General features: G+C 32.7%; 6 protein-coding genes and 1 long non-coding RNA gene across 7 annotated transcripts; 5 read left to right on the top strand and 2 right to left on the bottom strand.

Annotated features, from left to right (window-relative positions):
- Positions 1-3,312: 3,312 nt before the first annotated feature.
- On the bottom strand, positions 3,313-3,600 carry LOC133034011 (uncharacterized). The gene is made up of 2 exons (XR_009685987.1): positions 3,517-3,600; positions 3,313-3,425 (listed from the first exon to the last, which is right to left on the bottom strand). It is a non-coding gene; the product is annotated as an uncharacterized LOC133034011 (long non-coding RNA).
- A 939-nt stretch (positions 3,601-4,539) lies between these two features.
- Positions 4,540-5,229, top strand: LOC133035050 (18.5 kDa class I heat shock protein-like). Its single transcript, XM_061110703.1, has one exon. It carries the CDS (start codon positions 4,627-4,629, stop codon positions 5,089-5,091), a length of 465 nt encoding a protein of 154 aa, XP_060966686.1. The 5' UTR covers positions 4,540-4,626; the 3' UTR covers positions 5,092-5,229.
- Positions 5,230-9,398: 4,169 nt separating this feature from the next.
- LOC115717635 (uncharacterized) lies at positions 9,399-10,853 on the bottom strand. Its single transcript, XM_061110702.1, has 4 exons — positions 10,730-10,853; positions 10,504-10,630; positions 9,845-10,359; positions 9,399-9,765 (listed from the first exon to the last, which is right to left on the bottom strand). The coding sequence occupies exons 1-4, from the start codon at positions 10,846-10,848 to the stop codon at positions 9,564-9,566; spliced, it is 963 nt and encodes a 320-aa protein (XP_060966685.1). The 5' UTR covers positions 10,849-10,853; the 3' UTR covers positions 9,399-9,563.
- A 10,134-nt stretch (positions 10,854-20,987) lies between these two features.
- On the top strand, positions 20,988-21,798 carry LOC115721203 (17.3 kDa class I heat shock protein-like). The gene has a single exon (XM_030650462.2). It carries the CDS (start codon positions 21,164-21,166, stop codon positions 21,626-21,628), a length of 465 nt encoding a protein of 154 aa, XP_030506322.2. The 5' UTR covers positions 20,988-21,163; the 3' UTR covers positions 21,629-21,798.
- Positions 21,799-30,214: 8,416 nt separating this feature from the next.
- LOC115702019 (uncharacterized) lies at positions 30,215-32,653 on the top strand. The gene is made up of 7 exons (XM_061110701.1): positions 30,215-30,243; positions 30,324-30,893; positions 30,991-31,278; positions 31,362-31,690; positions 31,770-31,946; positions 32,048-32,158; positions 32,246-32,653. Exons 2-7 carry the CDS (start codon positions 30,390-30,392, stop codon positions 32,517-32,519), a joined length of 1,683 nt encoding a protein of 560 aa, XP_060966684.1. The 5' UTR covers positions 30,215-30,243; positions 30,324-30,389; the 3' UTR covers positions 32,520-32,653.
- A 1,947-nt stretch (positions 32,654-34,600) lies between these two features.
- Positions 34,601-35,554, top strand: LOC133035049 (18.5 kDa class I heat shock protein-like). Its single transcript, XM_061110700.1, has one exon. The coding sequence runs from the start codon at positions 34,880-34,882 to the stop codon at positions 35,351-35,353; it is 474 nt and encodes a 157-aa protein (XP_060966683.1). The 5' UTR covers positions 34,601-34,879; the 3' UTR covers positions 35,354-35,554.
- Positions 35,555-51,441: 15,887 nt separating this feature from the next.
- LOC115721022 (18.5 kDa class I heat shock protein) lies at positions 51,442-52,408 on the top strand. The gene has a single exon (XM_030650249.2). It carries the CDS (start codon positions 51,720-51,722, stop codon positions 52,191-52,193), a length of 474 nt encoding a protein of 157 aa, XP_030506109.2. The 5' UTR covers positions 51,442-51,719; the 3' UTR covers positions 52,194-52,408.
- Positions 52,409-72,089: the final 19,681 nt, after the last annotated feature.

The following is a 72,089-nucleotide window of genomic DNA, read 5'->3' as shown; positions in this document are numbered from 1 at the left end:
AGTAAAGGAGAGATGTCTTTTATGATGTTATATTTGCTATTTCGTAATGAATTGCTCATTACACATATTATACACGCATGAGTAATTTGAGACAAAACACACATTTTCTTTTTCTTATAGATTTCAATCATAAATTTTATATGACAAAAGATAATTTAAGTAATAAAAATTGTAAAAGAATTATTTCTCTACAAGTCTTAGATCTTTTACTAATTACTATAATTTCTCTCTGTTAAATGGTCAAAAAATGAATGGACAACAAAATATTACAAGTTTTAGAGAATTTTTTTAATACTTATCTATAAGACTAGCAAAAAGTTACGTGCGAGGCACGTATACTAAATTTTATGTTAGTTTTTTTCTGCGTTATTAAAAAGTGATACAATTAAAAATAAAAAAATATATATATTATTAGTTATTAGGTTCAACATCATTACCCTGTGTTCATTTTTAAGAAAAAAAAATATATATTTATGAAATAATAATTTGTTGCTAATATTAAGTATTTGATATTTGAGTGGTGAACTCTTATTTGTCCGCTTTTCAAATTTTTCTAACACTCTCATTTTATTCTTCCAACTTTCTGTAGTTGGAGTGATGTCCTTAATTGTTGTATATAGTGTAGTCATTTATTCACCTGTTTTCAAATAAAACAATAGATATACAAAATAAAATATATAATTAAGCTCATATTAAAATCAATCTCACCTTTCAATATAGTGAAAGGATTTTAAATTGATTCATTCTAATAATTGTGACAGACCTAACGAATAATAATATTATGTTACCTAATAACAAAATAGGAATCTACCAAACAACATTATCAAAATTAATTCCAAGTATAATTATATAAATCTATTACTCATTGAAGTCTATTAGAAACTGTAAAAAGCTCACAATACAAAATTTCACATCAAAAATCTAAAAATGATCAACTATGTAGCAGCAATGATAATACAATAACCAAAATTGCCTAGTCATATACAGTCTTAAAACTTAAAAGAGTGGCATTATTCATTCAAGTTTCGACTAAGTGTTTATGAGTTTGAGTTATAATATTGTGTCCTGTGTTTATGTCCAAATAATATTGTGTGTCTGGCTAATCTAGTGGAGAAGATTGAAGTTTTGATTCTCAATAAATAAAATGAATATAAGTGTATACTTTGTAGTAGGTCATTATTGTGTCATTTTTAAGTTAATGTGTCAACTTGAAAACAATTCATTTAATAAACGGAATAGAGGAGTCAATCTAAAAATATTTTTCTACCTTAATAAGTAGAGCTATAGAAAACAAACTTGGTAACTTTTTGAGTGTTAAAAAATTGTAAATGGTTATAAATTTAGAGTAAGTAACTTGTGTGTGACAGCTGGTTAAATAAGCCAAAATTGAGCTTATGTATATGCTGACAACTCATGTTCACATTTCAAGTTTTGTAAGACTATACGATCTCTTCCCTGGCCTATTAACAAAAATTTAACGTACACATAACACATGAATATGACTTTCTGCCCGAAACCAAGAGATGATTAGAAAGTAAAAGCACCGCTAGAACTTTCCTTTGTTTGAAGTAATAATATAATAACTAATATCTTTTATTACATATTAATAATTAATTCAAGATGAACTTTCAAAAGTATTTTTGAAACATCGTGGGATATATAAATGCAATACTTTTGTATAATAGCATGTAGCATGTTGTCTTCATTAGTATTTTTCAAATTTTAATATGAAAATTAAAATTATAAAATATAGCTTAAGAAATTATAACTAAGGTTATAAACTGGTAAACGTTATGTTGGAGGCTGGGATTTTTGCTCTAGAGAGAGAAATTTGTTAGATTAAATTTTGGTAGGATTATTTATCTAAAATTAATCAATTATAATTAACGTTTTCTAATCAGAATATTCTATCAAGTATTAGAATATTCTGTTAATATTTTGACAGAAAAATAAATAATAATATTAAACCAAGAATTCTGTTACATAGCCACATTTTATATAAAAAAAAAGATAATATTTTTAAAAAAAGTCAGTCAATAATTTCTCATAAACCAAGAATTCGTTTATATAGCCACATTTTATATATTCAGATTTAGATGTGGAGGCAAACAATTATAACCTGATCGAGCCAAAAAAACAAATAGAAAAATTATTTAGCAATATATATATATAATATATAAAGCAAAAACCCAATTGTATTTTTTTTTAGATTTAATGAGATTTATTTTATTTATTTCATTATATAAAGTAACCCATGAATTTCTCGTAAACTATATTATTTTTATTAATAAACTATTTTATTTTTAATATAAATAAAAAGTCATCCATGAATTTCTCATAAACCAAAAATTTTGTTATATAGGCACACTTTATATAGAAAATAGATATTACAATCAATTTTATAGATTATAATAATTATTATTGATATTTATTTTAAAATCTATAGAATAATTGTTTTAATAATATTCTACATATATAACCATACCTATTATTTAACGTAGTTAATTTTATTAATAATAATATGCTATATTAATTAATTTAAAAACTTAGTCATACATATATAATGTGAAAATATATACATATTCTAAAATAATTCTTAAGATAATTTGAGAAAAAATAAAAGTTATATATTTTTTAAAAAATATCTTAAGTATAGTTTACATTTAAACTTAATTTAATTTTTTAATTGAATTATTGTTTTAATTTGAAAAATAAGAATTGATTATTATTGTTTCAAAAAAAATATCTTAGCAGTATATGTTTTGAATTTTCATAGCTTCACTAAATTCATGCTCAAACTTTTTTTTTTCTTCATTTTGAATTTTGTTGCTAAACTTGAAAATAAGATTTTACTTAAATTGTATTGAGCTTTGTTGTTAAAATCTTCATAACTAAGTATAAATTTTAGAGGTTAAGGTAATTATTTTACCTTACTCAATGAGTAACTTAAAGTATAATAATTAGTTTAATAAGACAAAAAATTACGAAAAAAATAGAACCAGATAGTACCAACAATTAGCCAATATATGAAATTGAATATAAACTCTACCTTAAGAAAATATGAGATATATATATATATATATATATATATATATTACCACTTTATAATTGGCACATAAAAAATATAAAATAAAATTAGCACAAAATTATAGAAACCAATAAACTATGTATTGCTTAAGGAGAATGGAGATTTCATGAATAGTACTAAATATAATCATTATAAATATAAGGATTAGATTAATAAAGAATAACTATACATGGAAAGAAAGTAAATATATAACTCAAAATTTGAGATTTCCACACAAATTATAATTGATTCACTAAATAAATGTCTTCTTTATAACATTTGTAACAATTTTTCTTATTCTTTATTGTATTTTCAACAAAATACAACCTCAAGCATCTCGAACCCAATGTTATCATCACTGAAATTTGCAATAAATTAATAAAAATTATAAATACAAATATAATTCAAAGAGATAGGAGATGAAGAGATAAAGAGAAAAGAAAGAATACCTATACTATTTGTACTCGCTCTTTACTCACACATTGATCGTCTATCGACCTCAAGTACATTATTGCAAGAAAGCCACTACCACACTATCACTGAGATTAGTCAAGTCAAATACAAATTCAATATGTAACGACAATAATTTATAACAATAATAAAAAAGAATGCACACTATTATATTTATGGGGAACAATAAAAGATTAATCAGTAAGAGTAAAATATATGTCATTATATAATATATATATACTTGAGACATTTAAATTCAGTTAAAAGTATAAGATTAAAGAAAACAAACATCAGAATCTTAAATATCAGTTCAAATATTAATGAGATTGGTTTTATTATTATTTTATTATATATAAATAATATTTTATTAAATAAAAATTAAAAGTCACCCATAAATTTCTCATAAACCAAGAAATTTAGTTATATAGACACACTTTATATAGAATAGATACATTAATATTAAATTACAAAATAAAACCTGAGCAATCAAAATTACAAATTTGAAAGAATTTGTTAACTACTTATCGAAAATAACTACTTATTTACTATATTTTTAATTCAAAATAATATACATTAATATTAAATTAACAAAATAAAATCTGAGCAATTGAAAAGTTTGAAATAGGAATGTAAAATACAATTGATGATAGTAATGGATTAATTCCCTAGTTATGAAATAAGTACTCTATAGAAGAGATGGAGATGATGAGTCTCTCTCCTAATTTTCCACCTTTTCTTTTTTCCTTCATCTATAAACCATAACCTTAATTTTACTAATTTTAGGGATGCTTAAAAAAAGAGAAAAAGAACTTTTATGTAGTAACGTTTGAGTGAAAGGCTTTAGTTTGGGCCTAATGTGTTTCAAATCTTAGCCCGTTAGAGAAGGCCCATGGGAAGCAACCGGATCCATCTAGAAAGCTCCCAAAGCAGCTAGAGCAATATTATGAGGCGGTTTGTAATAGAATGTGTGAGAAAGTACTGGATTTCCACTCATCTATACTATAAAAACAGAGTCGGACTCGGTCATTGCTCAGACCAATACAGACAAACAATCGAGTAATATACTCTGAACAATCTAAGTTTTCTAAATTTCTGTACACAAAAGAAAAATGGCGATGATTCCAAGCTTGTTCGGTGGTCGAAGGAGCAACATTTTGGACCCATTCTCTATGGACGTGTGGGATCCTTTCAAGGACTTCCCTCTCTCTGTCCCGGATATCTCGAAGGAAACTTCTGCCATGGTTAACGCTCGAGTTGATTGGAAAGAAACTCCGGAGGCTCACGTGTTCAAGGCCGATGTACCAGGGCTTAAGAAGGAGGAGGTGAAGGTGGAGGTCGAGGAGGGACGAGTGCTGCAGATCAGCGGAGAGAGGAATGTGGAGAAGGAAGACAAGAATGACACGTGGCACAGGGTGGAACGCAGCAGCGGGAAGTTCTTCAGGCGGTTCCGGCTGCCGGAGAATGCGAAGGTGGATCAGGTGAAGGCTGCAATGGAGAATGGAGTGCTGACTGTCACTGTTCCCAAGGAGGAAGTGAAGAAGCCTGATGTCAAAGCTATTGAGATCTCTGGTTGATATTGTGTTTGTAATTAAGAGAAAATTATGGCTTTGGAGAAATGTGTCGTGTGTGTTTGATTTTATGTTTTGAAAATATTGTATTATGAAATAGTGACTAAATTTGTAATTGATCCACCTTTTGTCTTACCTTTATAATTTTTGACTTGTTTTATGATCACTTTTAATTTGAAGTTAAACTACATATAATCAATAAGAAATTAAAGCTCTTATTGAAAATGGTTGTATTACTTACATTTTTTTGTATAGAGAAACTAATCATGTTGTTATCTTTTAGCTAATTACGCTTTGTTGAGTCCTTGCGCTATATGACTAACAAAAAAATGAAAAAAAAAAAAAGGAAAAAAACATATAATTAACAAGATTGTCTAAGGAATGGAAAATTATCGTCTAAGGAATTATATATTTTATTTGAATTAAGGAATTATAATGAATTTTGATATTTATGATCTGTGGCCTGTTGGAGAAATTTTGACAAACACAAGTATTGAAAGATTGTTTAAACACTGAAGAATAAAAATGTTAGTATTCATTTAGAAGAGCACTCAAAGAAAATAATAAAAATTTATGTATGTAAAAGATATACAAAACACAAATTATAATAGTTTAACTCTGAGTCTATTTTCAGATGAAACAGTATTATTTGTTTGTGAGTATTTTTATGGGGTTTTTTCATCAGTGTACAATACAAATAATTTTATTACAAAAAAATGTGTAAAAAAAATATAATTTTAAAAATGTACTGATTTAAAAATATATTTACATAGATTCATACAAAATTAGATTTGCGTAACTAACTAATTTATATGGTATTAATGATTTAGTCTACTAATTGACAAAATTGTATATTAATAATTACAAAATATAATCAGATACTACTAATAAATAATAAAATTTATATTACTCATACAAATCACGTCCAAAATCGACATAATAGTTGTATGGAATATTTTTAAAATTCAATACATATATAATCATGATTTTTTTTATTAACTATGTCCAATATCATTATTAGTAGATTTTTAAAAATTAATATTTTTACTAGTATATGTATTTGCATTAGGAATAGCAAAATGGTCCATATTTAGAGCCATTTTAATAACTTATCATTATAGGGTAGATTTTAAAATCAACATATGATCAAAATATTTATGTTTAAATAAAATCAATATATGATATATTTTTAAAATACACACATGAAAAAAAAAACCGAAAAATAAACAAAATAATAATATCGATGAGAAGATGGTTTATTAAAAATATACAGATGCAATATTTTAAATATAAAACATAAAAAATAATTAATGATTGAAAATAATAAATAGTTTTAAATTAATAATAAAGAGCGAAAAAAAAATACATTCAAAAATAAACAAAAACAACCCATTAAGTTTAGGGAAAAAAACAGGAATATTCTAAAAATGGAAAAATATTACAACAATACTGTGGGCCGGCCCAATGAACATTTGTACAGCCCAAAATGAAAATATTACAAAAATACCACTTGCCCTTACCTTCAGCCGCACGTCACAAACGGAGAGGATGAATGAAGCTCCATCGATGCAGTCGGCCACGCAACCAGAATGAAACCAGATCGAACGTAAAACAACTGTAAATCCCGTCGAATTTCAATAGGAAACGAACAAATCCAACGATCTAAACAGAAATTTTTTTAAAAAAAAGAGCAGGACAACCGTGGAGAAACTGAATTTCAACATTTGATTTCGGTTTTTATAGTGCAATATCACTCAAACGATCGTCGAAAATTCAGATTGAAGCAATGTAAATCTGTATTGAACAGATCTGGAGCTCCCCCTCAAATCCAAAAAAAAGGTATGAACTGAATTTTTTTTTCAACAATGATACACAGCATTTTTAGTTGCATTCTGGTTGATTCAATGGTGTGCAACAGGCAATTCATATGGTAAAAACCAATAAACAAGAACTGATTCTGATTAAGGAAACAAGGGATACTAATAACTTTTTTTTATTTTTTTTTTGCGTTGGCTTACAGTTGCATTATCGTTTGAAAATGGTTTAGAAATCATGAAGAAGTGTTATATGACAAGTACCAAGAGCTAGCATATATACAAGGTAAGATATATGTTAATGGTAGCAAATTAGTTTTATAATAGTTGTAAATCGATCTGATTCGAATAAACATGATGAAAAATGACAATGCGTAATAACTATGTAATTTTGGGGATATAATTGTGGTTTTTCAGTTGGTTTACAGTTGCATAATCATTTAATAATAGTTTCATTACGTTTTTTGCAGGAATTTATTGTGGAAAAGATAGAGGACAGAACAGTTTGAGAAATGGTTAGTTTCCCAAAATTTAAATGAAGTTTCTTAATAGTTTTATTCTCGTTTCTTTGTAGTTTATTAACAACCAAAAAAATGGCAAAATCAGGAATCAGGACAGGAAATACAATGCTTGAACAAAGGAACAGAGATAGTAGTAAGTTTGTACTCTATTTCATAACATAATAAAACCAGTTTTAAAATTCGTTGCCTCGGACTAATAACCATTGCAAAAACACAGGAAAGGAAAGACATTCCATTCCTAGTCTTCTACAATGGAAAATTCGATGATCGAATGAATTATGAAAATTATGAAGCCAGTGGACACTACATTTCTGCCAATTGTAACTATGAAGATTTGCAACAGAAACTCAAAGATGCCCTGGAATGCAACCAAGAAAACACTGTTTTGCAACTGAAATATCAAGTGAAGGAAGGATACCAACCATTGAGGATAAAGGATGATCAAAGCCTGCATTTCTACATACAACTCAAACTGAAAGACCCCGACTTCACAACATACCCAATGTGTGTGAATGTCATCAACAACCCAACAACAACCATCGATGCAACATTCTTTGGAAATGACAATTCATTAATTACACATAGAAGCGCCTTCCAACCAATCGAATACAATGCAGCAACAACAGAAGACTCAACAAATCAACAACATATAATTGAAGCAAGAGTACCGGAATTTGGGGAAGAAAGTTTTGACTTCATGGACTATGCAAAACTTGTGGCAGAGGAAATGGTTGAGCAACCGGAAAACAACGAAAAAAGGAACCGAAATCACAGATTATGACGAACTACTAATCACGGATCCGCATCATCCAGAAATAGAAGAAGCACAAATATACAAAGACAAAGAAACACCGGCAGAGCGTGCTTGGTTTCTATGCAATTAGGAACAACTTCCAATTCAGAGTTAAAAAATCATGTGCAAGAACATACAAGATTTGTTGTTTGGATCCAAAATGCAAGTGGGCACTAACAGCATCCAGAAACGGGCCAACAAAGTCATTCATCATTCGAAAGTACGACAGAAAGGTGATACACACTTGTGATCTAAACATCAGATTTGCCGACAAGAGACAAGCTACAACGAAATTGATTGGAAACTACATCAAGCCACGGTTCACCAACATAAAAACAACTCAAACGCCACAAGACATCAGAGGAGAAATGAAACACAAGTATGGGGTCAAAATGAACTACATGAAAGCATGGAGAAGCAAAGAGCACGCGCAAGAAGAATTACGAGGAAAAGCCAACGAATCATACAGGTTGCTGCCCGGTTTTTTGCACATGTTGCAAAAAACTAATCCCGGAACAATAGTGCACATGGAAACAGAGGATGACAACAGCTTCAAGTACTTGTTTGTCGCACTGGATGCATCAATAAAAGGATGGAAGAAATGCAAACCTATAATAGTTGTTGACGGAACTTTCCTTAAATCAACATATGGAGGTACACTGCTCTCTGCTTGTACACAGGATGCAAATGGGCACATTTTTCCACTAGCTTTTTCTGTTGTGGATTCAGAAAACAACAACTCATGGCAATGGTTTTTCACAAAAGTGAGAGAAACATATGGGATTAGAGAGGAACAGTGCTTGATCTCAGATAGACATGAGAGCATAAGTAAGGCAGCTTGTCAAGTATTTCCAGAAATCACACATTGCTATTGTGTATACCAATTCGTTAAGCAACCTAAAAGCAACCTTCAAGAAGAATGCAAGCAAGCTGGATAAACCATTCTTCGCTGCAGCCAGAGCATACACAGAGAGGAAATTTGAATACCATATGAGCGAGTTGGACAGCTTGGACATCCGTGTAAGACCATATTTACAACAAGTTGGATACCACAAATGGTCAAGATATACATTCATAGCACTATTTATGAAAAATGAAAACATAGTTTGTATTTAGTTGGTTAATAGTTTCTCCATAGTTGTGCGACCGTATATAAGAACTTGAACAATTAAAAAAACACACAACTTTGGGAAATACAAACCTATACAATAAAGATATTATAAGGAGTGAATGTCAAATATCCTAAAAGTTTTAAACCAGCTACATAGTTTTAAACACACAACAACACTAAAACTTGTCAAGTAAATAGATTCAACAAATAACATAATAGAGCCACCAAATTAAAAGTTCCTATTTCTTCAATTTAGATGCCTTAGAAGACTTGGTTTGCTTCTCATCCTCGCTGTCAATACTTTCGTCAATTTTCCTTTGTCCGTACGAGTAGAAAAGTGAAGCAAGTCGGGTTCGATAAACTTCGATGTCAAAGTCTGCAGGGACATCCTTTCCGTGTATAAAGAATTCAGCAAAGGCAGCAACATATGCTCCACAATCACTGTTAAAAAACATAGAGAAAAAATAAACAGATTAGAAACTAAAAAACAACATAAAAGAAACTTAAAAGAAACACTCACTTCTTCTGCTGAGACGCAAGACCACTAAGCTCCACGATTCTGAATGGAGCTGTAGGGTCAGAAACTGAGGCAGGAACTTGTGCTCTATTCTTCCAGAACCCAAGTAAATCGAAAAACAAAGGCAGCAACACGGAATAAGCCTTCATCGCATTCCTAGCTGCGGCATTCATCTTCGCGGTTCTCAAAGAATTGTACAGAAATAACGTCCTTTCGTGCACGTCAAGACGCCCAAAAACCCAATGACTTTCCCTTCTTAAATTGATGATGAAAAGCACGTGATCGGCTTCATACCAAGGCTTGGAACAGGGAATGCGCATACCTCGGATGTAATGCGCAATTGGGTGGGCAGCGTGAATGTGTGACATCTTAGTCTTCATAGACTTGGCCTTGTTAAAATTGTGGTACAATGCTTGGATGGAATCATCAAAAAGACAATCAGTAGTTGCGAAATTCAACGTCACAGCGGAAGAATACTTACCTTTTTTCCGAAGGTAATAGAATATGGTGTTCATATGCTGAGAAAAAAAAACAACACAGAAACACAAATGAAAAGATTTAACAACTGTAAAAAAACTGAAATGTAGTATCAAAACTAATAAACATTTATAAAGAAACTAAAAACAAACTACAATAAGTACAATATAAATTGGAAACTTTACCGAGTCGTTCATAAACATGTCGCATGTGGCCAAATGGTAAAACCAAGTTTTATCCTCAACATAATCAACACCTAGCCTAAAACCCGGAGTAAATTTCTTTGCGCCGTCTTCATAACAATTATAATGCCTATAACAACAAAAAAACAGCAAAAAAAATAGCATTAAAACAGGAATAAAACTGGAAAAAAAAAATTATACAAAAACAGATTTAATAAAAAACAGTCACCTGGGATGTTTAAGCAATCCTTCACCAATCCAAGAGTCAAATTTTGCCTCAATCTCGGTAGATACGGGATCAGCAAAAGCATCATTAAGAGCATAAAGGCCCTTCACATAAGTCACCATTTTGAAATCCCGATCATCCCCACCGATTGAGAACCTGAGGACATAAGCTCCATTGGAGTGCTCCCGACATCAGCAGACCCGAAATCAACAAATGGAGATTTCAAGGCCGGAGCACGCTTCCTCTTATCCAACAGAGGTGTATCAGAGACAGTATCCTCAGTTTCTTCATCAGTATGAAGGGCATCTGACTTTTCACCAACAACATCTGGATTGGGTGCGGGGACCTAAAAAATAAAGAATGCATTAAAACAGTTGCAAAACATACTAGAAACTAATGAGCAACCAAAAAGAAACCTAGTTTTTTTGAAAACAATTAAAAGTAAACTTACATTGATTTTAGCAACAGCCTCCAAGCCAGCCAACACAACTTGATCATCATCTATTACAAGCTGGCTCAACCCATCAAAGAAATCGTCCCCCTTCAATCGAGACTCATCGCCCTTCGGCTTCTCAACATCCTTAACATTTTTATCACTCCCTCCAACATTCTCAGAAGGATTCACACGCGAAGGAACAAAGAAGAATGCCTTGTCGGCATCATCGCATCCCCACCAACTTTAACCAACTCACCACCATCGTCGGAGTCGGAATCAATATTTTCCGGATCGTGCAATTGCTTCTCATCATCCTCGCATCATCATCATCATCATCATCATCGCATCATCATCAGAATCTTGAGTTACTAATTCATCCGATGACTTTCCCTGTATCAACCAACATAAATGAAACTTAAATAAAACAGTAAAGAAACTATACAAAAAAAAAATAAAAAAACCTAAACAATAAAATAAGAATAAATACCTCGTCAGAAGGACGACGATGAATGGCATTAACCTTCTCTTGGATATCCTTAATTACAGTCATTACGGATTTGAAATTAAAATCAACAAAACACCTCAACGAAATGAAGTCCTCTGCCAATGATGATTGATTCGAACTGAGCATCTCTAGCTTAGATTTCATCCAATCAATATCCGCCGAATCGACTTCTTTGAAGATGAGCCACCCTCGAAGGATTGCTTCGCTACACCACGTTCATCAATAGATTCATCGAGAACTAGACCGTCAAGTTGAAGCCGCCTCTCTTCATCGCAGGACGCATGTTTTTTATCTTCAACTGAACAGCATAATCAAACATAATATGACAAAAAATTAAAACAATTGGAAAAACCAAAAAACAACAACATATATAAAACTCGAAAAGAAACAGGAAAAAAACAGTAAAGAAACTGTAAAGTACCTTCTCCAAAGGTAAATCAAAAATCTTGCCCTTCAAGTCTCGAAGGGTTGGATTTTTGGTGACGATGGTGTTGCTCCAGTTCAGAATCCTGGGACTAGAAGATGAAACTCTCTTACGTAAAGAGTTCACCATTGCAGACGGCATTCATAAAACCAAACAGTGAAAACCCAAGGACATCCCAATGCCCTATACCAGCCATCATATTGGCCTCCCTTCTCTGCCTTTCTATTTTTCATAATGATCCCATGCTCAATCCTACCTTTGAATGAGTCAATTGTCAATTCAAATGATTCCCTACCCCAACAATACTCATCCCACCGACCGCTATCAACTACATCTAGAACAAACCTAGACACTTCTTTGTCAGGAGTATTGCTAAGAAGAAAACACTGAATGAAATACAAAACAGCCATTTTCAAACCAATAGACTCATCCAAACCCCACCGACTACCCAAAAAAGCATCCTCGATGGCTTTGTTGTCAATAGTTTTTACACCACGGAAACATGTTTCTACCAATTGATTTGTTTCCTGTGAAAACAACAACTTGTTGCAATCACCGAAACAATCTAAACCAGAAATAAGGTAAAATTCTTCGGCACTAAACCGTATGCAACGGCCAGCAACCTTAGCCCAAAACTCCTTAGGATTAGGCTGTAAAACTTCCCTTAGTAATAAACTATGAACGACTTGTGGGTGAAAAACAAACTCAGGCATATCCAGAAAATGCCCAAACTGAGTTTGACGAAACAAAGAAAGCAAATTAACAGATAAAGTGTTTTTAATATTATTTATCACAGAATACACACTGGTGCACACACACTTAGATCTGTAAAAATCAGAAGGACTAAATTTACAGTCCCAAACCTGCAACATAACAAAAAAGGGCCAATATAAATTATAAATCACCGAGTTAAACGAATATGAAAACTGTAATACAACTACAAACAAACTAAAAACAAACTATCAATGGCAAACAACTACACAGAAAATAACAGCAAAGACCTTAAATCGTTTGGAAACATTAAAAAAACCGTAAACAACTAACCCTAAAAGAAATCGAAAAATGCAGTATAAAAAGAACAACAAAACTATATTAAAACAACAAACAAACTAAAAAACATATACAACTATAGAAAAATATAGAGCAAAGATTTGAAAATCGTTTTGAAATCTAAAATATAACAGCAAACAACTAAACCTAATGAAAATCGAAAACACATCAAAACATACCAGTAACAAACTATTAAAAAACTGAAAAGAAACTAACGAAGAATGATTGAAAACACCAAAAACGAAAACAAAACACATAACCTGTAAGCACAAAAAAACACTAAAAATAAAGAAAACAAAACAAAATTAAAGAACAACACCCAGACCAGAATCAAATGGAAAGATCAAAAGCAACAATAAATAACTAAAAAATTTAAAAACATGAAACAAAATGCGCAAATGAAACCCTAAAATCACACAAAGCAAAATGAACATGAAAACGCCAAAAATCTGGGTAAAGCAGAAATGGAAGAAAAGGGGGAAACGAAAATAAAACTAAAAACCAACCTCAGTCCGATCTTCAGAATGTGTAATAGATTTTTGAAATTTTTTCCCAGAAATTTCTGGAAGCGAGGGCTCCTCCAAGTTCAGCTTCGATTTCTTCGAAGAAGTGGGTTTCACACGCTTCGGCATGGGAGCTTCAAAATCAGAATCAAAATCATCAATGATTGGGCGTTTACCCTTGGATTTGTTGGCCAAAGATTTCTTGCCCATTTTTGATTTCTTTTTGAGAACTGGAGAAGGGGATGAAGATGACCGAGTGATTGCCATGGTATAAATAAGATTGAAAAAAAATGAAACAGAGAGGGAAAAACAGTTGCTAAATCGTGGGCTAAGAGGAAGTTGAAAATTCGTGGATGAACCAAAAATAAGAGGGAAAAACGTGATAAATTATGGGTGGTTAATGGAGGTTACTTGAATTCAAAATGAACTTAGAGAACAGAAATGAAGAATAGAAAAAGAAATGAAAACAAAATGAAAAAAGAGATGGAAGAGAGTATGATTTGATTGATGATGCATGGGGAGAGAACACGTGTATGCATGGTATGATGAGTAAGTGGTAAATGTGTAATAAAAATAAGTTTGTAAGTATAAATGTAGTAATAGGCGTGTGAGGGTAATTATGTAATAAAGTGTGTAAAAAGGATTTTTCATGTAAAAATTTCTTAAGTTTAACAAAAATATATATAAATTAAAAAAAAAATACTAAAAATAAATAAATAATATTAAAAAATATTACAATACGATACACAACAAAACATAATAAACACCACAAAAAAACAACAGTCCTACTATAAATAAACACGTGAAAATAAACACGATGAATAAATTTATATGAAAAGTACTTAAAATACACACATGAAAAAAAATAAAACCAAAAAATAAACAAAACAATAACATCGATGAGAAGATGGTTTATTAAAAATATACAGATGTAATATTTTAAATATAAAACATAAAAAAAATAATTAATGATTGAAAATAATAAATAGTTTTAAATTAATAATAAAGAGCGAAAAAAATACATTAAAAAAATAAACAAAAACAGCTCATTAAATTTAACAAAAACATATATAAATTTTTTAAAAAAAACACTAAGAATAAATAAATAATATTAAAAAATATTACAATACGATACACAACAAAACATAATAACAAACACCACAAAAAAACAAAAGAAAAACAACAACAGTCCTAGTATAAATAAACACATGAAAATAAACACGATGAATAAATTTGATAATATCATTTCAAATTTGATAATGATCTTTTTAATAAAAATATGATCAAAATTTATGATTTTTAAAAATCAACATACCTATTAATTCGTCCATAAAACAGCAAAAGGGTAAAATTAATATAAATTTTTAAAGATTTTTCAAACAAAATCTCATAATATATATTATGAATATTAAAGTAAACAATATAATAGTATTATCAATCTGATAATATATAAGGCATATTTGACATATTTTAATAAGAAAATCATAATTATATATGTATTGATTTTGAAAAATATACCATGCAATTATTAATGTACAGATTATATACGCGATATTATATACCATGCCTAATACAAATTTTATTATTAATTAGTAATATTCTAATATCGATTATGGTTTGACATCTTACTCATTAAATGTTGTACAATTTAGCCATAAAAATAATTATAAAAAGGATAAAAATATAATTATGGTAATTATTCTAATTAAATACATCCAATATAATTAAATTAAGAATTTGTATGATTTTATGTAAAAATGTTTTCAAATGTGTACATTGTAACAATTAATTTTTTTTTTTTTTTGCACTTTTTTTGTAATTATTTAAGAAAATGTATACATTTATGTAAAATGCCCTATTCCCCACAAGTAATGCCTAATACTGTAACGTCCCCGCTTCAAGCCTCCATTGGGCCCTTACACCCACGGACTAATGGCTCTTATACACGAGTTCGTCACTCTGGCTGCTTCATGGACTGATGATTGACCTTACAGACCAATACGAGTGTTTCCAGCGTGCTTTGTCCTCACTCAAACGCTTCTTTCTCAAGAGGTCACCCATCCTAAAATTGCTCCAAGACAAGCACGCTTAACTGTGGAGTTCTTTCGTGATGGGTTACCGAAAAACAAGATGCACCTTGTTGATATAGGTAGTACCAATCAATCCATTTAAGCTCTCTTCAACTGTGTAGTCCCATACCCACACAGCCTCAGAATCATCCCACTTGACCTTCCCCAGGAAATGTGGGATTGTACAGCTTACTCGATATTTCCCCTTATTGATCACGGGACTACTGACTGTCACAATCACCCCCCTTACGGGGTTCGACGTCCTTGTCAACCACACTTCCGGCTGGGTCAAGGCTCTGATACCATTTGTAATGTCCCCGCTTCAAGCCTCCGTTGGGCCCTTACACCCACGGACTAATGGTTCTTATACACGAGTTCGTCACTCTGGCTGCTTCATGGACTGATGACTGACCCTACAGACCAACACGAGTGTTTCCAGCGTGCTTTGTCCTTACTCGCCCGCTTCCTGGGAAAAATTCCCAGGAGGTCACCCATCCTGAAATTGCTCCAAGTCAAGCACGCTTAACTGTGGAGTTCTTTCGTGATAGGCTACCGAAAAACAAGATGCACCTTGTTGATATAAGTAGTACCAATCAATCCATTTAAGCTCTCTTCAACTGTGTAGTCCCATACCCACACAGCCTCAGAATCATCCCACTTGACCTTCCCCAAGCGATGTGGGATTGTACAGCTTAACCGATATTTCCCCTTATTGATCACGGGACTATTGACTGTCACAAATACTATCTAGAAGTATCACTTAAATTAAATTATATGAAACCTAATATTAGATTGTTCAAATTATAATATGATAGTTACGAAGATATTAGATACCAATAGTATCTTTTGGCAAGTACAATTGAGTGGGAGCGCTAATCATATATATGGAATCTATAGCTTCTATAGGTATTTAGAAGTGAAACAATGATCTCCTTCGAGCTTGGCTGAATAGAGATAAATGATTGAGGCCTCATTTCAGTAATTATATTAGTTTACTGAAGTATCATTTATAGGTAGCTAAGTGTTTTAAGGATAAAATACATTGAAGGGCAGAACGGTAAATTTGTCCCTATTCAGTGTAGATCATCTATAGAGGATCCTTGACTATTAGGATTGTAACAATGGATAATCATAACGTATCTATATCGTGGTACATATAGAGCGTTCTATATAACTGAGAGTGTATTCAATTCCAAGTTCTATTGTGGTTCAATGACGAATTAATAAGATAGTGGATTTACTTAGTGAATTCTAGATCTGCTTATTGGAAGCTCTGTTATATAGGCCCATAGTCCCCTCACTAGTTGAGATAATACTACTTGTAGACTCAGTTAATTGATTTTAATTAATCAATTATAATTCTAAAATTAGACTGCCTTATTTATGAATTTTCACTAAACAAGGGCTTAATTGTGAAGAAAAGAGGTTTTGGGGTCAATTTGTTAATTAAGAGATTTTGTATGGTCTAATTAATAAATTACATACATGACAATTTTATTTAGTAATTAATTATAATTATTATATAAATAGTTTTGGCATTTATAGGTTTGAATTAGAAAATATGGTATTATTGAAAAGAAGAATAAGTGGTTGAAATAAAATGGCAAAATTATAACTAGAGTTGGTCCACTTATTGTGTACGGCCAAGAGGTATTTTTTGCCCAATATTTTATTCTTTTTTAATCCATTTAATTCAATCCTAAGCCCTAGTTGAAACACTATAAAAGGAACATGATACTCTCACTCATCCAATTAATGTCAACCTGACTATTCAACCAAACCTAGATGAGAAAGTTCCTTCTATAGAGATTTCACCTCCTTCATTGTTCTTCACCATATTCGAACCTATAGTGAATGAGTGCCATTCCCAGACATAGAAGGAAAATTCCCCAATCATAGTGAGTAAGACGGTGGTAACCAAACCCGAAGGAGAGAAAGAGACCCAGGTTTAGATCTTGATAATGCTCTGCTACAGAAAGGAATCAAGGGCTAGAGATCTTGAACGGAAGAAGTCATTATATTCCGCTGCACCCAATGTAAGGTTTTCTTAAACCCTTATGTGTTTATTTCATTGTTTTAGAGAATTCATATTTACGATGTTAATTCAACATACTTGTTAGTAAATCTAGATCCTGGTAAAATATTGCCAACATGGCCAACCAAAGAAAGTGTATAGGCTGGCTAGAGTTTGAGCATAAGCTAGCCGAACAAAGAGTGGCTGTCAGATCAAAAAGGACTTGTTCGACCAAGGAAGCCTGACCTTTGCAAGGAAAGTTATACAAAGAAGCTAGAAAAGCTGGCAAGCACATACCAAAGGTTGGCAGTCACATGGAAAAGTTGGCAAGCACATGAAAAAGCTGGCAGGCACATAGAAAAGTTGGTAGGCACATGGAAAGCTGGCAGGCACATCCTGGGGCTACAAGAGCAATACCTAGCCGGCCTTAGGAGTGCATAGGTTGGCCAGGTCCTACAAAATAGGGCTGGCCAGCCAATTTCTACATACAACTCTGACCATTTGAGCAAAGTCGTGAGACAGGCCCAACAACCCACGAAAATGGGGATATTCCTTCGAGATATTAGTCATATTTTCTAAGGATTTAGTTATCCTTTTTTGTAACTTAAACAATAGATAAAAAGATATAAATATTCTTATTTTAAAAGAATATCTTTATCTGCTTAAATTATATCTTTTGTAAGCCCTACATTATATAAAGGGCATTAGGGCTCTCTCATTCCCAAAGTCATTCCAAGTCACCCTACTTGCATAAAAAGGCCTAAGCCACACGTGAAAGTCTCTCTCTCTCTCTCTCTCTCTCTCTCTCTCTCTCTCTCTCTCTCTCTCTCTCTCCCCAGTATCATACTTCATCCATGCCACCTAGACACTAAGTCATATCTTCCTATGTCCTTCATAAAAACTCATCAGTTCTTAATTTTTAACACATTGTTCTCACGATTGGAACAATCAAAGAGAGCCATAGTTAGAAATTACAAGGTAAAAACCTGTAATTTGCATGGTATTATCTCTAAAATTAATACAACTAAAAGGGGAGTAGGTCATTACCTGCCAAATGAAGGGGCTGAACCTCTATAAATCTTTGTGTCTCCTTTACTATTTACTGTTCTTATTTACACGTGGTGATTGGTAATCATAAATAAGGTTCCGCTGTTAGTTGAGCAAAGTCTAAATTAACACTTTTGAATTTGGGAAGGGTTGACTATCATTATCTAGTTTTAGTAGGCAAACTCATGTTTTCGTGTTATCATCTTTCATTTTTCCTCTCTAAGTAATGTTTTATTTTAAAAATTTTGTTTAAAATTCATACAGGTACTTATAATTTTAAGTGCATTTTAATTTTAGTGAATGGGTTGTTAGTGAATAATGTAATTTACTGAGCATGTTTTTGATTGAGCTTTTCTTAACTTTTGAAGGTTAAAGAAAATGCCCTCACCTGAGGCTTAGATGGGACTAGTTAGTTAGCATTTAATTTTGTAGACTTTCTTATTAGCTATGGTCTTTGGAATGAGGTTTTTGAGGTTGATTTTTTACTCAGTTGAGAGTTTCACTAAAAGGCTTTTATTATGTTTTGGTTGAACATTAGATGAATGAATGATTTAACTCTCAGGGAGAAAAGGCAAATTAATGAGATTTGTTTTGCTGAGTGTGATATTATTAGGTTAGTAGTACTGATTTCTTGTTAAGATTGTCATGCACCCATGCTCTTTTTCTATTATAGAGTTATTAAAAATTAGTAGAATGTTTTAAAAAATTAGTAAAATGTTTATCAAAAATAAAATAACATAATAGAATTGTTTAATTTGATTTTTCTAGCTTATGTTGCATAATAGTCTCATTAGTGGCAGTATACTTAACATTTTAAGTATATGTGTATGCTTCTTCTTGTTGAAAAAAGTAAATGAGAGATCTCTTTTATAATGTTATTTTTGTTATTGTTTAATTTGCTCATCACATATATTATGCACGCATAAGTAATTTGAGACAAAACACACATTTTTTTTTTTCTTATAGATTTCAATCATAAATTTTATATGACAAAAAATAATTGAAGTAATAAAGAGTGTAAAAGAACTATTTCTCTACAAGTTTTAAAATGAGAACACTTTTACCTATAATTTTAGATCTTTTACTAATTATTATAATTTCTCTTTAATGGTCAAAGTCCTTTGAAAAGAAAAATGGATGGACAAATTTTTTTACAAGTTTTAGAGAAGTTTTTAAATACTTATCTATAATAATTACTTATTTATTATATTTTAATTTCAAAATAATATACATTAATATTAAATTACCAAAATAAAACCAGAGCAATCGAAATTACAAATTTAAATTTGTTTACTACTTATTTACAATATTTTTAATTCAAAATAATATACATTAATATTAAATTAACAAAATAAAAGCTGCGCAATTGAAAAGTTTGAAATAGGAATGTAAAATACAATTGATGATATTAATTGATTAATTCCCTAGTTATGAAATAAGTTCTCTATCAGAAGAGATGGAGATGATGAGTCTCTCTCCTAATTTTCGACCTTTTCTTTTTTCCTTCATCTATATAAACCATAACCTTAGGTGGCGTTTGGTAATACTTTTTTAATCAGTTTTTTGTTTTTAAAAGTGAAAAAGTGAAAATATTTTTCAAAAACTTGTTCTATAAAACTGTTTTTACTTTTCAATTTTATAATTAGAAATCAAAATTTTAAAAACAAAAAAAATCACTTTCAATATTTTTTTAAACAGATTTTTTTCTTAATCAATCTTTTAGATTACGACTAGACCCGGACCCAAATTCCCTCCCTACGGCCCTGGCGCTAAACCCGGCTTTTAACTTGAACCCGAATCCGACCCCGGACCTAGACCCGACTTAAATAAAATAAAAAAAATAAAAATAAAAATGAACTTTACATAACACACTTTTGTTTTCTGTTTTTAAAATTGAAAAACAAAAGTAGTTATAGAACGCATTTTTGTTTTTCAAAAATAATTTTTTTAAAAATAAAAATTTTACCTTCATTTTGTGATTAAAAAATTAAAAAACAAAAGTGTTACCAAACGGCACCTTAATTTTACTAATTTTAGGGATGCTTAAAAAAAAAGGAACTTTTATGTATTGGGCCATGGTAGTAACGTTTGAGTGAAAGGCTTTAGTTTAAGCCCAATAAGTCTTTCAAATCTCAGCCCGTTAGAGAAGGCCCATGAGAAGCAACCGGATCCATCTAGAAAGCTCCCAAAGCAGCTAGTGCAAAATTCTGAGGCGGTTTGTTTGTAGAATGTGTGAGAAAGTACTGGATTTCAACTCATCTAATACTATAAAAACAGAGTCGGACTCGGGTGCTTGCTCAGACCAAAACAGACATACAATCAAGTAATATATTCTGAACAATCTTTCTCACCTTTCTAAGTTTTCTAAATTTCTGTACACAAAAGAAAAATGGCGATGATTCCAAGCTTGTTCGGTGGTCGGAGGAGCAACATTTTCGACCCATTCTCTATGGACGTGTGGGATCCTTTCAAGGACTTCCCTCTCTCTGTCCCGGATATCTCGAAGGAAACTTCTGCCATGGTTAACGCTCGAGTTGATTGGAAAGAAACTCCGGAGGCTCACGTGTTCAAGGCCGATGTACCAGGGCTTAAGAAGGAGGAGGTGAAGGTGGAGGTCGAGGAGGGACGAGTGCTGCAGATCAGCGGAGAGAGGAATGTGGAGAAGGAAGACAAGAATGACACGTGGCACAGGGTGGAACGCAGCAGCGGGAAGTTCTTCAGGCGGTTCCGGCTGCCGGAGAATGCGAAGGTGGATCAGGTGAAGGCTGCAATGGAGAATGGAGTGCTGACTGTCACTGTTCCCAAGGAGGAAGTCAAGAAGCCTGATGTCAAAGCTATTGAGATCTCTGGTTGATATTGTGATTAAGAGAAAATTATGGCTTTGGAGAAATGTGTCGTGTGTGTTTGATTTTATGTTTTGAAAATATTGTATTATGAAATAGTGACTAAATTTGTAATTGATCCACCTTTTGTCTTACCTTTATAGTTTCTGACTTGTTTTATGATCACTTCTAATTTGAAGTTTGCGAGTCTTGAAGTTTTCAGTCATTTTAAGAAAGAATCACGATAAAGGTTAATGAATATCCAGAGTTGATTGAAATGGATACCGATACTTGAATTTTTTTTTAAGGAGTTGTTATTATACATTTTATCAAGTTTTGCTCTATCACAGAATGCTATTAAAATAGGCCGAATAACTGATTATTTGAAGTTAAACTACTTATAATCAATAACAAATCAAAGCTCTTCTTGAAAATGGTTGTGTTACTTACATTTTCTGTATAGAGAAACTAATCATGTAGTTATCTTTTAGTTAATTACGCTTTGACTAACAAGAAATGAAAAAAAAAAAAAAAAAACATATAATCAAGGTACAATCTTGTATAGAAAGTTGGAAGGTTATATGTACAAGGATACACACCAAGTTAAGTATTACAATAAATTAAAAATTAATCATATTAATTAATAAAAATTACCACAACTGTTATATTCAACTAATAATTTATATAAACTTAGTAATTAAATTAAAGATAATGATACAATAAAATAGATAAAACTCTAATAATTGAATTAAAGATAATAATACAATAAAATAGATAAAACTCTATAAATTAAAATATTATATTGTAATTACATAAATATTATATTACTAGAGAATAAACATTAGAAAGAAATTACATTAAAATAATTTATGTACTCATATTTAAATTTACACAAAAAAAAAAAAATATTATAAAGTGCTTTTATAATACATTCCTTTAACAGAAAGTTTGAATTTTATTTTTGGCATGTTAAATTTTTTAAAATTTTTTAAAATTTTACAGGATGTCTTAAATAACTATAATGTACACGACCATAAAAAAGACTAAATAAATCTCTCAAATACCGAAACAGGTAGAAATATATCAGTGCAGCACTTTTAAAGAAGTACATTATTTTCGGCGTATTAAATTTTTCTAAATTTATTAAAATTTTACATGATGTCTTAAATAACTATAATATACACGATTATATAAAAAATAGACTAAAAAAGTCTGTCGAGTACCAAAATAAATAAGAGTAGATTCGTACATTACTTTTAAAAATATACATGGTAAAATTATCCAAAAAATATTTCTTAATTTAATGAATACAATAATATAAATATATAAAATATAATTAAATTATACATAAGAAAGATAGGCGGTGACTACAGTGCACGACATATATGACGTACAATGTAGGCAAAACTTTAAAATGTTGCATGAAATGCAGTCTTGTTGGACCAAATATGCACGACATATATAATATATACTATCTCCTTGGTGTTGCTCTAAGTGTACCAAATTAAAATGGAAAAGTTCAATCTGATGGAAATAAATTTTGATTCTATATTATGAATGGAAAATTATTGCCTAAAGAATTATATATTTTATTTGAATTAAGGAATTATAATGAATTTTGATATTTATGATCTGTGGCCACAATTTTTGGAGAAATTTAGACAAACACTTATTACAAATCATGAAAATAGAGAAAAGAGAGAAAAAAGAAGAAGAAAACAAAATTCTTATTGATCATTCAACAAAAAATGAGTGAGCCTTATATAGTTCAAGCTCAATAGGTGAGGAGTACAAGTGAGTTAGTTACACACAGTTAGAACCAAGAAGACTAACTGACATAACTAACTAAACTACCCATAACCAAAACTAACTGCCAAACAGTGGCAGTTTAACTAAACTTGCAGCTCAACAATATTTGCTAGAATTAATACTCCCCCTCAAGATGGAGAGCAAATGCTAATTAAACCCATCTTATCCTTGAGGCCATTGAAATGAGTAGGTAAAAGGAGCTTTGTAAATATGTCTGCAAGTTGGTCTTTAGAGATAACATGGTTGGTCTTGATCACTCCTTATTGCACCTTTTGTCTAACTAAATGACAGTCGATCTCTATATGTTTTGTCCTTTCATGAAAGATAGGGTTAGTTGCTATGTGTTGAGCAGCCTTATTGTCATAAAATAGCCAAGCAGGGCCCTTATGTTCCACATTCAATTCTTTAAGAATAGACAGTAACCAAACCAGCTCGTATATTGTGTTGGACCTAGCTCGATACTCAGCTTCAGCAGAGGATCGAGATACAACATGTTGCTTCTTACTTTTCAAGGATATCAAGAATTGAGAAGAGTTGAGTAGCCTAAAGAAAGCTTGATAAAGAAGATGACTGTGAAGGCAAATAAGGGAAAATCTGCTGATCTGAAATCAGCAGGGAAGCAGGTTGTGGTAGATGTTACCACAACTGATAATGTCACTGATGAGATGCCTAAGATGCAGTAGCTTAATTCTCAAAAAGTTACTACAGGAAGTTCAGCAAGCAGTCCAAACTCAGGTGATTTGGTAGTCACCTAAGACAAGAGTTTCTGAAGGATCTGGTTCCTTCAAAAAGGTTAATGAGTTCTCAAGGGCAAGTTCTTCGAAATTCTTTCAAAATTTTGAATGGGGAGCAGGGAGGGGAATTAGGAGATGAGGGTCCATTATTTGCTTATTGTTGATGAATTTTTGCAACATTTGTTGTTGGAATGTGAGGGGTTTGAATAAGAGGGAGAAGCTAGAATCAGTTGTTGATATTTGGAGGTTTAATAAAGTAGGAGTTGGTGCTCTTTTAGAGACCAAGGTTAAAGGGGAAAAATTACAGAGGATTATGACTAGTAGTTTCACTAGTTGGGAGTTCTATAGTAGTCATGATACTGAAGGGCGTATATTGGTTCTTTAGAGAAAGAACTATGTCCAGGTGGAAGTTTTGGAGGAATCCAAGCAACATGTGCATTGTCATATTAAAATAATAGGGCATAAAAAATATTATTATGATACTTTTATCTATGGAGCCAACACTTTAGATAGTAGAAGTGATCTTTGGTCTGCCTTATCCATGATCAATGTAACTAAGGCATGGATTATTCTTGGTAACTTCAATGTTGTGTTTCATTATGATGATAGGCAAGGGGAATCCTATTAGTGCGGCTGAACTTGCTAATTCTACAAGTTGGGTTGCTCAAGCTTCGGTTGGGCCAATGAAACGAGCTGGTTCTTCATTTACTTGGACTAATAAGCAAGATGCCTGAATATTCTCTCGTATTAATCATGTTTTTCACAATGAGACTTGGGTTGATGATTTCCCAAATACCTTAGCTCATTTCTCGTGGGAAACTTGTTCAAACCATTGCCTTTGCATTGTCCATTTAGTTGTTACTAAGAATATTGGTTATAAATTGTTTCGATTCTTTAACTTTTAGGCTGACCACTTGGAGTATAAGCAAATTGTTCTTGAAAGCTGGAGCAAACCTTTGAGATGTCATGGGTTGACAGGGATTTATCTCAAGACCATGAGGCTCAAACATAAGCTCAAGGCTTTCAACAGTCGCTCAATTGGAAATATTGGAGAAGCTTATGAGAAAGCTAAAGATCAATTAAAAGAAGCTCAACTCCTTTGCCAAGCTAATCCCCTTGATAAATCTCTTCTTGACAGAGAACATAGTGCGACTGTTCATTTCCACAGTCAGGAAAAGATGTATTTGAACTTTCTAAGTCAAAGAAGCAAAATAAAATGAATACAAAAGGGGGATATCAACACAGCTTTTTTCCATGCCATGTTAAAGAAGAGCAAGAAAGATAACAAAATTGTTTCTTTTGTTACAGATTAGGGCACCTTGAATGACTACTTTCCTGATGTTGTTCAACATTTTCTTGGTCACTTCCAGAGCATTATGGGCAGAGCCAGAGCAACTTCCTTGGAAATTCAACGAACTGAATTGCTATGATCAACATGTATACTTATTAAAACCTTTCACTCCTAAAGAAGTTAAGGCTGGGATGTTTAGTATTCCTAGTACTAAATGTCCAAGTCCTGATGGATTTGGTTCTGGTTTTTTTTGAATCTATTTGGTCTGAGGTGGGGAAAGATATTCACAAAGCTATTGCTCATTTCTTTAAATCCAATCTGTTTCCTGCTGAACTTCACAACACGGCTCTATCCTTAATACCAAAAATTAATTGCCCTTCAAGAGCTATAGATTATCGGCCCATTGCTTATTGTTCGACTCTTTACAGGTGTGTATCCAAGCTCTTGTGTTCTCGATTGGTTAAAATCCTGCTGAATTTAGTGGATTAGAACCAGGGTGCATCTGTAAAGGGTCGTTCTATTTCTTACAATATATTGATTCTTCAAGACATTCTGAAGAACTATAAAAGGAAGAATTGCTCTCCGAGGTGTACTATTAAAATTGACATCAGTAAAGCTTATGATACGATCAATTGGGATTTCCTTGAAAAGTTACTGGTTGCTTATTGTTTCCCTACAAAGTTTATTAATTGGATAATGAACTGTGTGAGAAATACATCATATTCCTTACTAATGAATGGAAGATTTCATGGTTCTTTCAAAGGTGAGTAGGGTTTAAGACAAGGGGACCCAAATTTCTTCCCTTCTTTTTGTGCTTGTCATGGAGTATTTGTCCCGAAGAATCCAGCTTGCTACTAAAGATAAAAAGTTCATGTATCACCTCTCGTGCAAAAGATTGAAACTCACTAATCTTTGCTTTGCATATGACTTAGTGATTTTTTGCAAAGGGAATGAGGAATCTGTTCAAGCAATCAAGAGTGCTTTGGAAGACTTCAGCAAAACTTCAGGTCTGTTCATAAAATTTGAGAAATCTCAAATTTACTTTGGTGGTGTTATTCATCCTGACACTATTGCTGAAAAGATCAAGTTGTCTATTGGAGAATTTCCTCTCAAATATTTAGGGATCCCTCTTAAACCGACCAAGTGGAGTCTTGAGGATTGTGGTACAATTCTGAAAAAGATGAAACAAAGGCTTCATTCTTGGGCAAATAAGCACTTATCCTTTGCTGACAGAATTTAATTAATCCAAACTACTTTGATTGGCCTCAGGAACTACTGGATGAGAGTGTTTCTTTTGCCTCAAAGTGTGATAAAAGAAATTGAGAAGTTATGCCGATGATTCTTGTGGGGTTTGAAAGAGAATTGCACCATAATTCACTTGATAAACTGGGATAGGTTGTGTCTCCCTAAAGCCTATGGTGGTCTCGGGTTCAAAGATGGCTCAAAATGGAACAAGGCTTCACTTGCTAGGTTTATTTGAGATTTAATAAACAAAAAAGACCTACTTTAGGTGAAGTGGATCAATTCGATCTATCTTAAAGGGAGAGATTTCTGGTCTTACTAGATGAAGTTGGATTCGAGTTGGTACTGGAGAAAGTTATGCCGATTGCATAGTGTGTTCTCTCCATTTGAAATCTTGGTTGCTGGCAAAGGGAGTGTTTTTAGAGCTAATAAGCTCTATAACTCTACTTTACACCAGTCATTGGATCCCACCTCTAGTGTTGTCTGGTGTAGTCTCAACATCCCTGCTCATACAAAGCTGCTCACTAGAGACATGTTAGGCGGATTCAACATTCAAGTGAGCAACTTGAACTGTGTCATCTGTGATGCAAAAATCGAGAACCACCAGCACCTTTTCTTTCATTGCTGATTGTCTCATTTGGTGCAAGATGGTGTTTTCAGGTGGGTGGGGTTCAAAGGGTGGTCGATAAACTTCAGCAGCTGGTATTCTTGGCTGGGAACAGTCAAGCCGAGTATGGTAGAGAGGATTAGTGTTGTGTTTGGCAGCCACAATCTATCACATTTGGAGTAATAGAAATAACTGTTTGTTTTCTAATTTCTCAAATACTATTACTTGTATAGTGAACAAAGTAAAAAAAAAATTAAGTATAGATTGTATATGCTTAAGGATAGAAAAGGAACCAAAATGGAACTAGATTTATTACATAGATTGACTTGTAATTAATTGTTGGTGAGGTTTTGAGGCTTCTCTTGTTTGGAGAAGTTCTTGAGGGTGTATGTTGTTTGTTTGATTAATGAAGTATTTTCTTCTTAATAAAAAAAGTTAGAAATAGGTTTATTAAGTTCTTAAAAAATATATTCATTTACTACTACAAATATTCGTTTTCGCGACGGTTTTAAAAACGATTTTTTTTTGGGACCGTCGCTAAAAAAATTAAGTAACTGTTCAAAACCGTCGGGAAAAATAAGCATTCCCGACGGTTTTGAACAATCTTTCTTTAATAATAGGCGACGGTTATTATTAAAATAATAAATATACGAAAAAAAAAATAATGGGGTATACCCGACGGTTTAAAACCGTCGGGTATACCCAATTATTTTTTTTTTTTAATTTTAATACATATTAATATTATTCCCCCCAATTTTTCAGCCAAAATAACCTAAAATCTCTAAACCTCATTTCATTTGCTGTCGACCTCTCTCTAAACCTCTCTCTAAAACTCACGCAAAGCAATTTCTCAACCTCTCTCTAAAACTCAAGAATCGTCGACCACCCCATCCCGTCGACCACCCCATCCCGTCGACCACCCCATCCCGTCGCACCGTCGGACAGCACCAAGCAAGCCGTCGACCACCCCATCCCGTCGCACCGTCGGACCGTGTCAGTCACACCACGTGTCGCTGCCAGCCGGAGCCATTCTTCCACCGCACAACCGCACCAGTCGCACCATTCGCAGGTAGTCTCTCACTCTCTCTTGTCTCGTTTCGTTTGAATGATTATATGTAGTGAATGTTAGGAAAGTTTTATATAAAATAAAAGAAGAGGAGAATATAAAAAAGTAATTAATTAAAGGACTATTTATAGCTAGAGGCGTAGGTTGAAATGCATAAACATTCTCCTTGGTATTACTAATTCATTTTTGAGTTTTTTTTTTTTTCTATGATTTAATAATAACAAAAAGCACAATCAGTTATTTCAGGGAAAAAGAGTATACAATTAAGTGTCGGGTGGGAGAAGAGATGCTCATTTTAATAGTTTGACACATAACAGAAATATAGATGCTCATTCGTAGTCATTAGGCCATAATAGTATCATAAAAATATGCCTATATACCACCTTATGTTTATCAAAATTAAAAGGCTTAATTAAATGCATACATATATTTATATTTATTAGTATTTTACATTTTTATGAAAAAGATATGAATAGTAGGTAGCTCATGTTCCTGGAGGTTATTATAATGCAGCTTGTTTGGCATAATTAGGTGATATGCCGCTTTTCCTGTATTCCAAATAAATATGCTACAGTTAATTATTGATATGTATTATTGATATGTTTTTCGATATTTGCTTTATAATAAACTTATATATCTGTTTATTTTCAAAGAAAAAAAAAAGGAAATGTTTATTTTGTGTATAGTTTTTTCTTAAAGAATTTTGTGTATTGTTTAAAGTTTACCCAAGAATATTTTTTTTCTTTTAGTTTCAGGATGGAGGAATCCAATGTATTCTTATTAAGCTTTGTGTTTTCATAATTAGCTGTGTACAGTAAGGTGATAAGAGTTTGCCTTAATTCTATGATTTTGTTTCTAATTTGTTATTTAGTTGTAGTTGCAAGATTGATGTTTGTGGCTCATTTATTGGAAACAATCAAGGCTAGCTGACTAAATTATTGAAAAAAAAACAGTATCCATTTATCAAAATATTTAAATACACATACAAGACACATTATTGTGATCAAGTCCTTCAAATGAAGCTAGCCTCGATTTGGAAATTTTTCTTCGAAAATGGCCCCACACACCTATTATAAAAATATATACATATTTATATTAATATATTGCATTTGAGAGTTGATACTTGTTAACAGATTATGTATTTATTTGTAGGTTTTGGGTTCTTTGTGTTGACTAAAAGTTGCGCAATTGTAACTCTATCTATTGGAGAAAGGTATAATCTCTAAAAACTTTATAATTCTTTGTTTAGTGGAGTTTAATATGTTAGATATTCATCAGTAGTGAAGTAGGTTCTGCGATTAATTGTACTGCGGTCGGATGGGTGGAATATATATGCATGTTAGAAGAGTTTGAATATCTTAAATATTCATCCGTAGTGAAGTAGGTTCTGCGAATACATGTACTGCGGTCGGATGGGTGGAGAATTTTATATTGTTAATGTTATTTTCTTATTATTATATTGTTTTATGTGTTTATTAGTTATTTTTTTTTTCATGTTTTTAATTTTTGGGAATGTCCGATTACGAGTTTATTATCTTCTTTTTAGAAATTTTACTAGAATTAGGATAAATTTCACTAAAATGCATAAAATTCAATAAAATATATACACATATTTAAACAAATAACTGAATAATTTTTTTTTTTAGAAGTTTCAAAATGGATAGAAATTGGATGAGTGCGAATAGATTATCAGCGGAGTATAGTGAAGGAGTTGACCATTTCTTGGACTTTTGTCAGAAGAATGCTAAAAATACTAAATTGGTTCTTTGTCCTTGTCTTAAATGTGGTAACATGGAGCGTGTGGACATTGCTAGTATAAAGGAGCATTTATTTAGGAACGGAATAGACAAGAGTTATAAGGTTTGGAGGGCCCAACTGCAGAAGTCGTTAAACGGATTGTAAGTTTAAAGTTTAATTTTGTTTGTATTAATTCTTATGCTTCATAATTTATTTCTAACTCTAATTGTTTTGTTTGTAGGATGAATTACGCAAGCAAGTGGCAGAGGGTCTTGTACAAGTGGAAGGTAAAAGAGACGTGCTGACCATGGCGCTCGGGACAGATGAGCATGGTGGTCGGGTTCGAGCCATGGGTTTCGGCGTCACCCAAACCCAATATTTCAACACACCACGCCCTAAAAGGAAAAATGTCGATGGGTCGAACCAGGCATCATCTGAATTGGAGAGACGCGTGCGTGAGACAGAGGAACGCAACAGAAAGTTGGAGGATAAAGTGGATGAGCTCATTCGTTTTATTAGTTCCCAGCATAGCAGCGTTGCATCTGGTTCCGGTGTTGGAGGAGCATCAACTGAACCACCGAACGTTGACATTGCCTCCGAACCAGTAGCACGACCGTCGAGTGCTGCCAATGTCTACTCTGCACCAGATCCCATAGCACAACCGTCAGGTGATGCCAATATCTACTCTGCACCAGATCCCATAGCACAACCGTCGGGTACTGCTAATGTCTACTCTCCATCACCCCCGCGTTTTCGAGAGGAAATTGCTCCAGCAGCAGCACCGCCACCTACTGGTGGTAGTTCGGAAGAGGTAATCTTAATGTTAGTTTACGAATTATTCAAATGCAAAATTATAAATATGGTCAACTTACAAATTGAGTTGTTGCTTGTTTGTTTTGGATTTATAGACCTTACCATGTTGGATGCACTGTCTGTTGGAGCCTAGTGGGATGGTACTGAAGGTTGCTTCAGGCCACATTGTGAAGGAGAAATATTTGAAAGATGGAAAGTTTTCCATTAACATGGAAGAATACCTACACAAAGATTATCGTCGGGTATATATCGAAGAAGCCAATATGGAGAATGCACTGCTCCCGTGTCCCTTAGTCGACGATTCATTGATGACAGTAGGTCAAGCTGTAAATGGTCATGTGGCATGGCCAAAAGACTATCTTACAGCTGTTGGGAAATATTTGGTATGTTTCAATTTGTTTACTTAACTTATTGTGTTTATTAGTTAATGACATTGCTAACTTATTATTTTTTTTCATATATATAGACACAACCACCCACCAAGAAACTTCAGAAGCAACCCGTGAAGAAAAGCTCTGAAGATTTACTCGGTCCTCCAACACAGCCTCTAAAACACCCTGGGAGGCCGAGTAAGGCAAAAGTTAATGCAAAGTATGCCCAACCACGCCAAACTTCTTCCATTATTGCATTTTGGAACTTCGTCAAAAGGTGGCCCAAGTCATCCATGCTCCAATTCCAAGTCCAGAATGAGCTATTTGGGGTCGCAGATGACTCTATTTGGCTTGCTAAGAGTGACATTCAAGAATTGTGCACCATGCAATACTTGGGAGCCCAACAAATAGGAGTTTGGTGCAAGTATGATTTATAACTCTTAATAATAAACTCGCTAATGTTCATTTGACAGCAACAATTATTAATTATGACATTTTATCAGGTACCTTAAAGAAAGACTGTTGGACATGGGTGGGTTGAATCGAGTCTATGAATTTTTGAATCCGGGTGCGATTGCCACCGATGCAGGGGATGAGAGTAATCGTTGCCAAGCACTAGTCGCTCGAATGACTAGGATGACTAATTCAGAGAAATGGCTTATTGCCCCATATAATAATAGGTATATGTAGATGTAAACTAAATAATTTCGCTATTTCTAGCTCTTCATAAAATTTATTATTATGTATATGTTAACAGTTTTACACTTATTTGTCCGAGCAGGAAGATGTTTCACTGGATGCTTGTAGTCATCCAGCCAAGTACGCAGACGGTGGCGTACTTGGATTCAGGCAACGACGACATCCCGGATGATTTGAACTTTATTATATCCACGTAAGTTCTATATCAAACATCCCAATATGTTAGCGTGTTCTTTATTTATAAATTTATATATGCTAATTAAATTTACTTTTTGTGTAGATCGTTCACAATGTATAACCGAATGGTACGACGACCTGATCGACCTACCCAGTGGATGACTCCTATTTGTCCTCAACAACCCGATGACAAACAGTGTGGATACTACGTCATGAAATTCATTGAAAGTTTCATGGTCGTAGAAGATCCAATACAATTGTTGACCCGACAAGATAGGTTCTCCACTCCGTACACTAATGATGAGATAAATATTATGCGTGATCGGTGGATTCATTATGTGAAAGCGGAAGCGGAGCGACAACAGTTACCGTGTTAGACAGTGTGTATACATATACATATTTAGATGATATTAATTAGCGTTAGTTCAATTATTGTGACTATACAAAATTTTAAATATATTTAGACGTTAGTTTAATTGTTGTCACTATGCAGATTTTTACAAAATTTAAAAATTAATGCACGGAAAAAAATTGCAGAAAATTTGTTTTTTTTTCCTATTTTTCAAATGTACCGACCGAAAAAAACCGTCGCTAAAAAAATTCAAAAACGAAACCAGCATATAAGGCACGTTTTAAAACCGTCGCCTATAACTGGGTATAGACGACGGTTAAGAACCGTGCCTAATACTATAGGCGACGGTTAAGAACCGTCGCCTATAGTATTAGGCACGGTTTAAAACCGTCGCCTATACCCAGTTATAGGCGACGGTTTTAAACCGTCGGGAATCCCAGATTAGCGACGGTTTTGAACCGTCGCCTATTTTGCCCAATTTACGACGGCCGAATAGGCGACGGTTATAGAAACCGACGACAATACTTTAAACGACTGTTTAAAAGCGTCGGGAAAACCCATTTTTGTAGTAGTGATTTTTTTTAAATTATAAAAAGTATAAAATATCCAAATAATTTTTATAACCAAACACATTCAAATTAGTTTTTTTTAACAGACAAATTAATTTTTTCGATGCAACATGAAATTTTAACCTCTTTTATATTTCTATTATGTCTTCCCATTGATGGATGATTCAGAGTAAAAATAATTTTTTGAGTAATATAAAGAACAATTATTATGTTTTTCTTTTGTTACTCTTAATTCTCCAAATTAATTTTTAGTAGTAAATCTCTCTCAAACTATCATTTTGGTGTATAAATCAAGTGAGAACTAACATAACTACTTTCTCAAAAAATTTGGTGTTTGGCACGATAAAAAGTACTATTCTTTACTTCAAGAAATTAGACGATAAACAAAAACTTTGAGATGTTCAAAATTCTATCCATAATTTCAATAAGTCTAGTGAAGTATATTAACTATAGTGACATTTAAAAATTTATTGGGAAATGAAGATTTTTTTTTTTTGCGACAAAAAGTAGCTTAAAACTGTAGATTAAAATATTAAATTTTTTCATTAATATGCTAGTACAAGATTCTAGAATAATCTAATTACAGGTATCTAGCCATTACAACTGTATTTCATAAAATGCTACTTTTGTTATATTGGTTTATATTTGGTTTTTTTTTTTCCAAAATTATTTTGGTTTTTTGTTTGAAACCTCATGTTGTTTTCTAAGTAGTTCCAACTTCCAGGTTTAGTTTATGATTGAATCTTTTTTTTTTGGTTGAAAGAATGATTGAATCATCTTTACTTCATTCATTTCGCCCATCTAATATTTTTAATAGTTTCAAATTTTATTTATTTATTTTTATGATGAGTAAGTAATTATTTGATGTTTATTTTTACGATGATAAAATTATTTTGAGTTTGTTAAAAGTTTACAATTGATCATAAATAGCTACAACATCCACTGTTATCAAAAAAGAAAATAGACTAGAAAGATCATTTGAATACCAAAATAAATAAAAATTGTATCAAAACAATCCTTTTGTAAGAAATTGTTGAGAAAAGAAAAAGAAAGGGTATTGGATGGCTGGGAGAAGGTAATAATATTTTTGTCTTTATTTTAATTATAGTTTTCTAATAATAGAATGTTGAGAAAGAGAACAGAATGTTCTGAGTAAATAAAAAAAAAATAGGCAAAAACAAAAATATGTGAAAAAATATATATTTTTTTGAATAAATATCATTTTCGATTTTATTTTTTTGTAAAAGTTATTAATTGGATCATCTGTAAAATTTAATAATATTTTGATATAGAGATGTTATGGTAAAATTTGTTACATTTTCAGTATTCATATTAGAAATTGTCTTGATTATATTAAAAAATAAAAATTTTAAAAATTAAGTTTAGAGTCTTATTTTTTATTATTTTGAAAAATATAAATTTATTTTGTCATTTAATAAAATAGATAATTTAATTAATTAGTTTTGTAAAATACAAATTCAAAAATAATAATTTTTTTCAGTAAAGAAGGTCTAAAATAGCACAATTCTTTCGTTTGGGCTAAGTTTATTTTGGTAGACGCACAAAAACCCAATAGAAGGTCTGAGAAGGGTTTGGAAGACTGAATGATTGTCTAACTCTCTCCCTTCCGTTACGACTTAAGACGAGAACTCACCAGAATCTTCAACCGCTACTAATAAAAAAACCCACTCACCCCAATTCATACACAAGAAAAAACAATTCACTACTCTACTGCTGCTTATTAATTACATCTTCAAATCACTCTCAACTTTCATCTAATCTAATCTTTACTTCTTCTCTGTACTTTAAGGAAAACATGTCGCTCATTCCAAGTTTCTTTGGTGGCCGACGAAGCAACGTTTTCGACCCTTTCTCTCTCGACGTTTGGGATCCATTCAAGGATTTCCCTTTATCTAACTCATCTTTTCCAAAACTATCTGAGGAAAACTCCGCTTTTGTCAATGCCCGAGTGGACTGGAAGGAGACTCCGGAGGCCCACGTGTTCAGAGCCGATGTTCCGGGGTTGAAGAAGGAAGAGGTGAAGGTGGAGGTCGAAGATGATCGAGTCCTCCACATCAGCGGAGAGAGGAACGTTGAGAAGGAAGATAAGAACGACACGTGGCACAGGGTGGAGCGGAGCAGCGGGAAGTTCATGAGGAGGTTCAGGCTTCCGGAGAATGTAAAAATGGATCAGATCAAAGCTGCTATGGAGAATGGAGTTCTTACCGTTACAGTCCCCAAAGAGGAGGTCAAAAAACCTGATGTCAAATCCATTGAAATATCTGGTTGATTTTTTGGTCTCTTCACAATTGTTAGTGTTCTCCTGGGTCTTTTTCTTGTAATCACTCTGTTTTAGATCCTGTGCTTTTGTTTTTGTTTTCAGTAGATATAGCAATAGCAGGTGTGGTCACTTTGAGCTTTTTCTCATATTATGTTTTGTAATTTCCTCTTGTAATATTGGTAAATGAAATAAATAAAAATTTCAAGATTATAATGTGGTGCTTACTACTACTACAATGGCAACGCTGATCTTTATAAAAGTAACCCAAAACCACAAAAATAACAGAACAGAATGACCAGAGGCATGATGAAAGAAAGAGTGCAATATAATTGTCATGTAATATTTATTTCCTCTGGTAGATAATTCCTTGAATTCCTTCTTTTGATCTTGTCCTTTCATTCATTCGGTTGCTATGCAATAACATAACAGAAAATGACTTTTTTTTTTTTTTTTTTTTTTTGTTATTTAAGCATTTATATATTAGTCGAATTCAATAGGGTGAAAAAAAATATTCTATTTGTATGAGAAGGGTTATTATTACTATTTTTATGTAGTTAAATTTTAGATGGTCAACATAGTATAGCCAAATGTGTTTAGCTTATTTTTATGTATTGGTACTCGACAAAGATTTTACAAGATTCTACGTTAATATCATGTATATATATATATTAAAAAATTAAAAATAGTATAAATTCTAACTTAAACAAATATGTACATGATGGTACAAGTAATAATATTCATGCTTAGATATAGTACAAATCAAGTAACATGGAATTGTAATGGTGTCATGTCCCTTGACATGTTTGTTGTCTCTCTACATTAGAGTGCTTCTCAATTCTTTGTGTGTGATTGTTTGTTGTTGATTGATCTTGTCTGTAATGGCTTCATCCAGTGGAGTGAATAAGGATGTGGAACAAAAATAGAAAAATATATGTCTTGATGACGAGGAGGATAACGAGGTTGTTTGTGAAGAGGAGGAGGTGGAAGAACTCGAGTTTGATGATCGTTGGTGCCTTGTCGGTCGATTATTAACCAGAAAAGTGTCGGACATCATGATATTTCAAAATATTATGGCGGATTTATGGAAACCGGGGAAAGGAATGTATGTCAAGATCATTAAACAGAATAGATTCCTCTTTCAATTTTTTCATGAAATAGATATTCAAAGAGTGCTAACGGGAAGTCCATGGACGTATGATCGAAAGCAGTTAATTCTTGAGCGGCTGAAAAAGGGTGATAACCCGAGAACAATTGCACTAAACAAGCTTGATATATGGGTGCAAATCCATGACCTCCAACCTGGATTCAAAACAGCAAGGGCGGTACAACAAGCAGGGAACTATATGGGCGTTTTTATTGAATCGGATCCGAAAAATTTTCAAGGTGTATGGCGTGAATATTTGCGGGTTCGAGTTTGTTTGAATGTTGATATTCCACTCAAGAGGCGCATGAAATTCAGAAAGAAAGGTGGTGAGTCATTTTATGCTAACTTCAAGTATGAATACCTACCGACCTTTTGTTTCATTTGCGGTATAATGGGCCATTCCGAGCGTTTTTGCCATAAGCTATATGACACTCCGTTGGAGGAAATTGAAAAACCTTATGGTATAGCCATGCGAGCCCCATCAAGAAAGCAAAACTTCCTCACAGCTTCTCCATGGTTGTGTTCCAGTTCTGCCGAGCAACCACCAGGAACCGATGACAACAATGGCGGTCCGAGAATCATTACTCCGACGCCATCAACACAGGCTGATTTAGTGGGATCTCACCAGCTGCATAATAACACCCACGACAGTCAAGGCAATATCATATCACCATCCCATGATTCTAGGGAGGTTGGTCAAAGATTTGATAAGGCCATTTATGATTCGATTGTTAATGAGATAGAGAATGATGCTATGTACACTTCTGATGTGGACATGGATTTGGTGGAATTAAAAAGGAAAAGAATGAAAAGTGCTTTATATAAGGCTGCTGATGTGTCAAAGTCTAAGGGAGTGGACCATGATGATGAGCCCAATAGTGTTCTTGTTAAAGATAATATTGGACTTTCAAAAAATGGGAGTTCGGTGGGCCCTGGTTTCCAGGCCCACCAATCATTATGAATATTATAAGTTGGAATTGTCGTGGGCTTGGGAACTCGCAGGCCTTACAATTCCTAGTAGACATTTGTGTCAGTAAGAAACCCAAATTCTTGTTGCTTTGTGAGACCTTGTGTAAAAAAGATATTGTGGAAAAGGTAAAAATCAAATTGGGCTTTGAAAGTTGTTTCTCTGTTGAAGCCCAAGGAAGAAAAGGAGGCCTTGCATTTTTTTGGAAAATATCAAGTGAAGCCCATCTCTTAGGGTACTCCAACAATCACATTGATATGGAGATTTCTATCACTGGGTATGTCAATTGGAGGCTGACCGACTTTTATGGTGAACCCCAACGTTCACTCCGTGCAACAACTTGGAACCTGCTCCGTGACATCGCTGCTGAGTCGACTCTCCTGTGGTGCGTAATTGGAGATTTCAACAACATCACTTCCAACGTGATGTGAAAGGAGGCCGCCCCTATCCCGACACCCTCATTAACGGCTTCAACCTTGCTCTTTGTGACTGCCGACTTGATGAATCGGCTCTTGGTGGTTATCAGTACACCTGAGAGCGTGGAAGAGGAGGTCCTGCACATGTTGAAATCAGGTTAGATAGAGCCTTTGCTACTCATGAATGGTTCTCTATTTTTCTTGAAGCTAAACTGTCCAATTTTGATTACACTTCCTCTGATCATACACCCCTGCTGCTTGAACCCGATCCTACTATGAATTTTATACCAGTCCGATTGTTTCGTTATGAGAATGCCTGGGGCCGTGAGGCTTTGTGTGGGCAGTTGGTTAAGGACTGCTGGGAGGCAAATTCACATGTTTCTCTTGCTGAAAAAATTCATCTGTGTAGTTTAATTTTAACCGATTGGGGATATGAAATTACTGGAAGTTTTAAACAGAGGCAAAATAAAAGTAAAAAAAAATGAGCCATTTAAAGTCGGCTCCTGGCTCTTTTTCTACTGATGATTTTTCTGCAGAACAATGTAATTACTTTGAGATTTTAGCTCAACAAGAGATTTATTGGAAGCAACGATCGAAGAAATTTTGGCTACATGCGGGTGACAAAAATAGTAAATACTTTCATGCTACTGCAAGTGCTCGTAAACGTAGTAATGAAATTGTTCAATTGCAAGACAGTGCTGGAAATTGGAAGAATTAGTTTTCGGGGCTTCATCATGTTATTGTTGATTATTTTTCTTCTCTGTATAATGCCGAAGGTATCACTTGTGATTCTGTTGTGAGAGGTATCCATTGTTCTGTGTCTAATGATCATAATGAGGCTCTTTTGCAACCTATTACTCCTGAAGAAATCAAGCAAGCACTTTTCCAAATGCATCCTGACAAAGCACCAGGCCCCGATGGTATGGGTCTTGGTTTTTTTCAACAGCATTGGGAAATTGTTGGCCCTGATATTGTGCAGCTTGTTACGAATTTCTTTGTTACTGAGGAGCTTCCATCAGGTATAAATGACACTCACCTTGTGCTGATTCCAAAAAAGAAAAATTTTACTACTATGGGTGATCTGCGTCCTATTGCCTTGTGTAATGTCTCTTATAAAATTGTGGCCAAAGTTCTTGCAAACAGGATGAGAGGCATGATTGATCTTATTATCTCCTCCACACAGAGTGCCTTCATACCTGGTAGACTTATATCTGACAACATTATGGTCACTTTTGAAGTCATGCATTATCTGAAACGAAAAACAAGAGGCAAAAAAGGCTTCATGGCCTTGAAACTTGACATGAGTAAGACATATGATCGTGTTGAGTGGGACTATCTGAAAGCTGTTATGGTCAAAATGGGATTTGCTAGCAAATGGATTAATCTTATTATGAAGTGTGTCACCTCTGTTAGATATTATGTGGTTCGTAATGGTCATATCTTGGGTCCTATTATGCCTTCTCGTGGGATCCGTCAGGGTGATCCATTGTCTACATATCTGTTTATCATTTGTGCAGAAGGCTTTTCAGCTTTAATCAAGAGTTATGAGGCTAACAGAATTATACAAGGTTGTCATGTGGCTAATGGGGCACCTTCTATTACGCATATGCTCTTCGCTGATGACAATTATCTTTTCTGTCAAGCCACACCTGATGCTGCTGGGAGAAGGAATAGACTTCTCCACACTTTTGAGCTTGCTTCGGGACAGCTTGTTAATGCTACCAAGTCTTCCATCTTTTTTAGTCCCAACATAGTCACTTTGGTTAAGGAGCAAATCACTTATATTTTTGGAATGGCCGAAGCTACTGCTGGTTCTTTCTACCTGGGGCTTCCAAATATCATTGAGAGGAAAAAAAACGGTGATTCTTGGCTTTCTCAAGAACAAGATTGTTAACCGAATCAACAGCTGGGATGGTAAATTTCTTTCTCGTGCTGGGAAAGAAATTTTGCTTAAAACTGTCATCCAATCTCTCCCAACGTATGCCATGAGTGTTTTCCTCATTCCTTTGAGTATTTGCCAAGACATTGAGAAAATTATGGCAAGCTTTTGGTGGAAAACAAAGAGTTCAAATGGACAAGGTATCATCTGGATGTCTTGGGATCGTATGGCCGCACCTAAAGATTCTGGAGGTATGGGTTTTCGACATCTCCATGACTTTAATCTTGCCATGTTAGCCAAGCAAGGTTGGAGACTTCTTTGCTCATCATCTTCTCTTGCTATTCAGGTGTACAAAGATAAATACTACCCTCATACTGATTTGGGTAATAATCCTAGTTTTGTCTGGCGTAGCATTTGGAGTGCACAACAATTGGTTCGGCTAGGGGCTAGAATCACTATCGAACCTGGTCTTTCAACGCATATCCTAAAGCAACCTTGGCTTCCTAACCCTGTCAACCCCTATGTTTCTACTATAGGACCGGGTCTTGATGGGTATTTGGTTAGCTCCCTCTTTGATGTCTCAACCCGAAGTTGGGATGTCTCCCTTGTCAAGGATATGTTTAACACACGGGATGCGGATCTAATTCTTGGAATTCCACTTAGCTCTGCAGCTACTGAAGATTGCTGGTCTTGGACTGGGGATAGAACAGGCAGCTACACTGTAAAGTCTGCTTATGCTATGTTGCAACTTCAGAAGATTTCTCGGTCTGGCGAAAACAATTCGGGATTCTGGCACAAACTTTGGCACCTTAAAATACCGCCTAAAGTGACAAATTTCATGTGGAGAGCAGTTTCTGATGCTCTTCCTACTTGCCTCCAACTGGTTACTAAGTGTGTAAGTATCTCTTCAACTTGTCCTGTTTGTCTCCAACATGTCGAAACAACTTCTCATATTCTCCTCAACTGCCCGCTTGCTTTAAGTTGTTGGCACAAGGTTGATTTGATTCCTCTTGCTGACACTATTGGTCATTGGCTTGATAGTGTGTTTAATAATAATGATGATGATGTTATTTGTCGTGTGGTTATGATTTGCTGGGCTCTTTGGAAAGCAAGAAACACCTTAGTTTGGGACAAAAAAGTTTCTTCTTCTACTCAAATTCTCACTTCGGCTTGAGTTACTCTTGATCATTGGCGTAAAGCTCAAGACAAAACATGTTTATTATCATCCTCTCTTTTGCATGATGGTAGTAACATTGAGCAATGGACGACACCTGCTTCTAATACAGTCAAGATCAATGTCGATGGTGCAATATTTGAGAAGGAAAATGCCTATGGGTTTGGAGTGGTTGCATGTGATTCAACCGGCCAAATAATCGATTTTATTGCCAAATATTACCATGGGAATTACAAGGCGGAGGTTGTTGAGGCTTTAGGGGTTAAGGAAGCCCTTAGTTGGATAAAGGATAAAGGGTGGAGCACGATGGAGGTGGAAACTGACAGCTTACTCACTGTTCAAGCAATCTTTAGTACACAACGAATGTCTTCTGTCTTTGGTTTGGTTACTAATGATTGTAAAACTTTACTGTCTTCTTCACCTAATATTAGTTTATGTTTTATTAAACGATCAGCAAATCGAGTAGCACATTTTGTGGCTAGACGCTCTCGATTATACTCTGATCGTAGCATTCTTGAGAATAATGTTCTAGCTGATCTTCAAGCTATCTTGTAATTGGAATGCTCATTTTAATGAAGTTGATATTTCATTTTTCAAAATATATATATATATATATATATATATATTACTCGAATTCAGGACTCTAATACACACACCCACTTAGAGCTTATAATTTATAATTTTGATAAATAGAAAATGGATATTTCGGTAATGCCAATATATGAAACATGGTTCTAAGCTAGTCTTGGCTATAACAACAAGAACTGCCACCGGCAATAGCATCTATCCTTAATCAGCTTCAGTGGGATCTTTTGATTAATTGGAAAGTGATTGGGTGGTGGTTCTTGAGGTTTTCAATTTCGATCCACGTCCTTGATTTTTAGTAATGAACACAATATTAACAGAAAGAGATTTATACTAAAAACCATATAATTATTTTTAAATTGTTGCAGATCATATAAGAATGAGTTAAAAAATTGTTGATCGGAACTTCCAATCAAATCCAAACAAAAAATAACATGGCAGTGCATTACTTCTGATGATTGCATGTTAATGATTAAAACATTTGATTCAAAAAAAAAATTAAAAAAAAGAATAACAACGAATAATTATTGTTGTTTAATTGTTTAATTTCTGTAAATTCAATTGGTTCAAATATAAAATAAAAAATAAAAATTTAGTTACATTTATTTTGAAATTAAAAGAAAAATGTTGATTTATTGTTAATAAGTTGGAATGAAATTAATTATCTTGACTACTTGTTTGTTATGATAAATTTTATTTTGATAAAGATATAATATTGCATTAAAAAATTAATAAAAATTATTTATAATCTATTGGTTAAAAAATGTAATTAAGATGTTTTATAATATAAAAAATATAAATAAATTTAAATATACAAATCATTTGAATGTTAAAATTATTCATGAATTAAATAACAAATAAAAAAATATAGTTACAGATATATTCAAATAAATAGAATTGGTTGATTTACTGTTAATAAGATAGAATAAAATTATTTATCTTAATTGCATGTTAGAAATTTTAAAACCTAGTTTGAAAAAGAAATAATATTTCATTTAAAACAAAATGTTGATTTATTGGTTAATTATTGTTATTCAAATATTTTCATACATGAAAAATATAACTTAGTGGACATACTGTTGATTTGCAGACAAATGAAATCAATACTTGTACTAGTTCAAAGCAATAGATATTGGGATGAGAACAACCAGTACACTGGTTTTGAAGCTACTGGGATATGTATCCAAAAAATTGCAAATATACAGAATTAGTAGACAGACTGTTGAAAAAATATAACTGCAACAGAAATTCAAGTACCCTACAAATGCAATTTCAGATTGGATATCCAACATTAAAGATCACAAATGATGAAAGCCTGGAGTTTTACTTGCAGTTAAAATCAACAGAAAAGGACATGACAAAACATCCTTTGTGCATAAATATGATCCCCCAACGCAACAACAACATCACAGTTACCTTTTTTTATTGAGGTTGACATAGAAAATGAAGTCCACATGCTTGAATATAGAACTGAGTCAGGGGGAACACCAACACATCAACAAAAAGAAAACAAAAAAGAAGATAATGATGAATTTGACTTTCTTGACTATGCAAAAATAGTTGCTGCAGAAATGATGGCTCAACTAACAAGACATACACAAGATGAACAAGAAAGCAACGATGAAGAAGCATTTGTCATCACAGATAAACGACATTCAGAAATTGAGAAAGAGAAAATGTACAAAGATAAGAAAACTTTGAAGAACGTACTCAGCTACTTTGCAATAAAAAAAATAATGATGAATTTGACTTTCTTGACTATGCAAAAATAATTGCTGCAGAAATGATGGCTCAACTAACAAGACATACACAAGATGAACAAGAAAGCAACGATCAAGAAGCATTTGACATCACAGATAAACGACAATCAGAAATTGAGAAAGGGAAAATGTACAAAGATAAGAAACTTTGAAGAACGTACTCAGGTACTTTGCAATAAAATAATAATTTCAATACAAGGTGAAAAAATCTTGGACAAAGGAATTTCAAATTGAGTGTTTGGATAAAGATTGTAAATGATCACTAAGAGCTTCAAGAAATGGAACAACAGAGAATTTCATAATAAAGAAATACAATGAAAAACACACTTGCTCACTAAGCATCAGATTTGGAGATCAAAGGCAAGCTTCAACAAAAAATATAGGGGTCTGTGTTAAATACAAGTTTTTGAGCATAAAGACAACTGCTACACCATGAGATATTAGATTTGAGATGAATGACAAATATGAGTTACAAATGAATTACATGAAGGCATGGAGGAGTAGGGAACATGCTCTAAACATAGTTAGAGGAAAAGGAAAGAAGTCTTATTAGTTACTGCCTAGTTATTTCTATATGCTCCAAAAAACAAACCCAAGATTTGTAGTGCACATTGAAATTGAAGAAAACAACAACTTCTTGTTTTGCTTCATGGCACTAAATGCTTCACTGAAAGCATGTGAAAAATGGAGACATATAATAGTAGTAGATGAAACATTTCTTAAGGCTTCACATAGGGGAACACTACTAACAGCTAGTGCACAAGATGCAACAAGTAAAATATTCCCATTAGCTTTCTTGGTCAGCATAACGTCAAGGTCTACTTCCCTCTCGTGTTTACCTACCCGATCGACTGTGCCCTCGAGACCTTGAGTGTCCCAAACTAGAACTTACTTCTTCTTGTCGGCCTTCTCCTTCAGAAGAGGTTAGATACACGGTGTCTATTTAGATACGTGTATACATCTTCCCTCTCTAACTGAGAAGGACACTGAGGGTGTCTTGGAGGTAGCCCACTTGACATGGGTTGGTTTCCAGGGTTTCTCTCGTTAGCACGAGGGTTTCCCTAATCCTTAGGTTGAGGCTGTCTCGCGTCCTCATTCCTATGAGAAGCTTCTAGTACATCATTCTGTTAATTTCCTTGGTTAGTAAATCCTTGGGATCCTTGAGGAACGTCTCGCCGTTACTCTTGATTATTTGTTTGATTATCCACTGGAACATCCCTAGTACCCCCAAGTTGTTTTTCTTGGGTGTTTTGGGGATTTCCCTAGTTTGCTTCATGTCTCCTGGTTCTAGAACCTCGTGGTCTTCTTACCCCAGGATCAGGTTGATTCTGAGGATTTGTTCCTTGTGTCGCCCTAGCCGCTGCAACCTCTCTTTCCAACTCGGTGTTTCGTCAGTTAGATTCGGCTAAGTATTGCTGGAGTTGTCTATTTTCCAATTCCACTAATAGTACATACCTAGTTGGATCATAAGCGTCCTCACTTCTAGGCACATATCCGGCAGAATTATTGGTATCTTCATTTCTTCTTTCTGGGTTTTGACTATCACCATCGTAATTTCTCCTTAAACGTGATGTTCCAGTAGTATGGGATCTTTGAAAACTCATTGGCTCTTTCCCAAGGTGATGTGTAGTTTCTTTAGGACGATTTCTATCGTTTTGATTGTTATCAGCCATTGAGTATGGATAGATTTCTGTTTGTAAGGAAGGATTTTGTAACGCCGTAATGCTAAGGCACGCTACACTGCTTTTTCAACTACAGTGCTATCTTTGATAATCAAAGATTTTTCTGGAAAACGTGTCAAATTAAAACTTGTACAATAAATATTAAACTTTATAATTTACATAATAATTTACAAACACCGGGATCCCGATTCTAAAATTTTATACAAAATATGCCAAAATACAATATCCAAGTCGCACGGCAACTACAAAATAATATCCCCAAATGTCCCGAGACCGAGCACACCAGGTCACGCTGCCATGACATGTACAATCTCATCCTAGCACAGGCTCACTCTTGCTCAGCTTTCACCTTACCTTTACCTACACATAGAAGCGAAACTGTGAGTCGACAGACTCAGTAAGAAAAGCATACAACATATCATATAATATCGACTTGTATCTAGGTGCCCATACACCTATTTACAAGGCTCAATAGATGAGTAAGAACGTTCTACCAGCACTATGTTCGTACTGCAGGATCGACACTATGTTCATGCTGCTATGATAGCATCAATAGCATCCACAAGTATGATTGTCCATGATATCACTCTTAACCAGTATGATAACCGACACAATGGTTGTGTCGCTATGATAGCACCAATTCATACTTTATGGGGTGCATATCACTCTTAAACAGTATGATGTATATACCGCTGAACCGACACAATGGTTGTGCCACTATGATATCACCCAAACATATATAATCATACACACATCATGCATACATTCGAATATCCATCTCACACATTATATACAATTCTTACCTTCTTTCCAGATTCAAGTGTGCTGGCCAACCTGAACGGAAAGTATTGTGCGAAATGGAAGCCCTAATCACATAATGAAACCAGGTTAATCACATGATTGAAAACCCTAATCCGGGAAACCCGAACCCACCACTCTAGGTTCTGTTATATTCTCTAGGGACTACACTAACTCTGGAAATAGGGAAACACCCAGCTACGATACTGAAATGGACGAGAATTGAGAAAATGGAGCATTCGGGGACCCTGCCAAAACCGGCTAGCAAGTTCACCCCAAAATTTCCATTTCTTGCTCAATCCTCCATTAAATGCAACCAAACCTTCCAAAGTACCTAACTAGGGTATACACAATATTTTCCAACTAGTAATTCACAAAAGAACTCAATGAAACTCAACATGCTATTAGAGATCAAAGCTTTGAGCTCAAAGCTCAAATTTGCATAAATTCATCACAACACAACCAAACCAGCTACTAAAGGTTAAAATTAACTCAAATCAAACTTAGAATTCGAACCCTAATCATTTCTAACCCTAACAGCTCCCACTTATCAAAATCACATACTTAAAATAACCCAAAGCTTCAAAAACACATAAATAAATGTTCTAGGATTTTACCTTTGCTTTGGATTCACAAAGACTTTGCTTAATATTCAGAAAACACCAGATTGAAGATGAAATCCCCCTGGTTTGCTTCAGTCGAAAGAGAAAGAGAGAGAGTTCTCAAGTTTTGACTTTTTCTTCCAATTTCCCTTATTTTCTAAGATGAGAATTAAAAATAACTCAATTAATCATTGCTGAATAAATAGTAGGCCATGTGTCACTTCTTAGGGCAGCCACCAAATCACACCTTTGCAAAAAGATTAAACTGCCCCTTAATTACAACTTAAGCAATTCTAATACTAGGGGTAAAATAGTCGAATTCCATAACCCCGCTCAATCCTGATATTTTATTTTCTCCAATATACATTCCACTAAGAGATAAGCTTCTAAACTTACCCATGTGATCAAACTAGTCATCCATTGCATTTTCTGTCGTCGCCGAGCAAAAATTATAAAAATTGCATAATTCACATATAAGTCAAATAATACCCCTAGAGTTTAATAAAATCTCCGGAATTGAGAAATTATAACTCTAATGCCCATTTCTAACAATGGGGCCCACAGATAATTAAATTCATAAATAATTATAAAAATAACAGAAATTAGTGCTAATTGCCTTTATTAATCCAATTTACTAAAGCGGTCATTACAGATTTTTCTTAGTTTTATCACTAAGGCTCTCAATGAAAGCACCAAACTGTTAACGCATATTTTCGTTAACCAAAATTAAATAGCCTTTTAGTAATAAATATTCTACAGAAATTAATAAATAATAAATGATTAAATAACACCAGGTATTTTTACGTGGTTTTGTAGTTAAAATCTACACACTCCACGAGTCCTTCTTATTAGGGATATTTATTGAGTACATAATATAATATTAAAATTTAAATAATAGTATCTTCTCTCAATTTTTGCCGTCCCTTTTTCCATAGAATCTGTCCCTATTTATAGGAGTATAAAATTGGCAGTTTTTCTATTTGGGATTAATTCTAATATAACTGTTAATGAAACGTGGACAATCCCCACCTTTTATTTAGTCATATGTGGGATAATATCTAATAACTACCCAACTGATCTTTGTTTTTATCCTTTAGACGATTATTGCTGACTTGGAAAGTTGTATCTCACTTGATATGAGTTATCCTCCTTGTCCATCTTAGGAAAAAATGCTAAGTGTTGGGAAGGTTTCTGTCTCGCTATATTCCTTTTGTGGCTTTTGCAATGCGAGGTGATCTTCTCGCAATGTGTAACCCGAGGCTTGTTGTATATGATTACATTTATTCTGCTCGAGGGATCAATATCCTCTTTTTTGTCTATGTATTCCGAGGCAGATGTATGTCTCGTCAATATTGGTTCAATAGTTGTTATTCTTGTCTCGCTTAAGACTATACAGTCAACGAGTTTTGAATATTTATCTATTAAAATTTTATTTAATAATAACGAGTTATTTTAATCTGCAGTTAATGATATAACATTATTATATCATTAGAGTTGATCCATATTCCTTCTGTAAGACATGTATCAGCTTCTGAAGTATAACCAAATTTTGGGTATAACAAATTAAAATTAGTTATTTATGACAGACAAATTAGTATGCAACATGAAATTTTGACCTCTTTTATAGTTTTATTATGTCTTTCCACAGATGGATGGTCGAGAGTAAAAGTAGTTTTTTTTAATAATATATAAAAAAAAATTATTATATTTTTTTTTGTTACACTTAATTCTCCAAATTGTTTTTTAGTGGTAAATTTCTCTCAAACTATCATTTTAGTGTGTAAATCAAGTGAGAACTAACATAGCTACTTGCTCAAAAAATCTATTTTTTGACATGAGAAAAAGCACTATTTTTTACCTCAAAAAATAAGATGATAAATAAAAACTTTAAAATGCTCAAAATTCTATCCATAATTTTAGTAAGTATGTTGAAGTATATTAACTATATGAGAAATGCTAAAGGGCACCAATGGTGCTTAGCACCCTCCTATGTGTCAATATGGCTATTGATCTAACTAAGTATCGGGTCTCATATAATTTAATATAATAGCTTTAAGGGAGTATCGCTAACCAATCGCAACGTGACATGTCGGAAAGGTGCTAGGCACCACTGATGCCTAATAGCAATGCTCTAACTATATAGACATTTAAATATTTATTGAAGAAGGAAGAACTTTTTTAGCAATAAAAGTCAAGAATCCAGTAGCTTAAAACTGTGGATTAAAATACAAATTTTTTTTCAGTAATATGCTAGTACAAGATTCTAAAATAATCTTATTACAGGTATCTAGCCATTACAACTATATTTCATAGAATGCTACTTTTGTTATATTGATTTATATTTGCATTTTATTTGCCAAAGTTATTTTGGTTTTTTGTTTGAAACCTAGTGTTGTTTTCTAAATAGTTTCAACTTCTAAGTTAAAAAGGGAAATTATAGTAAATGGTCCCAAATCATAGGACTATGTTAGTATATGTCTTTATTTTAAAAAATTATAGCAAATGACCCTAAATTATAGGACTATGTTAGTAAATGTCCTCATTTCAAAATCATTATTTTTTTTAGAATTAGAAGCAAATTATTTAAAGATTATGGTATATCTATATAGTTTTATTAAAATCTTTTTTATTTAAAAGTTATGTCGATTTTTTTAATTTTTTATGAGTTCTGGTTGTTGGTATATAGATTTTGTTGTACGGTATATTTTTATTTTTTTGTATGGTATATTATTATTCTTAGATGATATTTATTTTTTATTATGATATGTATAATAGTGGTATATAATTTTATTAGCATAATAAAAATATTTTAATGTATGTATATAATTTTATTGTCATGCTACATATATTTAATTATTATTTTTATATATTTTGATTGTATGATTATTTATGTTAAATAATATTTAATTAGTTTTTATTTTATTATATACAATGGTAGTATATAATTTTGTTCTCATGGTATATATTATTTTAATTGTGGTATTGGTTAGTATTATAATACACATTTATATATATATATATATTAGTAATATATATTTTTATTATTATTATTTTTTGTAAATATGTTTTGGTGAATAATATTAGTATTTTTTGTTATATATAATTTTTTTTTAAATAATATTTAAGTTCTATTTTCTATTGTACTTTTGTTGACATGATATATAATTTTATTTGCATCCTATATATTTTTATTTTATTTATTGTTATTATCATATATATATATTTCTATTGTAAGGTATATATTTTCTGTTATATGGTATATAAATTTTATTGTATAGTATATTATTTTATTTTGGATAATGCATGTTTAGTTTTTATTTTATCATACATATAATTTTGTTAATATGATATATACAATTTTTTTAATAATATTATATTATTATTATTTTATTTTTTTTATTGTAGGTATATATATTTTCTTGTATGGTATATGGTTTTTGTTGTTTATAGTATATCATTTATTTAAGATGATATTTAGTTTCTATTTTATTATATATAATTTTTTTAGTATGTATTCATAATTTAATGGTGATATATATAAATTTGTTAGCATGATATATATATATTTTTTTTTTTGAGTATTGATTTAGTATTTTTATAATTTCTTTGTGGTATATAATTTTATTACTACAGTATATTAATTTTCAGTACTATGATTTATCAAATACTGCTGTATATATTAATGATCTAATATATTTATTCATTTTTGTTACAATATAATAATATGCACTACTAAAAAAAATTATATAACTTAATTTTATTATTATATATTTTTTTTAAAAAAAAATATGTGATAAATGTATTTTTATAATTCTTATTAGCTAATTTATTATATTTGGCCATTTTCTTAATATTTTTAAAAAATGGACATTTACTAACTTAATTTCTAAATTTAAGATTATTTTGCATCTCAGTCCTAAAAAATTTATGATTGAATCCTTCTTACTTCTTTCATTCTGCTCATCTAATATATTAATAGTTTCAAATTTCATTAATTTCTTTGATTAGTAAGTAATTAATTAAAATTTATCATAAAATGATTTGGAGTTTTTAAAAATTTACTGTTAATCTAACTACAATATCCACTATTATGAAGAAAAAAAAAAAGAAAATAGACTAGAAAGATCATTTGAATATCAAAATGGATAAAACTTAAATAAAAAAATTACATAAATACCACTTACACATATCTTCAACCAAGGATCCATGCTTCTTGGGTAACTATCGCGCAACCACACAACAACTCAGCGCAATCGAAACGAAAATTTAACGAGAAAGAAAACCACCATTAATTCTGGCGACATCACTTGAGAAGACGACTAGAATCAATCAAAACAGGAGTTGTTTCGAATTCATGAAAAAAAAAAAGTGTAGAAAACTTACTAAGAAACTAAAACTCAACCGAAAATCCAGTTTAAGTTGCATAAAACTAATGTCCTAACTTCAATTTTTCAGAACCATGAAAGGCAGATTTCAAAAGTTGAACTGGAGTTCCCAAACAATCCAACTCAAGTATAATCAAAAAAAAAATTACAGTAATACTATAGTAAAATATTTATCCTGGTATATTTTCGTTATTTTCTAGAAATTCTAATGGTAAATTTGTTCATATTAAATCATAAAGAGATATGTAGATAGAGCAACGTACGTGGAAATATTGTTCTGATTTTTAATGTTTCATAACAGTTGCATAAATATTTTATTAACAGTTATTTCGCCTGATTGAAACTTTTATCTGATGCAATCTTCGGCCAACCACCTAGCAACCACTCAGAAACTATCGTCTAATTGAAATCTTCGTCTGATCTGATGCAACATTCGGCCATCTACCCAGCAACCACACTGCAACTATCGTCTAATTGTATAAGTAATAGTATAAGAGGTATTTTGGTAATCAAAATCACATAAAAAGATAAATATTGTTCACACCATAGAAATATTTTTATAAATAAATATCAACTTATATTTTTTATATAATAATTTTTTAAGAAAAATAAGCAAAAACAAAAAAAAAATATGTGAAAATACTTTATTTTAGTGAAAAGGGTGAAAGGATATTTGTGAAGTTCCTATGGCACAATTCTTTCGTTTGGGCTCAAGTTTAATTTGGTAGATGCACAAAAACCCAATAGAAGGTCTGAGAAGCGTCTGGAAGACTGGAATGATTGTCTCGCTCTCTCCCTTCTGTTACGACTTAAGACGAGAACTAACCAGAATCTTCAACTGCTACTAATATATAAACCCACTCATCCCAATTCATAGACAAGAAAAAACAATTCACTACTCTACTGCTACTTATTCATTACATCTTCAAATCACTCTCAACTTTCATCTAATCTTTAATTCTTCTTTGTAGTTTAAGCAAAACATGTCGCTCATTCCTAGCTTTTTTGGTGGCCGACGAAGCAACGTTTTTGACCCTTTCTCTCTCGACGTTTGGGATCCATTCAAGGATTTCCCCTTATCTAACTCATCTTTTCCAAAACTATCTCAGGAAAACTCCGCTATTGTCAATGCCCGAGTCGACTGGAAGGAGACTCCGGAGGCGCACGTGTTCAGGGCCGATGTTCCGGGGCTGAAGAAGGAAGAGGTGAAAGTGGAGGTCGAAGATGATCGAGTCCTCCACATCAGCGGAGAGAGGAACGTTGAGAAGGAAGATAAGAACGACACGTGGCACAGGGTGGAGCGGAGCAGCGGGAAGTTCATGAGGAGGTTCAGGCTTCCGGAGAATGTAAAAGTGGATCAGATCAAAGCTGCTATGGAGAATGGAGTTCTTACCGTTACAGTCCCCAAAGAGGAGGTCAAAAAACCTGATGTCAAATCCATTGAAATATCTGGTTGATTTTTTGGTCTCTTCACAATTGTTAGTGTTCTCCTGGGTCTTTTTCTTGTAATCACTCTGTTTTAGATCCTGTGCTTTTGTTTTTGTTTTCAGTAGATATAGCAATAGCAGGTGTGGTCACTTTGAGCTTTTTCTCATATTATGTTTTGTAATTTCCTCTTGTAATATTGGTAAATGAAATAAATAAAAATTTCAAGATTATAATGTGGTGCTTACTACTACTACAATGGCAACGTTGATCTTTATAAAAATAACCCAAATCCACAAAAATAACGGAACAGAATGACCAGAGGCACGATGAAAGAAAGAGTGCAATATAATTGTCATGTAATATTTATTTCCTCTCGTAGATAATTTCTTGAATTCCTTCTTTTGATCTTGTCCTTTCACTCGGAGGCTTTGCAATAACATAACAGAAAATGATTTGATGGAACTTATAATTTATAATTTTGATAAATAGAAAATGGATATTTTGGTAATACCAATGTATGAAACGTGGTTCTAAGCTATTCTTGGCTCTAATAACAAGAATTGTCACCGGCAATAGCATCCATCCGTAATCAGCTTCGGTGGGATCTTTTGATTAATTGGAAAGTGATTGGGTGGTGGTTCTTGAGGTATTCAGTTTCGATCCATGTCCTTGATTAACTAATTTTCTTTCTTTTGACTAGTTCTCACTACTTTTATGAACCATCTTTCTAAATGTTTACAAACTTGTGAAACCACATAATGATACTTTGAGAGCTATCATTCTAAATGGTAACAACTATCAAGTCAAGTCATGCACTTTGAGCTAGCTGCATTAGAAGTCAATAGTACTTGAAAATTCACTTTTCTTGATGATGCCAGAATTTCGTTGAAGGCAAATGGAATATATATTTAATTTATAATAATTAGAAAAGAAAGTATGATTAGTTGGCTATTGGTACATTTCATTATGTGCTTCAAGTTCCACTACTAGTGTTGGTGATATTTCGCTAAGCCTGTGAAAACTCTTCAACAAATTGTCTTAGTCATGCTCGTAGTCCTTCCAATACCTCTATTAGATCGTTAGCCTTAACTATTATTGGGTTCTCTGGAACATCAACCATCTGTGGGTCAGCGGAACACACATCCTTAGCCCCCAACTCTATTGGTCGTTCCTTTCACATTAATTCTAACTGATCTTCTAGTTTCATGTGTGAGCTCTTATAAGAAAGGTTGATTTAAAAGAAACAAAAGAGTTCAATTATTGGAAGAGAAGATTCTATGTACATATCTAAACTTAATATTGTCAAGCTTAACTAGTAATATTCTATTTATCAAATAAAGTCTTATGAACTCCTAATATAATTTATTCTAAATTTTCAAGAAAGGAACATGTTCCTTCCTAGTTCAATCCAAGACAATAAAGAAATATAAACCTATACATCTTCTTCCTAAAAAGTGTAATCAATCATAAGAGATAGAGGGTACTATTGATGTCTCTAAGCACCACCTAAGATGAGGCTCTAATTATATGTATCACATATAAGACTATTAATGGCAATACCAAGAAAATTAAAACTAACACTTACATAATAGTGAGAGGGATCTTTTCGGTCTTCGTATGTATACTTGTGAGTATCCTTCGGGCTAACGGACGATCGCCTCGATACCAACCGTAACGCCTTAGATATTTTGCCTTATTTTACAAAAATACTATTTTCATGCATAATTTGAAAAGATAAAAAAAATAATTTAAATACAACGAGTGGATTTTAAAAAAATCAAAATACAACAGAGAAGGATCCTTCATTTGTAAAACAAGATACAGTAAGTAAATAATTTTAAATAATGCATTTCCACCGTGTTAGATTTATCAGCGCTTAAAATAAAACTAAGGCACCACGGCGTTAGATCGTTTGTCCGCCCGTAGCCGCTCACAAGATACGTATCGAACCGACCACTGCTCACTATACATACTTCCCCGTCTACACAGTAGGGGGAAAGTAAGGGGGTGAGCTAAAAGCTCGCGTAAGGAAATGCTTATCAAACAATACCATATAATATCACACATACCATTAATGTATTTATTAAGTTTTAGCAATATCATACATGCTCTTTTATAACTATAACCAAATAACTGTACATATGGAAACCTTTATCATACAAGTCTATATTATTTGTTCACACCGTACACATATACAGAGATCATAACTCCAATATCATACTCATAACATAATCATATCAATACTATAAATAATAATGTCATTATCACAACATTGACATATCATAGCCATTACTTACATAACCCGGGCCTAGCCTGACCCTACAATATCCTGGGCCTAATCTGCCCACATAATAACATGGGCCTATGCGGCCTACCGTTGTTATAGGATAGGGTATCTCTATATTCAACAGTAACATCACTGTATCATACCCACCATAACAATCTCATACACGACTCAGGAAAATGCAGGGTAGGGTATCTCTACATTCAACGGCCTTATCCCGTATCATACCCCACCATGGTCCCCCACTTTACCTGAGACGTTAGCATACAACATACAACATATAACATGCAACATACAAATACATCATACAACACACAACCTGAAACATACAAATACAACATACAACATATACAAGTCATACAACCATAATCTATGTATCAATTCACAAACTCATATTGTGTCCATACCACACATTCTCAGTACCATATACATATTCATAAAAAAACAAATCATAAGTCATATTTCAATACATAAAGAATTTAAATTTATGCAGATAAACACATACAAAACTGTCTAATTTCCTTACCTCAAATCCCGCTGCTTAAGAGTTGTTATCTCGTCACTACTACCTATAATAAGACATGGGTCAAGGCCCTAATATTAAAATTCGTACTCTTACAGTACAGCAGAAAGATTACTATTTTTGACCAACAACTACACTAATTCAGTAAAAGTTGTCTTCATAAAAATTATAGAAAATTCCATTATCTTTCCAGTGATATAAAGATCATTAAAAATGGATTAAAACTGAGAGAGTTATGATTATTTTACTGAAACTATTTCTGAGAAGGAATATGGAGTAACGAATTATACGACTTAGCAAAAATACAAACTTTTCGCATTGAAAGGTTCAGAACTAGAAGATAACATCTTCATGAAAGTTTTAGGAAATTAAATTCCCTTTCCAATGATACCAAAATCTCTGAAATTGGAATTATATTCAAAGAGATATTACAATTTTACCAAAACAGTTTTGGAAGAACAAGATTCAAGAAACGAATTACATGATACAGAAGGAAACTAACTTTTCGACATAGTATAACTCCGAATTCACGAAATGTTTCTTCATGAAACTTATGGAAAATTGAATAAGCTTTGAAACCATATATAGATCATTAAAAATGGACAAGAATTGAGAGAGTTATGGTATTTTAAGTGAAAGTACTTTTTTTCTGGGAATATGAAAAAAACGATTTACAAGAACATCGGAAAGATGATAATTTTTGACATAGAATATCACCGAACTGGCGAATAGTTTCTTCATAAAAATTTTAGATCATCGAATAAGCTTTCTAACGATACAAAAATCGCTGGAAACGGATCAATATTGAGAGAGATATGACTATTTTACTAAGACAATAATTTTCAGAAAAAAAATAAAAACGAGATTTCATAGTTTAACCTAAAAGTTCACAACAATAAGTGGAAGAACTCTCTTACCTCTTGATGACTCTTCTTAATCAGTGCTAGATCTTGAAATCTCAAATTATTAGAATGGTGATGATGATCTCAATGTTATGTTGATGAAAATCATGAGTGTTGTTTGGCGAAGAGAATGAAACAAGAAGGAAAATTATAAATCTTTGATAGGTAGCGAGATGGATAACTTGTAGGATATAAGATTTTATGAGTGTCTCTATAAGAATTGTGTTATTTGAAAGAAAGAGATTGAGATTGAGTTTTACTTTTTCTAAGGGTTAGAGACTCTGCATATTACGTATCAAGAATGTGATAGATTTAGGTTTTATAATCTAATTAAATCTATAAAAGAAAATAATAAAATAACCCCTATAATCTGATGCTAATTTAACTCTAAATAGAATAATTAAATAAAAATCTTATTGGTTAGATATAAGTTTTAAATTTAAATTTTAAAACTTAGGGTTTCTATACTAAACTTAACAGGTCGTCACTTTGTACCTTAATTTTGACCCCAATAAAGTTAAAATTACGATAAATCTATTTCTACATAATTTATAGATCTTTGAATTATCTTTCCAACGCCACTGAAATCACCTCAATCCGAGCTCTAGAACTCCAGATATGATCGTTTTAGTAAAACAGTTTTTAATCCTGCGAATTTATCCAAACCTACGAATTTTTAACATTAATTCTATAATAATGTTATTTGATATCACTTATACCATTAATTAAAATCCACTAAATAATTTATAAAACCCTAATAAACTTTCATATTGGGCTTTAATTAAATGATTACCTACCTTGTAAAAATACCATAATATTTTACTTTCGTAGTTAATATAACTTTAACTCTCTCTAGAAAATTGGTACAATAATCTAAGCAACAATCTCAACTCACTAACAACACAAATATATAAGATAATTATCCTTACACAATTAATATCCCAAGGAGAGAAAAAAAAATTAAATACTATTTTAATCTGGATATTACATTCTACCCTCCTTAAAAGAAATTTCGTCCTCGAAATTTAACTACCCAACACTCGGGGTGTTGAGTCTTGATGTCTTTCACCACTTACTGCATTACCTCCTTATCTACAATATATATGGACCCAATAAACATGCATTTAACCTATATCTTATCAGTCAATCCATAACACATAAAATATACACAACTTAATTAAGTATTATTATTTCTCTATACATTACTTAAATACCAAAATGTACTCCATCATAATAACTTACATATACATGCTTTAAATACTAAGTTTTGCAATCACATGCTCGTAATATATGAAAAGTTTTTCTTTCTCTTATGACCATCCTTACATGCTATTAAGAGTGAAACTATTTATTCTTCTATGAGCATCCTTACATGCCATTTAAAGTAACACTAATTATTCTCTAAATGAACATCCTTACATGTCACTTGAGAACACATTATACAATACAAAATAACAAACACAAAGAGTAGGGTAGAAGACCTTATGCAAACTTGTCTTTAATCATTCCCATTCTTTAGTTGAATGTTATTTCCTATAAAAATCTTACTTCTCTACTTGATTTTCTACTATAAGGCTACAATGTCATTCTTTCAATTTCATAGGTGTTACCCACTCATCGATAGACACTTGTTCCATGACACTTGGAAATAAACATTTAAGCTCTTTAAAAGGTCTTCTATATATAAATATTTAATGATCCATTTCGACCACCTTTTTGTCTAACATTCACCTCTTGATATCCTTTATCCATGTATTCATTGCACTTGTCACGCCTTTCCATTTTCCTAGGTAACCACTGTCGGTTCCTTTTGTAGTCTCTTTCTTGTATCACTATATTGTATTTTCTTTGCTAATCTCTCCTATGATGCTTGGTCCTCCATTACCCCCTTCAATCAAGTTGACTTGATTATGAGATTAGCTAGTTTTCTATACTAACTTTTATCTACTTTGGTATTATCTTGCTATAGTGGTGAACTTTGAATCTGTAATGCTGATAGATTCTGATAGTTATGTTCAATGATTGCTTCTTCTAATATACTAGCCATCTAAGGTATCACATAATTTCATACTTATCATAGCATTGATTATCCCAGCCATATTCATGCCCTGTATATTGTAGCCTTCTTTAATTCACCAAAAAAATATCTCAACTTCTTAATTGTACTTCTAAAACTTTTAAATCTCTTAAACATACATTCCAATACTGATTATTTACTTAAGACTATACCATATATGTATTAAAACATAGAAAGCACACTAATAACCCTTTTAAAATAAGTTCAACCCTACCATGGCTTATCGTAGCCTAACTATTTATTATCTGTTGACTTTAAACAATAAGTCAACCATACCAATCTCACAATGTATTGATCAACCAAGTTATTAGGGTAAGGATACTATATATATAATTTGTAAACTATGCCGAACAGACCTTACTCTGTCCATCACTATTATACCTCCTATACCCCTACTTGTATTTGATTTATTACTAGAGACTCACTATTTATAATTCCTTAGTCAGGAATTTTTTATTTTTACTTCTCATACTACCTTTAAGCACAAGTCAATAATTCGTTCAAGCGTCTCATTTTACATCCAAACGCCACCAAATTATCAATACCTATCTTGTTTTTTTTTCTTCTTCTAACTTTTGCACTTTCAATTGGACAAGACTTAGTAGTGTGCAATAAGTTAGTTATTGTTAGCTTGAGAGAGTCCTTCCAAAGATCTCTATTACTGGCTTTTTAGATTGAGAAAAATATCTAATATTTTTCCCTTTTTTTTTTTGCTCTTAACAATTTTAGCTTTTGACAAATCCATAGTCATTTTCTTCTCGGGCACTATAGGGCCTAGAAACACCATCTCTTTTCAAGAAGTGGCCGGACTTTGTGAGTTTTCCTCTTAGTTTTTCATTAGATGACACTCCAACATACTTATACTATTGCCCATAATATAAGTCGTAATTGGATTGTAGTATCCTTTACTTACGTTGTGCCTTGAATTCCTTTATGTTGCATGAGTGTATTTTCTAATCCCAACACTTATCAAAAACTTGTATAGTCCTTGACATGCCATGACATTCTTCAATATATGTTACTTTGGTCCTAATTGTGTCTCACTTTTCTCCCGTGTCTAAGTGAGGCTTTCCTAACATTTTCTCATTGAGCTATACTCCACACCATTGTTGTTGTATCAGCGAGTATTTGGAATCTAGGGATGTCACCCTTGAATGTTAATTCCTCCTCTTTCTCAAGTTTTTGAATTTGCGATCTACTCTCTATAGTTGTTTGTTGTACACCCGCCACAAAGCTGCATCCACAATCTCTTAGTTGTGTAGTTGGGATCAATTCCGAGTAGTCACCCTCTTAGTTGTCTCTCATTCATGTTGTACCCAAATTGTTAGCCGTGTACGGACTTTTTTGTCTTTCTCCTTTGAAAATGTCTCTGTCGAAACCATACACATTTTTTCTCTATTATCTCCTCCACCAAGTAGATGACCTTGAGTTTAAAGTTTACAACTTTCCTTCGGTAATCTAATATTTGTTGATGCTCTGCTTATCTCTTAGTGTTTAAGATACCTTCATAAGTTATTACCTCTAGTAATTTTATCATGTCTCTTTCTAACTTCTCATTTTGGATTCTATTCAGCACACTACACTCCTTTCTATATGATGGCATCGTCCTATCCCCGACTCATTTCTATAACATACTTATCTCCAATGTCTTTGCATACAGTACTCATACTTCTTACCATCTAACTTAGGAGTGTGTAACTTATAGAATATCCAACAAGATAGCACCTTCTCCTTAAAGATCTATTATTTCATCCTTCTTAATAAGTAGGTTTCGTAAATTATACTGTCCCAGTCTGGTATAACGTCTACTATTCTAAGTCATCCCTACTTCCTATATGTTAGGCTTCCATTCATGGCTAGGTGTAGAGACCGCTTCTTCAACCATTCATAGATAGGTGAAAATATATGCGTCGGTACTTAGTTGGCTATTGGTACATTTCATTATGTGCTTCAAGTTCCACTACTAGTGTTGGTGATATTTCGCTAAGCCTGTGAAAACTCTTCAACAAATTGTCTTAGTCATGCTCGTAGTCCTTCCAATACCTCTATTAGATCGTTAGCCTTAACTATTATTGGGTTCTCTGGAACATCAACCATACGTAGATTCGGCGGAACACACATCCTTAGCCCCCAACTCTATTGGTCGTTCCTTTCACATTAATTCTAACTGATCTTCTAGTTTCATGTGTGAGCTCTTATAAGAAAGGTTGATTTAAAAGAAACAAAAGAGTTCAATTATTGGAAGAGAAGATTCTATGTACATATCTAAACTTAATATTGTCAAGCTTAACTAGTAATATTCTATTTATCAAATAAAGTCTTATGAACTCCTAATATAATTTATTCTAAATTTTCAAGAAAGGAACATGTTCCTTCCTAGTTCAATCCAAGACAATAAAGAAATATAAACCTATACATCTTCTTCCTAAAAAGTGTAATCAATCATAAGAGATAGAGGGTACTATTGATGTCTCTAAGCACCACCTAAGATGAGGCTCTAATTATATGTATCACATATAAGACTATTAATGGCAATACCAAGAAAATTAAAACTAACACTTACATAATAGTGAGAGGGATCTTTTTCAGTCTTCTGTATGTATACTGTGAGTATCCTTCGGGCTAACGGACGATCGGCTCTGATACCAACTGTAACGCCCCGATATTTTGCCTTATTTTACAAAAATACTATTTTCATGCATAATTTGAAAAGATAAAAAAAATAATTTAAATACAACAGTGGATTTTAAAAAAAATCAAAATACAACAGAGAAGGATCCTTCATTTGTAAAACAAGATACAGTAAGTAAATAATTTTAAATAATGCATTTCCACTGTGTTAGATTTATCAACTGCTTAAAATAAAACTAAGGCACCACCGGCGTTCTAGATCGTTTGTCCGCCCGTAGCCGCTCACAGTATACGTATCAGAACTGACCACGCTCACTATACATACTTCCCTGTCTAATACCCGTAGGGGAAAGTGGGGGTGAGCTAAAAGCTCGATGAAATGCTTATCAAACAATACCATATAATATCACACATACCATTAATGTATTTATTAAGTTTTAGCAATATCATACATGCTCTTTTATAACTATAACCAAATAACTGTACATATGGAAACCTTTATCATACAAGTCTATATTATTTGTTCACACCGTACACATATACAGAGATCATAACTCCAATATCATACTCATAACATAATCATATCAATACTATAAATAATAATGTCATTATCACAACATTGACATATCATAGCCATTACTTACATAACCCGGGCCTAGCCTGACCCTACAATATCCTGGGCCTAATCTGCCCACATAATAACATGGGCCTATGCAGCCCTACCGTTGTTATAGGATAGGGTATCTCTATATTCAACAGTAACATCACTGTATCATACCCACCATAACAATTCATACACGACTCGGGAAAATGCGAAGGGTAGGGTATCTCTACATTCAACGGCCTTATCCCGTATCATACCCCACCATGGTCCCCCACTTTACCTGAGACGTTAGCATACAACATACAACATATAACATGCAACATACAAATACATCATACAACACACAACCTGAAACATACAAATACAACATACAACATATACAAGTCATACAACCATAATCTATGTATCAATTCACAAACTCATATTGTGTCCATACCACACATTCTCAGTACCATATACATATTCATAAAAAAACAAATCATAAGTCATATTTCAATACATAAAGAATTTAAATTTATGCAGATAAACACATACAAAACTGTCTAATTTCCTTACCTCAAATCCCGCTGCTTAAGAGTTGTTATCTCGTCACTACTACCTATAATAAGACATGGGTCAAGGCCCTAATATTAAAATTCGTACTCTTACAGTACAGCAGAAAGATTACTATTTTTGACCAACAACTACACTAATTCAGTAAAAGTTGTCTTCATAAAAATTATAGAAAATTCCATTATCTTTCCAGTGATATAAAGATCATTAAAAATGGATTAAAACTGAGAGAGTTATGATTATTTTACTGAAACTATTTCTGAGAAGGAATATGGAGTAACGAATTATACGACTTAGCAAAAATACAAACTTTTCGCATTGAAAGGTTCAGAACTAGAAGATAACATCTTCATGAAAGTTTTAGGAAATTAAATTCCCTTTCCAATGATACCAAAATCTCTGAAATTGGAATTATATTCAAAGAGATATTACAATTTTACCAAAACAGTTTTGGAAGAACAAGATTCAAGAAACGAATTACATGATACAGAAGGAAACTAACTTTTCGACATAGTATAACTCCGAATTCACGAAATGTTTCTTCATGAAACTTATGGAAAATTGAATAAGCTTTGAAACCATATATAGATCATTAAAAATGGACAAGAATTGAGAGAGTTATGGTATTTTAAGTGAAAGTACTTTTTTCTGGGAATATGAAAAAAACGATTTACAAGAACATCGGAAAGATGATAATTTTTGACATAGAATATCACCGAACTGGCGAATAGTTTCTTCATAAAAATTTTAGATCATCGAATAAGCTTTCTAACGATACAAAAATCGCTGGAAACGGATCAATATTGAGAGAGATATGACTATTTTACTAAGACAATAATTTTCAGAAAAAAAATAAAAACGAGATTTCATAGTTTAACCTAAAAGTTCACAACAATAAGTGGAAGAACTCTCTTACCTCTTGATGACTCTTCTTAATCAGTGCTAGATCTTGAAATCTCAAATTATTAGAATGGTGATGATGATCTCAATGTTATGTTGATGAAAATCATGAGTGTTGTTTGGCGAAGAGAATGAAACAAGAAGGAAAATTATAAATCTTTGATAGGTAGCGAGATGGATAACTTGTAGGATATAAGATTTTATGAGTGTCTTCTCTAAGAATTGTGTTCAGGCTGAAAGAAAGAGATTGAGATTGAGTTTTACTTTTCTTAGGGTTAGAGACTCTGCATATTACGTATCAAGAATGTGATAGATTTAGGTTTTATAATCTAATTAAATCTATAAAAGAAAATAATAAAATAACCCCTATAATCTGATGCTAATTTAACTCTAAATAGAATAATTAAATAAAAATCTTATTGGTTAGATATAAGTTTTAAATTTAAATTTTAAAACTTAGGGTTTCTATACTAAACTTAACAGGTCGTCACTTTGTACCTTAATTTTGACCCCAATAAAGTTAAAATTACGATAAATCTATTTCTACATAATTTATAGATCTTTGAATTATCTTTCCAACGCCACTGAAATCACCTCAATCCGAGCTCTAGAACTCCAGATATGATCGTTTTAGTAAAACAGTTTTTAATCCCAACGAATTTATCCAAACCTACGAATTTTTAACATTAATTCTATAATAATGTTATTTGATATCACTTATACCATTAATTAAAATCCACTAAATAATTTATAAAACCCTAATAAACTTTCATATTGGGCTTTAATTAAATGATTACCTACCTTGTAAAAATACCATAATATTTTACTTTCGTAGTTAATATAACTTTAACTCTCTCTAGAAAATTGGTACAATAATCTAAGCAACAATCTCAACTCACTAACAACACAAATATATAAGATAATTATCCTCACACAATTAATATCCCAAGGAGAGAAAAAAAAATTAAATACTATTTTAATCTGGATATTACAAACACCTTCACCATTCTTGTTCCAGGAAAAAAAAACAGAACAGCCATTGATCCTCGAGAAAGCTTTCTGAAACAAAAATTCTGTTGGAATATTTATTTTACCAGGATCTTAGATCTACTCACAAGTATGTTGTTTAAACACCCTAAATATGAACTTTCTAAAACGATAAATTAAACACATATAAAGTTAAGAAAACCTTACATTGATGCAGCGGAATTAATGTCTCCTTCCACTCAGATCTCTAACCCTTGTATCCTTTCTGTAGCAGAGTATAATCAAGATCTGAGCCCGAATGTCCTTCTTCTTCAAGTTTAATACTTCACAGTCTTTCAATCTATGATTGAGTTACTGCTTGCTGTGTGTGGGCACTTACTCTCTCACTAGGGTCGCGAAATTGATGAAGGAAAAAAGAGAAAGGGATTTCGGCCAGGTATAGAAAGTGGGGAAGGCTCAGTTTTTCTAAAGAGAGAAATTTCTGTCAGAAAGCTTATGAAAGCATGTGAAAGCATGTTTTGTGACTGAGCCATAACTTTCTATTTATAGGCAACTACTAGGTTTATGTTAGGAATTATTTGGCATTAAAATAATGAAAATATTAATTTGAAATCCTACAATAAGTGGCCGGCCGTGGTGTTGTATTGGGCCTCACTTGATTTTGCAGTTTTATCAAATTTTATCTCTATTTTCTCAAAAACGCCAATTTTCCAATTCTAACCTTTTAAATGCCAAAACTAATTATTTAATAACTAAAATAGATTATTAAATAATATTGTCATTTAATTTAATTATTAATTAGACATGTAAAGTCCATTAATAAATAAATAAACCTAGAAACTCTTTTCTTTACAATTTCACCCATGCTTAGTGAAAATTCATAAAATTAGACATAGTCTAACTTTAGAATTATAATTGATCAATCACGAATCAATTAATGAGTCTTACAAGCAGAATGTTCTGAACTAGAATGGGGACCATGGATCTATATGCTGAGCTTCCAATAAGTGAACCAAATTTACCAAGTAAATTTCTACTTATTAATTCTTCGTTGAATCCACTCTTAGAACTTAGAATTGCACTCTCAGACTTATATAAAGCATATTGTATGTTCCACGATATCAATATACTATCTCATTTAACCATTGTTATAATCTTATTGTGATTTAAAGATCCTCTATATAGATGATCTACATCGAGATGGGATGTCTTTACCGTTCTCACCCCTCAATGTATTTTGCCCCTTAAAACACTTAGCTACCTGTAAATGGTGTTTAGTGATCTAATGATTAGTCAGTTAAACAAGAGCTCATCCATTTACTTCTATTTGCTAAGCTCGAAGGGAATCATCACTTGACTTCTATACACCAGTAGAAGCTATAGATTCCATATTTATGTTCAGCACTCCCACTCAATCATACTATCATGTTCCCAAAATATACGTATCACCCTGACCCAAAAGTAGGCTTAACTAATAAATCTAAGAACATGAATAGCACTACTGAGTTGAGCCTAAGCATATTAGGATTTAGATTCTTTTAATCTTAAGATCAACTACTGATATTGACTTGGAAAGATATGTATAACGGTAAGTTTGTAATATCTTAACTTAGTTGCAATATCGGTCCAGTCCAATGTATACTCCATACATTCGAAACTAGTATACTTTACTAATGTCCTGGAAAGAACATAACACTTACTGCAAGTGTAAGTACACATCATCGCTGATTATCACATTAGTGTAAATCCAATAACACTGATGAAACAGGGACCAAGTCTTTTGATTCATATGATCACAATCACATTCCACTGTGTTGACGATACTATAATTGTGAATAAACATATGATCTGGATTTAACTGATTCTGTGTGTAAATGTAATAAACATATTTAAACCATTAACATGTAAATTTCATGCAAACATCAATCACTTCAAATTTCTTATATTGATAACTAATCAGATTATAAAGAGTTTTATTTAGGGCATAAAACCCAACAAATTCAACAACAATTCAATGAAAAATCAAACAGAAAAACTCACCTACTCGAATAATCAGATTGACAGAAACAAAAAACAAACATCAACATAAGTGAATCCATCAACAACAAATTCTCATTGATTAAATCTGCTTACACAGAGGTATCAAAAATTCGAAATTATAATCTCAGAATGAACTGAGTAAGATCTGCACTCCTTATTCAAAATTCTCATTTGAATGTTGCAGATCATTCAATAAATAGATGAGACATTGGTGATCGGATGTAATGACCGCTCTAGTAATGTGGATTAGTAAAGGCAATTAACACTTATTTTTATTATATTATTATTATTTGTGAATTAATTTAATTGTGGACCCCAATATTTAGAAATAAATATTAGAGTTATAATTTCTCAATTCCGGAGATTTCATTAAACTCTAGGGGTATTATTTAGCTTATATGTGAAATATGTTAATTTTGTAATTTTTGCTCGGCGACAACGGAAAATGCGATGGATGGCTAGATTGATCACATGGGTGAGTTTAGAACCCTATTTCATAGTGGGAAATAATTTAGAGAAAATAAATTATCGGGATTGAGCGGGGTTATGGAATTTGACCATTTTACCCCTAGTTTTAAAGAAATACTCAAGTTTAAGTTTAAGGGTATTTTAGACATTTGGTTTAATGGTGATTAGGTGGCTATCCCTCTAGTTGACACCTAGCACATGACTTTTCAGCCATGAGTTAATTAAGGAAAAACCTTTTCATTTGGGGAAAAATCAAAGAAAAGTCAAAATTAAAAAGAAATTGCATTTCCCTTGAACTCTCTCTCTCTTTCTCTTGTTCGGCTGAGACAAAACCAGAGCAAGCATCAATTTTTCCTTCCAAATTCTCTGAATTTAAGCTAGGGATTGAAGGAGGAGCAATCAAAGGTAACCCTAGAACTATAGTGTTATGTTTTAAAGCTTTAAAAGTTAGTTTGAACTTGTAATTTTGAGATTTAGTGGCTGTTAGGTTTAGGCTTGCTTAAGGTTCGAATTATAGGGTTTAATTGAGTTGGTTTTAGCTTCTTGTGACTGGTTTTGATGGTTGGATTAGGTTGTATGCAATTTTGAGCTTTGAGTTCAAAGCTTTGAGCTTTAATGGCATAAATTGATTTGGTTTGTTTTTCTATGAAATACTGGCTGGGTTTTATTGTTTATGCTTTGAATAGGTACTCTAGAAAGTTTGGTAACATTTGGTGGAAAATTGAGCAAGAGACGAAATGATTTGGGATTACTGGTGCAAACCGGCTAGCCGGTTTGCAGTGCCTAGACAGGCTAGCCGGTTTTGGCAGGAATCCCGAACACTTCGTTTTCTCAATTTTTGTCCATTTCAGTGCCTCGGTTGGGTGTTTCCCCATTTCTAGAGTTAGAATAACCCCTTTAGAGTATAACAGAACCTAGGGTTTTGGTTTTGTTTCACCGGGATTAGGGTTTTAATCGCGTGACTTACCCGGTTTCAAATGTGATTAGGGCATCCATCTAGCACGGGAATTCGGATTCAGGTCGGCCAGCACACTTGAATTCGGAAAACAGGTAAGAACTGTGTATAATGTGTGATGTGATTATCTGGGTGTATGTATATGTATGATATATATGCATGCTGTTTGTATCATTGTATATGTTTGGGTGATATCATAGCGACACAATCATTGTGTCGGTTCAGCAGTACAGGCATCGTACTGGTTAAGAGTGATATTCTCCCCCAAAAGTATGAATTGGTACTATCATAGCGACCTGAACCATTGTGTCGGTTCGGCGAAGTACGGTGCATCGTCTTGGTTAAGACTGATATCATGGCCAATTATACTTTTGGGTGTTATTGACGCTATCATAGCGGCACGAACATAGTCTTGGGATTCTGACTCGATTATAAAGCTGGTAGGAGTGATATCATGGTCAATAGCACAAGTAGTTTGAACGTTCATACTCATCTGTTAAGCTCTGTAAATAGGTGTATGGGCGCCTATTTACAGGTCGGAAATTATATGATATGTTATATGCATTTCTTACTGAGTCTGTTGACTCACAGTTTTTGCTTCCATGTGTAGGTAAAGGAAAGGCGAAAGCTGAACAGGAGTGAACCTGAGCTCGGGTGAGATTGTACATGTCAAGCAGCGCGACCTGGAGTGTTCGGTCTCGGGATATCTGGGAGTTGTATTTTGAAAGTCGCTGTGCGACCTGTAAATCTGTATATTTTGGAATGTATGCTTGAAAAGTAAAGTTTGTAAAATTTAAAAGAACGGGATCCCGGCACTTGTAAATATTTTATTAAATTACAAAGTTTAGTATTTAATGCAAACGTTTTAATTTGACACATTTTTCGAGAAATTCTTTGATTAGCAAAGATTGCACAATGATTAAAAAAGCACTGTAGCGTGCCTTAGCATTAGGGCGTTACATCGGAGCTCCCTACTAAATTCAAATTCAAATTGAAACAGGTGTTAAACATCAGAGCCACAAAATTCGAAATAGATACATTAATATCGCAGTACAAAACATATAATTGTTGTTTAATTGTTGCAGTTCATACTACAAATGAGTTAAAAAATTGATGATCGCAACTCCCTACTAAATCCAAAATTATTCTAAAAAGAGGTATGAAAAAACAGAGTAATGAACACAACATTAACAGAAAAAGATTTATACTAAAAATCGTATAACTGTTTTTAAATTGTTGCAGATCATACAAGAATGAGTTGAAAAATTGTTGATCGGAGCTCCCAATCAAATCTAAACAAAAAATAACAAGGTATTGCATTACTTCTGATGATTGCATGTTAATGATTGAAACATTTGATTCAAAAAAAAAAAATAAAAATAACACCACACACCCTTCAGCCACTTAATTAAAAGTCTAAAATTTTAATTTTACCCTTTAGCCAAAACATACCACACTAAATGAACTAAGGGCAAAATTGTTGGGTTTTATGCCCTAAATAAAACTCCATTTAAATGTAATCTATTTTATTCAACATCAATAAAGAAACAGAAGTATTTTTTCATTCGTGTGTATGTTTTGGTTCACCTTATCAATTGCTTGTCTATTTGATTTATAAATTCATCTGAAACCCTTTTCACATAGTTGATCCTGTTTATTGTGTTGTCAACACTTTGGAAAGTAAACATGACTATGTGAATAAAGTTTCCTAGATTTATCAGACACAGGGTTTTACTGGTATGATAGTCTACAACAAGAGTGTACTTGCATTTGGAGAAATGCTATGTTCTTTCCAGAACATTGGTTAAAGTAAAACTCAGGTTGGATGCATGGAGTATGCATCGGAAGGGACCGATATTGAACTTTGACTTAGATTTATTAAACTTACCGTAATATCTATTCAAGTCAATATCGCCTAGTTAATCCTAGATCAAATGTTCTTAATCCTGTTATGATTATGCTCAATCTCGAAAGGCTATTCGTGTTCTTTGATTTGTTAGTTAAGCCCACTTTTAGGTCAGGGTGATACGTACATTTTGGGAACACGGTAGTACAATTGAGTGGGAGCGCTAACATAAACATGGAATCTATAGCTTCTATCTGGCGAATAGTAAGCAAAGGATGATCTCCTTCGAGCTTGACCAAACGAAAATAAATGGTGGAGATCTCATTTCACATAAGCTGAAATATCATTTATACGGGGTCAAGTGTTTTAAGGATAAAATACATAGTAGGGTGTAACGGTAATCTAATCCCTTTACAGTGTAGATCATTCATATAGAGGATCATTGATCAAATTAGGATTATAACAATGGATAACTAATGATGTGTCTATATGGTGGAACATATAGGGCATTCTATATACTGAGAGTGCAATTCTAAGTTCTATGCGTGGATTCAACGAAGAATTAATAAGTCAGTGAATTTAGGTAATAAATTCTTGACCTGCTTATTGGAAGCTCGGTTATATAGACCCATGGTCCCCCCCACTAGTTGAGATAATATTGCTTGTAAGACTCATATAATTGGTTTTGATTAATCAATTATAATTCTCAAATTAGACTATGTCTATTTGTGAATTTTTCACTAAGTAAGAGCGAAATTGTAAAGAAAGAGTTTTAGGGGCATATTTGTTAATTATGATACTTTGTATGGTTCAATTAATAAATATGATAAATGGCAATATTATTTAATAATTATTTATAGTGATTAAATGTTAGAATTGACATTTAAATGGTTGAATTTGAAAATTGGCATTTTTGAGAAAATCAGATGCAAAAGTGATAAAACTGCAAAATTACAAAAAGTGAGGCCCAAATCCATATTGCCATGGCCGACGACTTTTATAGGAATTATCCTCTGATATTTTCATTATTTTAATGCCAAATAATTCAAACCTAACCCTAGTGGAATGCTATAAATAGATAGTGAAGGCTTTAGAAAAATTACATTTCTCATTCAGAAAAACCTGAGCCTCTCTCTCTCTCTCTTCTTCCTTAAGATTTCGAAACACTTAGTGATTAGAGTAGGGCCCACACACAGCAAGTGATACCTCATAGTGAGGAAGATCGTGAAGAAAGACTTTCAGCAAGAAGGAGTTTCACCACTAAACAATCAGAGAAAGAGATCAAGGTTCAGATCTTGATAATACTCTGCGACAGAAAGGATACAAGGGTTAGAGATTTGAACGGAAGGAGTCATATTATTCTGCTGCACCCAATGTAAGGTTTACTAAACTTTATATGTGTTTATTTCATTGTTGGAATTTATTTTACCAGGATCTTAGATCTACTCACAAGTATGTTGTTTAACACCCTAAATATGAAGTTTCTTAAACGATAAATTAAACACATATAAAGTTAAGAAAACCTTACATTGATGCAGCAGAATTAATGTCTCCTTCCACTCAGATCTCTAACCCTTGTATCCTTTCTGTAGCAGAGTATAATCAAGATCTGAGCCCGAATGTCCTTCTTCTTTGAGTTTGATCCTTCACAGTCTTCCAATCTATGATTGAGTTACTGCTTGCTGTGTGTGGGCACTCACTCTTTCACTAGGGTCACGAAATTTAGAGGAAGAGAAGAGAAGAGAAGGTTTCGGCCAGGTATAGAAAATAGGGAAGGCTCAGTTTTTCTGAAGAGAGAAATTTCTGTCAGATAACTTATGAATGTGTTGAAAAACTTATGATTTGACTGAGCCATCACTTTCTATTTATAGGCAACTACTAGGTTTAGGTTAGGAATTATTTGGCATTAAAATAATGAAAATATTAATTTGAAAATCCACAAATAGTGGCCGGCCATGGTGTAGTTTATGGGCCCCACTTGATTTTGCAGTTTTAACAAATTTTATGTCTATTTTCTCAAAAACGCTAATTTTCCAATTCTAACCATTTAAATGCCAAAACTAATTATTTAATAACTAAAATAGATTATTAAATAATATTGTCATTTAATTTAATTATTAACTAGACATATAAAGTCCATTAATAAATAAATAAACCTAGAATCTCTTTTCTTTACAATTTCACCCCTGTTTAGTAAAAATTCATAAAATTAGACATAGTCTAACTTTAGAATTATAATTGATCAATCACGAATCAATTAATGAGTCTTACAGGCAGAATGTTCTCAACTATAATGGGGACCATGGATCTATATACTGAGCTTCCAATAAGTGAACCAAATTTACCAAGTAAATTCCTACTTATTAATTCTTCGTTGAATCCACTCTTAAAACTTAGAATTGCACTCTCAGACTTATATAGAGCATATTATATGTTCCACGATATCAATATGCTATCTCATTTAACCATTGTTATAATCTTATTGTGATTTAAAGACCCTCTATATAGATGATCTACATCGAGATGAGATTTCTTTACCGTTCTCACCCCTCAATGTATTTTGCCCCTTAAAACACTTAGCTACCTGTAAATGGTGTTTAGTGATCTAATAATTAGTCAGTTAAACAAGAGCTCATCCATTTATTTCTATTTGCTAAGCTCAAAGGGAATCATCACTTGACTTCTATACACCAGTGGTAGCTATAGATTCCATATTTATGTTCAGCACTCCCACTCAATCATACTATCATGTTCCCAAAATATACGTATCACCCTGACCTAAAAGTAGGCTTAACTAATAAATCAAAGAACATGAATAGCACTCCTGAGTTGAGCTTAAGCATATCAGGATTTAGATTCTTTTAATCTTAAGATCAACTACTGATATTGACTTGGAAAGATATATATAACGGTAAGTTTGTAATATCTTAACTTAGTTGCCATATCGGTCCAGTCCAATGTATACTCCATACATTCGAAACTAGTATACTTTGCTAATGTCCTGGAAAGAACATAACACTTACTCCAAGTGTAAGTACACATCATCGTTGATTATCACATTAGTGTAAAGCCAATAACACTGATGAAACAGGGACCAAATCTTTTGATTCATATGATCACAATCACATTCCACTGTGTTGATGATACTGTAATTGT

Source organism: Cannabis sativa, chromosome 2 (genome assembly GCF_029168945.1).
Source record: "Cannabis sativa cultivar Pink pepper isolate KNU-18-1 chromosome 2, ASM2916894v1, whole genome shotgun sequence".
NCBI lineage: Eukaryota > Viridiplantae > Streptophyta > Magnoliopsida > Rosales > Cannabaceae > Cannabis > Cannabis sativa.
The sequence above is the reverse complement of the archived record's forward strand: the minus strand, read 5'-3'. Positions and strand labels throughout refer to the sequence as shown.

Excerpts from the sequence above, each read along its gene's own strand:
- LOC115702019 (XM_061110701.1), top strand. The coding sequence starts at position 30,390 with ATGGCGCTCGGGACAGATGAGCATGGTGGTCGGGTTCGAGCCATGGGT. Across the intron at positions 31,279-31,361 it reads CAGCTGTTGGGAAATATTTG|ACACAACCACCCACCAAGAA; the intron begins GTATGTTTCAAT and ends TCATATATATAG. Across the intron at positions 31,947-32,047 it reads ATTGCCCCATATAATAATAG|GAAGATGTTTCACTGGATGC; the intron begins GTATATGTAGAT and ends TTGTCCGAGCAG.
- LOC115721203 (XM_030650462.2), top strand. The coding sequence starts at position 21,164 with ATGGCGATGATTCCAAGCTTGTTCGGTGGTCGGAGGAGCAACATTTTC.
- LOC115721022 (XM_030650249.2), top strand. The coding sequence starts at position 51,720 with ATGTCGCTCATTCCTAGCTTTTTTGGTGGCCGACGAAGCAACGTTTTT.
- LOC133035049 (XM_061110700.1), top strand. The coding sequence starts at position 34,880 with ATGTCGCTCATTCCAAGTTTCTTTGGTGGCCGACGAAGCAACGTTTTC.
- LOC133035050 (XM_061110703.1), top strand. The coding sequence starts at position 4,627 with ATGGCGATGATTCCAAGCTTGTTCGGTGGTCGAAGGAGCAACATTTTG.
- LOC115717635 (XM_061110702.1), bottom strand. The coding sequence starts at position 10,848 with ATGGTGACTTATGTGAAGGGCCTTTATGCTCTTAATGATGCTTTTGCT. Across the intron at positions 10,360-10,503 it reads ACATGTTTATGAACGACTCG|CATATGAACACCATATTCTA; the intron begins GTAAAGTTTCCA and ends TTTTTTTCTCAG. Across the intron at positions 9,766-9,844 it reads CTTGCGTCTCAGCAGAAGAA|TGATTGTGGAGCATATGTTG; the intron begins GTGAGTGTTTCT and ends GTTTTTTAACAG.